The sequence below is a fragment of the Monodelphis domestica genome, chromosome X (genome assembly GCF_027887165.1).
Source record: "Monodelphis domestica isolate mMonDom1 chromosome X, mMonDom1.pri, whole genome shotgun sequence".
Classification (NCBI taxonomy): Eukaryota; Metazoa; Chordata; class Mammalia; order Didelphimorphia; family Didelphidae; genus Monodelphis; species Monodelphis domestica.
The window spans coordinates 82,099,055-82,170,914 of record NC_077235.1 but is presented as its reverse complement, the minus strand read 5'-3'; the positions used below and the strand labels follow the sequence as shown (position 1 = coordinate 82,170,914).

The window sequence follows — 71,860 nt, the reverse complement described above, 5'->3', positions numbered from 1 at the left end:
CCCCTGGGGTTCAGGAAGGATACCTTTTGCAAGAATGCAAGACTCCAAAACTTAGCTTAAAAACAAAAAGAGAAATTTATTAATTTAGGAGGTAATGTTGAGAATGGCCAGGAGGATAGCAAGGTGGAACAGCAAGATGGAAGGCTGCTCCCAGAACCCATCAATTCTGGGGATTTTATACTCTTGCAACAAATGCTGTGTCATAGTGTGGACGTGACTCTAGAGTGGTCATCACTCGGGCATTTGGTGGGGTGGGGGGATCATCTGACTGGGGTCTGCCTGGAGACAGAGGGAATGACCCTCAGAAAGCTTCCTTAGTTTTAGGGAACAGACAGATGTCTGAGATGTAGCCTGATAGGATCGAGGTGTGGCCTGGAGGTGCCTCTCTCTGTCCATCTTAAATCTAAAGGAGGATCAAAGGAGGACAATCATGTCAGGGACCTGTCGGGGTCATTGGATGTTTTAGGCTAGGAGTCACGAGGATGTAAGGGAGCAAAGGGATTTCCCTGATAATGGTTTGCCTGAGCTTCTGGAGGTACAGCGCCCACGTCAACGGGGCTATTGTAAGGAAAGCATTTTGTAAATTCTAAAGTATGATGTAAATATTATCCACAAAAATTCTGTGTAGATGTCAATGACAGACTAGGCCCACCTTCTGAGAACTAATGTAGCTGAGTATGAAGAAGCTCATTCATTACCAGTGAGGTTGGCTGCCAGATGATGAACCCTCTGGAAACCACCATCTTGACAAAGGAAAGCCAAATTGGTCACCATAATTATGAGGCACAGAGACAGTAGAAGAGTGGAAGAAAAGGGGGGAGAAGGTGCTAAGAACCATATTTTGGAGCCCACTTATAGACATTTAATTTAGCAAGTGGCACACTAAAGAGAAAGATATTGATTCTAATGATGAAAACTTCCTAAAGAAATTTAAACGATATAAATAAGGGGCCATCAAAAGGCAAAAACAGCTTGAAGTAGCCGTTTCCAGCTAATTATCTGCTTTAGCCAAGGCCATCACTAGTTTGGAATTCAAAACCAAAAAAACACTCATGAAAACATTGCAGAGAATAATGGAAGACTGAGCAGTGTCTCTTTACAAAACCAAAAAAAGCAGTAGTTAGGAAACTATGTCTACAAGCAGAGTTTGACATGACACTCAAGCCAGAGCCTTAGTTTCCTTATCTATAAAATAACAAGGGCCTGGCATCTAAGGTCTCTTTTAGCTTTAAGTCTATGGCCCTATGAGATGTGGCCACAGCCACAGAGGACATCCAGCCCAGAGTCCAATAAAAGAATGACTCTCTCTGTGTGGCAAAGTCCCCCAGAAGCTCCTGCTCATGGAAGACACTGTGCTGACTCACTGAGCTCTGGAACATTTCAGCATCTCTTGAGCTTGTCATCACTGCTCAAAATGGGGGTTTGGCCTTGACTATGAACAAAGGAAAACCAAAATGGATGGCGAGTGCCACTTTTTTACTATGATGTGCAGTAGAATAGAGCCCCCAAAGCTGGTCCCAGAATTGAACACGGAGGAAGAAAGCAAGCTGTACGGCCTTGGAGAAACAGCAACGTTTTTAAGGAAACCCAGTTTTCCCATAAGACAAAGGGCCATCTTTTTGCTGCATTGGCTAAAGCATAGAATACAGTCATCTCCAAGACTGAGATCTCCCACAGGACAGTAGAGACACTGGATGGGAATTAGCGGACAATAACACACTACCAACCGAGAATTATAATAGAAACAGTATGAAGGATGCCATCAGAGAAATGTGTGATCAGAAAAGGTGGCAAGAGCAAGGCATAATCAATATATACTTGGCTTGTTCCATTGGCTTCCATAAAATGTCAAGAGAACCATAAAGAAGGCCTTGCTTAGCGTGTTGCATGAAACCTAGAAGGCACACAGGACGGGGTGCAATGTGCTTCCATGGAGGAATACCTACATTTGATCAGAAATCAGATGTGGATAAGAGGCCTATTTAAGCATTTAAGCAGAACTGCTGTATTCTAGCAAGAAATATTTAACCGACATATTTCTGCTTCTATATCCATTAGGGAAGTTAGTCTCAAATTAATCGAATATTATCTTTACCAGGTTTGTTTTTTTTAAACTTTAACTTCTATCTTAGATTGATTCTAAGGCAATAGAACAGTAAGGGCCAGGCAACGGGGATTAAGTGACTTGCCCAGGGTCACAGAGTGTATATATAAACCAAAACAACCTTCCATCTTACTGTGAATTGGTTCGAAAGCAGAAGAGCGGCAAAGGATAGGTAACGGAGGTTCAGTGACTTGCTTGGAGCCAGATCTGAACCTAGTACCTCCCGTCTCTAGGCCTGGCTTTTGATCCACTGAGCTACCTAGCTGTCCCCTTTTACCAGGTTTTTAATCAATACCATATTGGTCTCCCCAAGAGTACTGAGGTAACATCCCATCTTTCTCTACATTTATGAATAATCTGTAATGAAGATTATTTGTTCCTGGAACGTTCGGTTATGATTGCATCTGGGCCAGGTGATTTTCTGTGAAGAATTCTTTGGTGACTCATTTCTTCTATTTTTCCTTGGAGATTAATAATTGAAATGAGCGATTTCCTGTTGTAACATCAATTTGGATACCAATACTGCATGGAGTATTCTCTAATAACATCCTTAATTTATTTTGTGTCCTTGCAACATCTTAGCTCTTCGCCTGTAGAATCTGGCTAATCTGCATTTTCCCCTCTTTTAAACGTTTTTAAACTCAATTTGCAGACAGATGTCAATTTATTGTTCTTTAAAAAAATACTCCAGTTTAACTGATTAATTCAATTGTTCTCCTCTCTTAATTTCCCTTCTTAACTTCATAATCATTTTCTTCTTTTAGAAAAGGCCAAAAGTGCCTTGCAAGTACAAGTTTAATGCATCCATTTTCTTCCTTTTTCTTATTAAGGTTGAGTTCAGTGATATGCATTGGCTTATACCAGAGACTAGGTACATGCCATAGATTTTGATATGTTTTATTTCTGTTGTCATTTGTCTTTTAAACATACTGATAACATTCTTCTAGTTTCTTCTTTAATCCAATCATTGCGGAATAGATTTCCCTCCCTTTCCATGTAGTTTTTAGAACTGTTTCTCATGTCATTGCTACTTAATTCTAATTTTATTGAATTATGAGATGAAGTTCACACTTCATATCTGAAATAAAGTGGGAATCATTTCTGCCTTTGTCCATCTATGCGGGGGTTCTTTGAGCCACAGTGGATTGTGGAGTATTTGAAAAAAATGGAAAGCTAGTGGTGTAAATGGAAATTACTAGTTTCTACAGAATCTTTTAAATCTGGCCTCAGATACTTCCTAATCGTGTGGCCCTGGGTAAGTCACTTAATCCCCACTGCCTAGCCCTTACTGCTCTTCTGCCTTAGAACCAATACTGCGTATTGGTTTTCCTTTAAAAGGAAAAAAAAGGATTTGGGGGGGTTGAGCTGTATAGAAATGGTTGTCTTTGTTTTGGTGTTTAAGTTCAGAACTTTTAAAAATAAAAAGCAAACCAAAAAAAGAGAAAAGAATGTGTATTCCTACTGCTCCTCCCACTTAGTCCTCTCCATTCCAATTTATTAAATCAGCAGGTAGAAAGCCGTTAATATTTTATTGTTCAGTTTCACTCGATTGATTCTATAATGCGTTTTTAAAATTCTGATACTGTTCATTCTTTCCAATTAGTCCTCATGAATTTTTACCATTGAACTGCATATACACTGACGTGTTCGGATTATATTATTCCTTTCTCCCTACATGCTCTTTCTTAATTGAAATTTCCCCATAGAGAGAACTTAGAAGCACTAAATAGTTTTGGTTGTTGTTTTTATTCGAGCTAGATTTCCCTCTTACTTGGACTTGGGCTCCATATTTCCAGCTGTCCACGGGACATTTCCACTTTTTATCATCTCGTCAAATAGAAGATTCCCTAAAAAAGACTGAAGTCATCAGAGGACTTTCAAGATTGCTTAGTTTAATTCTCGTATTTTCCAGATGAAGGAACTTGAAACACAGGCAGCTTAAAGGACTAGCCCAGGCAATAGCAGAGGCCCAAATGGAGGTCTCTGGCCTTCACACTGATTAAATATACCAGGCTGCCCATCCTTCAAAGCTCCCCTGAAAAACAGGCGTCTTTTCCCAATAATGCCCCTCCTCTGTAACAGGCCCTCTTTAGAACTAAAGGAACTCATTCTTCTAGGCAGAAAGGGGAACCATTTCTGTCCTTTCCCTTCCCAGCCATTCTCCTCCCCACCCCATCCCATATCTCTCCCTCCCACCTTGCCCCCCCCCCCCCCAACTAAGTTCCACCTCCTTCTAATTGTCAAGCCTATTCTCTTTCTTGCTTTGTTCTGCAAAGCCCTTATCTCTGGTCAGGTTTTCTCCTGGTCTCCAGGCATTCCCTGCATCAAAGTACTCTGCATACTGTGGGGCAGGCCAAGTCGATTCATCTTCCTTACTCAGTGGGTCTTTCCTGCCTCTGGGAGCAAATACACGGTGCTTGTCATTCAGAGCCCTTCGTAACCCAGCCTCCTCCTACCTCTCCAGGCTCCTCACACCTTACTCCTAGCCATGCACCTCTCATTCCAGCTACCGGGACGGTCTGCAAACAAGACCCTCCATCTCTCAGCTCCAGGCATTCTTTTGGACTGACCTCCATAACCAGGATGCTCTGCCTCCTCCACTGACTACTGACCTCCCTGGCTTCCTTTAAGTCCCGCTTCTACAGGAAGCTTTCCTCCAGCTCTCTTAATTCTAGTGCCTTCCCTCTGTTCCTTACCTTCTGTTTAGCCTCTATAGCTTATTCTATATATCTGTTCATGTGCTTTGTGCCCCATCAGACTGTGAGCTCCTTGAGAGCAGGGGGCTGCCTTTTGCCTCTTTTTGACTCTCCAGCACTCAGTACAACACCCAGCACACAGTAGGTGCTTACTGTTTACTGAATTGAACTGAATTGGCTAGCAAGCATACAATAGATCTATAGTAGAACCAAACTCGACTGATTGGGTTTCAAGAGCCTGCAAAATTGGACCTTGCTGCACCCTCATTTGCCACTAATCTCTCAACCAAACTTATTTATCCAATCAGGCTGGTCTCACTACTGTCACCTCAACAAGCTATGCTCATTCTTACCTTTTCCTCTATTTGTCTTCCTAGACATTCGCACCTGCCATAACTTACTCCCTCCCCTCCAACCCTAATTCTAGCCACTTGAGAATGTCCCATTTCCTCTAAGACTATTCCTAACTCAGAAGTATATCCAGTGCACTCTCAGACCTGACTATGGTGGAACTCTACTGAAAAACTCATCAGTTCATATTCAGAATTCTTGCCATTAAAGTCCCTCTACAACTGAGCACCCATCTCTCCCTTCTATGGCAGCCCCCCCACAGGTCTCGCACACATCGTCCTTCATCTCTACTTGCTCATCCTCCCATAGATCTAGCCTCAAATGCCAAAGCCCAGCAAGAACTGAGAATGGTCATGGTGTGTATGGATGACTAGGAGGAGCACCCAACCAGGTCAGAATAAGCCGTGTCAGGGAAGAGCAGCAGCTAATGGTGGAAGAGTAATGGCGAGCCAGATAGCAAGGGTCCTGAGAGGTATACCTCCCAAAGTGCTCCACACACAACAAAATCCATACTGATGATAACAATGGTGACATTAGGTACCATCTGCATGGCATTTGATGGCTTATATCAAGTTTGCAAGGTTATTCCATTTGCTTCACTCTGTAGTCTTATGGGGTAAGCACTACCAAGGAGAATTCTACCCATTCTATACTTAAGGAAATTGAGGCTTGGAGTGGTCAGCTGACTTAAATTCACCCAACTAAGATGTGACAGTGCAGAGACTCCAATGCCAAGTGTCCTGATGCCATCAGCATTCTGCTAACTCCCAGCTGTCTCACTAAAGGGCGTTTAATAAATGCCTGCTAGAACCGGGAGAACACTGTACACAGTAACAGCAATATCGGACGATGAGTACCTGTGAAAACTTGGCTCCTCTCAGCAGGGCAGTGATCTGGGGCAATCCTGAAAGGGACTTATGACGGGGAAGGCTGTCCACCTCCAGAGAAGAAGCTGCTGGAGTCCTCTTTCCCATCGGTGTATCTTTGGTTTTATTTGGGGGTTTTGGTTATGTATGAGTTTGTTCTTACAATAATGACCACTAAGGAAGGAGGCTTTGCATGACAATAAAAACAAAATGTTTTACATGCCTGCTGAACTTGCCTAACACAGAGACAGAGAAATGTTAGCTGCTATTGTTATTGTGCTCGGCACACACCTAGCAGGAGAAGTAATGATTCCAAAGAGTCACCTGACTTCATCAAGAATAGGTCATGTCAGCCTTTTTTGCCAGGATATTAAATTAGTAGATAAAGGGAATGTTGTGGATACAATTGCCTAGATTTGAGCACTCTGCTTACGGAGAAGGCAGAGAGGAGTGAACCGGATGCTAACACAGTGAGATGCATTCAGAAGGGGGGTTGTCAGTGGGGCAGGAGGTCTTTATCACGGTGCCCCAGGGATTTGTGTAAGTGGAAATCTTGGAGCCCAGGACTATGTTCCCCAGAATTCCTTTTACCTTCCTTTACATATGTCTTTCTTTTATGGTTTATAACTCTTTGGGACTCCTCCCTCTCGCTCCTCTTTCTTTCTCGAGGCTTGAGTTAGCTAGCTCCCTTCTAACTCTCGTTTTTATTTTAATAAATCTTATAAACATAATACTTGAGGTATTGTATAGTAATGCTTAACTCTCACAGATGTGTGCCGTTTAATGTTTTAATCAGTGATTAGGATAAAGGCAATAAAAGGCATACTCATCAGGCCTGAAGATGCCACAATATGAGGAGGGACACAGAATTAGGCTAAATTTAACAAGATGAAATTCAGTAGGGATAAGCATAAGGCCTTCTACTCGGGTACAAAAAACTTAACGTCACCAGCAAAAGACGGGGGAGATGCAATGAGGCACAAGTTTGTCCTCGACTAAAAACCGCCCTGGAGTTTCAATGGACTGCAAGCTGAATGTGTCGAGAGTATGACGTGACAGTCACAAAAGCGAGTGCAGTCTGGTGCTGGCTGGAGAGGCCCAGAGCTTCTAGAGTCAGGCAGATGATAGTCCCACTACTACACCTTCATACAGAACACTGAGACCAGTTGTGGGCTCCAGGCTGAAGAAGGCTATTGACAGGCTAAAGACTGTTCACCTGCTGGTGAAAGGCCTTGAGTACACAGGCTTGAAAACAAAACATATCAAAAAAAAACTTTATAAAAAACTCTGATCTGATTTCCAAAACCACTTAACTGGGACTGCCTGAGGTACCTGTCAATGTGGAAACTAGAAACCCCCAACTTGTAGCCTAGTAAGATCTGATGAACCCCAAATTTTAGGACTGGCTTGTAAGTTGGAGAGCCCCAAGCTTGTCTTTGTTCCCCGTTCCCGTGAAATCCACCCTGAAGGGAATCCCAGGCTAGCAGTTTCAGACTGAATAATGACCCTAAGGTAAATGACAGTCCCTGTCAGGTGGGGCCAAGTGACTATTCCTGTCTCCAGAAGCCTCTCCCACCGTATCACACCCTCCTTTTAAGGATCGAACTCAGGACCTTCAGCTTAGGAAACTGAGGTGTTGCCTACTGCGCTAAAGAGTCACTTGGCTTGGGCTTGGCCTCACCTGAAGGGTCATTATTCAGTCTGAAACTGCTAGCCTGGGATTCCCTTCAGGGTGGATTTCACGGGAACGGGGAACAAAGACAAGCTTGGGGGTCTCCAATTTATAAGCTAGTCCTAAAACGTGGGGTTCATCAGAGCTACAAGTTTGGGGCTTCTAGTTTCCACACTGACATACCCCATGGTAAGATACAGGAGGTAGAGTAAAAGAAGGATGCCTGAGAGTCAGAAAACTGCTTAGTTGGGGAGGGGAGGGGAGGGCTACCAATCAAGGCTGGAGACAAAGTCTAAAGCCCTAACACCGAGGAGCTGAGCAAGACCAAAGGGTTCCTTCTGGACAGTTCCCATTCACCTAGTACTGCTCCCCGACTCACCTGCCCAAGTTGCCTGGTCCTCTCCAGGTTCTAAACCTTGAAGATCTGTGATCCATGGCATTTGCCCTTGTTCCAGCTTGGAAATGACATCAGGCTTGGAGATGGGAACCCCTGCTCCAAAGGAAAGGCAGACAGACATGACGAGTAGGGCTTAGGGCACAGAACTCTCCCTTCTCTCCCAGCATGACTCCAGTAAGTAGGGGGCAAAAAGGAAATACCCACTGATGTTCCAATGAGGAGGGGCTGGGGAACCATCCAAAAGGCACCTGAGTGTGACATGCGAATGGCAAATCTGAGAGGGAGTCAGTACTGGATCTAGAGGTTGGGCTGGGCCCAGAACACTGATGCAGCATTTGCCTTTGGTCTTCTCAGAGAAAGTAAACGGGCCAGGGATCAGCACGAGGGTCCTGGGAATGGGACAAATTGTCTGGAAGGAAACTGGGAGGCTGGGGACAGTCAATAGGGTTAGCTGCCAATTTCAGCCCCTGCAAAGACCAGACCCATCAGCTGGTAGCAGGACCCACAGGGTTGGGAACCTACTGAGGCTAACCTGATGGCTTTTCAGAGTCAAAAGTGCTCAAAGGGAGAAAAGATCATATGGCACATCCTCTTTGTCTAAAAAGGTAAGCATGGAAGCACAGCATTTCTGGGACTCTTCGACTTCATCTATCTATCTGGACACTCCTTCCTCCAACACAGACTACCCCTCCACACCTTTGGGCTTCCAGAACTGTCAGGGACAAAAGAGATTAATCACAGAGCAACTTAGCTAGGCTGGCCTCTGGAGGTCAGACAGGTTCTGGTCCTTAGCCTCTACTCCAAGCCCTTCCAGAGAAGTAGGAACTTCCCGAGTTTATTCTCCAGTGGCTAAGCCTTCCTTAGAGAACCTGGGTCACTTCCATGCCACAAGGCAGCACTGGAATAAGGTTTTAATGGAGGCTGAAGACCAATATAATCTTGAAAACGACAAAGGGTACAGAGTCAATAGGGAAGATTTCATTTTTAGCTAAAATCACAAACTTCCATTAAAAAGTTTAGAGGTGGGGCAGTTGGGTGGCTCAGTGGATAGAAAGCCATGCCTGGGGATGGGAGGTCCTGGGTTCAAATGTGGCTTCAGACACTTCCTAGCTGTGTGGCCCTGGGCAAGTCACTTAATCCCAAGTGGTTAGCCCTTACTGCTCTTCTGCCTCAGAACAATTACTTAGTGTATCAATTCTAAGACAAAAGATAAGGGTTATAAAAAAAAAAGGGGGGGGTTATATCATTCTCTTGAGTGAGGAAGATGAACTTGAACGGATACATAAGTGACCCTGGGCAAGTCACTTAAGCTGTTTGCCTCAGGCTTCCCATCTATAAAAATAGAGATGATAATAGCACCTACCACAGAGGGCTATTGTGTGAGGACCAAAGGAGATAAGATGTAAAAAGCATTGTAGACCTAAAAGAACTATTAGGGTCACTGTTTTCTTTCTTTTCATTTCAGATGTATCGATTTTTGTTGCAGGGGAAATAATTAATTTTATAGAATTGAATCGATTTTGTCTCCTGAAAATTTGATTTCTCCAACTGCTAAAACTTTTCCTCTCCAGAGCTAGGAAACAGCATTTTTTAAAGCCTATAAATGACTTAGAAAACTATTTCAATCATGGATCCATGATGAGCATATGGTATGAGAAGGATGTCTAAGGCCACACGGTGCCGTTCTGCTTTTGTTTTCGGGAGCCTTGAGCTTCTTCTCTAATGTTTTGTAATCTAGGACTTGTCAAACAAGAATCAATTACATACTTTTGCTTCTGATTTTGGATGATTCATTCTGTTTAACTGATCTTTTGGAAAACCCCACAAGCAGACAGCTTGCTAATGACGGCTTTATAGTATAAACTGAGGTAACTGATGCTTAGATAGTACTTTTTTTTTGGCAAGGGCTTTATATCTATTATATAATTTGAGACGACTCAAACCCACCAGGGAAGGGGATTCTCCATGAATCGTCTCCATGTTACAGACAAGGGGACAGAGGCTCTACCACATGAAGTGATTTGACCATCTTGGGCCACATGTGTGAGGAGTGTCAGAGAGAAGCCCCCCCAACGCCAAGCCCAACGCCCTATCCACTGCTCTGCTGCCTTTCTCAGGGCCTGCAGAATTCCATTTGAGCTTCTTTCTGGTAGTTGCTCTTCTTTTAAATGCAAACACTATTGGTCCTGGCAGCACTGTGGAACAAGCCAGTGGTATGGAAATGTCAACTGCCTTCTTGTCTTCACTGCTATCATCCAATCTGGAAGCCCAGAATAGCTCAGGAAATAGTCAGGAAGGAGCCAGCCCTTACCAAGAGAGGTGACATTCACGTAATTCTCCAGCATCACGTCCCGGTAGAGGGTCCTCTGGGCAGGGTGTAATCGGTCCCACTCCTCCTCAGTGAAATATACTGCCACATCCTCAAATGTCACCAACTCCTAAAACAGCAAAGACAACCCCCACCATGACCCCACTGAAAGGGCAAAGGCTGGGCATTAGAGACCAGAGGGGGACATGCAGCTGAGTAGATGGGTGGCAGCCCAGAGTCGTGTCAGGAAAGGCAAGAGAGGCAAGAGAGGCAAGAGAGGCCTGCACCTTCTAGTCTAACTCCATCGTGCTTCTGCTCTGATGATCTCAAGCAGGTCATTCATGAGTCTGGACTTCAGATGCAAAATGGAGATAAACCACGGGGTTTTAAAAAGCCCATTTCCCCAAACAATGGTTACAAGGGTGCTGCTGGGAGAGAGGACTAGAAAGGACACAAGAGGCTGAGGCAAACTGGAAATGTGAGCAAGTACAGAGGAAGCCACAATTCACCTGAGACCTGAAGGTCAGGAATGGAGCTGCCATCGCTTTTCCTCTTCAGCCCTCTTGGGCAGGGAGGGAAAGAAAACTGGAACTCTGGGAAGACAAAAGAGTCAAGTTAGATCAGCCCAGCTCTATGGTTCTCCCAGGGAGCTGTGGATACCTTATCTACCACCAAAGGATTCTGGGAAACCAAAGAAGACCCCTTCCAGCACTCCTTACCTGCTCTGACATAACTATCCATCAAGAGTTATTACTGAAGCCTAGTGTACCCATGACATTCTTTTTAGAGGGAAACAAGAAAGCAGACCACTCAGAGCCACTGGAGAGAGTGTCATCAAGTACTCCTTTTCCAGGGAGTCAGGGATCGATTTATTCAGTAACTAAAAGCTGGTGAAGGTTCCTTTCTAAAATCTTTGCTCCCCATCCAGACCGTGCCCTTTACGCTTTGTAAAAGGGATAAGGGCCAGCCCCCAACAGCCCGGCACACACTTGTTTGCAGCATGGAGCCAAAGCTAACCCAGTGAGTCCCATGGAATCTCCCTCACACTTCTCCATGGGTGATGGATGGAGAAAGGAATAGTGCTGCCAGCACCGGCCACAGGAGGAAGGGAAAAAGACGTACTCTGCAGGGCCTGAAGCTGGATCCTCACCAAACAGCAGGCAACCAGATGTTAGGGAGAGAAAAACTCCACTGCCCCCATTCCAGGAGAGGACAACAGAATGGGAAGGGTTGCAGGACTCTGTCCTTTCCAAGCCCCATTCTCTGAGGGGGGTTGGGAGGCAGGGTTGGCTAGGTGGTTCAGTGGGAAGAGAGAGACAGAGGCAAATAGAGAGAATGTGACAATAGCTAAAAACTGGTCTTTTCTCCCCTCCTACATGTACCATATGCCCTGACCTCAGGATCCTGGATCTAGAGCCGGAAGGGAGGAAACCGAAGCCCAGGGAAGTAAGATGACTGGCCTAGTACTAGGCATCAGAGGTGGGACTTGAACCTAGGTGCTTCGGCTCCAGAGCCAATGTTCTCTCCACTAGAGGTCAAACTATTTTATCTTATCCAGAGCGCCATCATCATTATTATCAATAGTAATAATGATTGTTGTTGTTGTTGAGTCATGTCTGACTCCCCATGACCCAGCTGGGGTTTTCTCGGCAAAGATACTGCAATGGTCTGCCATTTCCTTTTCCAGCTCACTTAACAGATGAGAAAACTCGGGCAAACAGGGTGAACGTCCTCAGTCACACAGCTCCTCGTTGTCTGAGGCCCAATCTGAACTCAGGAGGAGGAGTCTTCCTTCAGGTCAAACACTCTACCCCCTGCACCACTGAGCTGCCCAGTAAAGGAAGAGGAGACAACTTTCACTTTAGAGGGAAAGTACCAATCTCAGGGTTGGGCCAAGACCAGTTCAAGGCCCCTCAGCTTCTGTGCTGTGCTAGATCCTAACATCCAGGAACATGGTACACTTGTCAGCTTCCACAGGTTCCTGGCCAGAACCAGGCCTTCTGGGTACCACAGAGGGTGGGGGGCCTGGGGGCTTACGTGGACATTATTTTATAATGACCTGGTTCTGTGGCTTGGACTTGAGTTCTCGGGTTGTTTTGTCAAAATCTAAACTTCTCATTGTTCCCTCAATATGCCAAGGTGGACAGTCCCAGTTCAATACCATAAGGGAAATCCGGATCAACTCGGCCATTTTTCTCATCTGAGATAACTGAGTGGGCTCCCCCTCCCCACCTCCTAAATGTCTAATTTACTCAAAATGGAAAGGTCTTCCCATTGCCCAGCCCTTACTGTTCTTCTGCCTTGGAACCAATACACAGTACTGATTCCAAGACGGAAGGTAAGGATTTAAATAAAAAAAAAACAAAACAACAAAACCTGGAAGGTCTTGGCAAAATCAAGTGAGTGTATACCCCTTCTTTATGAAAAGAAAATGGAAGATGTATATACAATACTTTCCCTACTGCAGATGAAGATACTCTGTTGATTTACAAACAAAAACTTGGTTATTTAAAAGATTATGTCTGGCAGGGGCAGCTAGGTAGTACTGGGAGATAGAGGCAGGAACACCTGGGTTCAAATCTGGCCTAGAGCCACTTCCTAGCTAGGTGACCCTGGGCAAGTCACTTAACCCCTAAACTACTTAGCCCTTATCATTCTTCTGTCTTGGGTTTAAAAAAAAGATCATGTTTGGCGTTTTAAAAGATTTTATTATTTTTTACACCTATTGTATCCTAATTACATTAATATATACTTATTTATTATTTCAATATTCTACAGTCGTTTTAAATGTCTTAACTATAGCTTAAGTTAAGCTAAATAAGGTTGGCCATGAAGCTATCCAGTGGTTTATCATCTCTTAGTTTTCAGCAGATCATGAGAGCCAGGAGCAAACTTAAATAGAGAATGCTATGGAAATGAGAGCCAACTGTGAAGTGCTTCTGTCACCACTCCCCAGCAATGGTCCTCTGAGTGAGGGAGGAATATAAAGGGAACTAAGGCTGTAGCAATGGGGGCTGAAAGTGCTCTGGTGCATACTGAAAAGTGCTTGGCACTTGATCCCTGGGGGGTGCGGATGCAGGCCCCTACAGTGGAAGATAACATAGATGGCTTTGAGACAAAAATTGAAAACAAAAACCAAAACCAAGCAATCTTTTTTTCTTTCTTTCTCAGATTAGGAATAGTCCCCAGAGCCTTTCTTCACTGCCCTCTTCCCGACTTGTCCCTGAATTGCCAGTGCTTCCTCGGTTTCCAGGCTCCCATGAGGGTGTGTGCCTCCCATCTGAACAGCTCTTTTACCAAACACTCTTACCTCATAACTGGAAGAGCCCTTGGAGACTACTTAGTCTGGCCCTGTCATTTTACAGAGGAGGACACTGAGGCCTGGGGAGAGAAAGTACTTGATCCAAGGTCACCCACAGGATCTTAGATTGGAAGAGACCTCAGAGGGTACTAGTCCCACCAACTCTATTTTGCAGAGGAGAAAACTGAGGCTGAGCTAAGTAAAAGGATTCGCCCAAAGAAGCACATCTAAAGGTAAAAGGGAGGTCCTCAGAGACCAGCTAGTCCAATGCCCTCATTCTGCAGAGGGAGACACTGAAGCCTAGGGAGGATAAGTGACTTGTCCAAGGTCACACATAGCATCAGAGTTGGACAAGGCCTCAGAAGAAAGAGGATCCAAACCCTTCGTGGAGGGGGAGGGGAGGGGGCCCTGGGGCACAAGGTGAAATGCTCAAGGTCCCAAATAGAATTACAGATCCAGGGTTGAAAGAGATAAACTCAGAGGCCATCTAATCCATTTTACAGGAAGGGGAACTGAGGCCCGGGATGTGATTGGCCCAAGGTCACACATAGGATCCTGGATCTAAAGTTGGAAAGGCCATCTAATTTAACCTTTCCTTCCACAGAAGGGGAACTGAAGCCCAGCCAGGGAGTGGGGTGGGGGGTGATTAGCTCAAGGTCACCCAGGGCATAGGTGGCAGAGTTAAGACTCGCACCCACGCCTCGTACCGGCTGAGCCCAGTACCAGCAAACAGTAGGTGCCTGTTGACGGCCCGGCTGCCAGGGCAGGGCCTCTACCAGGCAAAGTACGGGACAAAAGGAGAGAAGAGGCCGCCGGTGGCGGATTACCTGGCCCCCGGCACGGGGAAGGAGACAGGCGGAGAGGGAGGGAGGAGGAAGGAAGGGGCGGGCGAGAAGGAAAGGAAGAGGGAGGGAGGAAGGAAAGGAAGGAAAGGAGGAAAGGAAGGAAGGAAGAAAGGAAAGAAAGAGGAAGGCAGAGGCAACGAGCCCGCCCAGCCGCACTCACCTGCGAGCGGCCAGAGCGGTCGGACGATGGCGGGGCCGGAAGTGCGGCCCCACCCCCGAGCGCCCGCCCCCATGGGCTGCCCTTGCAGGGAGGGATGCTGGCCCGCCACTTCCGCTGCCTCTCTAGGATGCCGGGAGGTCTCCGAGTCTCGCTGGTTGTTGCCCTCCCACACCTGGCCAGCGGCAGTGGGGCCCGAGGGGCGCGGAATACCGCATACGCTGGCCCGCAGGGTACACTTGCTGGGCTTTTTGCAGCGGTGTGGAGCACTGCATTTGTGTCGGGACACCTCTCCTGCTTTTCCTCCTTCCTGTGTGAGCGCTCCTTCTGACCACACCCCGCCACTGGCCTGAGCCCTCCTCTCTGCCCCCTCCACACTTGGGGATCTCGTGGCCTCTCCCGCATGGTTTTAACTCCCCGCTCTATGTGGACGAATCTCAGATCTGCCTGCCCCGCCTTCTCTCCATCCTCGGATGGCCACAGCAGGACCCCTTCCCCGCCCAGCCTCGGAGTCGTCCCGGACCCGCCCGCCCCCCGGAGCACAGCCCCCATGGGAGGACAGCTGCTGCTGGGGTGGGCCTGCCCGAAGACCAACTTGATTTTCATAAAGCGCAGGCCTGATCGTATCACACGCGCGCTCCCGTCACTCCCGTCACTCCCTATTGCTTTTAGGAACAAATACAAAATATTCCAAGCTTGACCTCTGCAGTCTCCTTCCACCGGGCTCCTCCTCCACACGGACAGAGCACTCCCACTCTCATCGCTGGCCATTTCCTCTGGCTGCTCCCCTGGTCTGGCTCCTAAGGAGCTCCTGGGCTTCCTTTAAGTCTTAATCCCTCCGGTAATTCTTTCCTCCCTACCCCAGTGGACTTGGCGTCAGGGCATCCAGTGCTCAAGTCACATCTCTGCCGTTTACTAGCTGTGCAAAGCCGGGGCAAGCCACTTTATTTGCTTGGGCCTCAGTTTCCTCGTCTGTAAAACGAGGAGGTTGGACTGTCACTTAACACAGTGCCTGGCACATAGTGGGCATTTAATAAGTCCTAGTTTATGCCTGATAGATAGTCTCTCCAACTTTAGAGCCATGATCTAAAGTTCCATGTGATCCTTGTGACCTTAGGTAAGTAATTTCACTTCCCTGGGCTTTGGTCTCCTCTTTCTTCCTTGCATCTCTCCTTACTTCTTTCCTCCAAAAATGCAAGGACTGATCTAGATGGCCTCTAAGGTCCCTTTTGGCACTAAATCATTAGAACAAAGTAGTAAGTTTAGCAAGACACATTCCCATCATTCCCTTTGAATCAGGGGTTCTATTTAAGGAGAGGCCATGGCAGGAGAGGTACCAAAGGAAGTAGCGGGTGCCTCAAGGAAAGTCACCTTGGACTTCATTTGAAGAGGTGAAAGATGTGAACCAAAGCACTTTTGTGGGTGAAGGAGCACACCCTGGGGGACTGAGGGAGGCTCTGGCCTGGGGAGTGAGCAGAGGAAAAAAGGTTCTCTTACAGGGCAGCCATTGCGGATGGCAGTGATTAGGAAGTAAGGCAAGGGGAGGGGGCAGCCATGAATATGGAGAGAGAAAGCACAGAGTTAATGAAATGCGTAGAATTAGTCTGAAGGCTTTGTGTTAGTGAACAGTTTTGCAGGAGTGTTCTGGAACCAGCTACAAATCAGAGCTTAACTTGCTTCGTGACTATCTAGACTTAAGAAAGTGACAGAGAAAAGTGCGTTGGGAGTACATTTTGGTGTGGTAGAGGGCTGGTTGTTAAATGCTTACCAGCATGCCACTGAGTAGATGCCATCCATCTTACAGGAACTTGACCTCAGTTAGGGGTCATAGGCTGGGGTAACAAGATTTCCATTGAGGAAGGGCCTGTCAGATGGTGAGCCACATCTCTTTGAATGTGACAATCAAGACTGAGCTCGAGATCTTTTTTGTACTTGCTCAATACTCTGTAACCCTGTCTCATAGTTTCTCTACAGTTGACTTCCTTTATCTGTAAAATGGGGAGATCAGACTCAGTCCCTTCTAGCTTTCAATTAATTGGTGATCCTGACATCTATCTGGGTTAAGAAGACATTCAAACAAAGGGCTATAAGAAATGTGGGAAGAGAGGAAAGAAAGGAAGAAAGGAAGAAGGAAAGAAAGGAAGAGAGGAGAGAGGAAAGAAAAAGAAAGGAAGAAAGAAAAGAATGAAAGAAAGAAAGAAAGAGAAAGTTGACAGCTCAAGTCACTTTCCTTTCTGGGCATGTTTTCCCACATGTACTACATTTTGTACCAGAAAGCCAGCCAAAATTAATCAGTTAGTATCTGATGAAAGCATTAAGCTTTACTTAAATAAGGTCACAATTAGCTTTGAAAATAAGTTTAGGCACCTATCAGATTGGCTCATATGACAGAAAAGGAAAATGACAAATGCTGGAGGGGGTGTGGAAAAATAGGTACACATGTGGAGCTACCAACTGGCTCAACCATTCCAGAGAAGGATTTGGAACTATGTCCATAGAGCTATAAGACTCTGTATGCCCTTTGGCCCAGTAAAACGATACAAAGAGATCAAAGATAGGGGGAAAGCATGTACCTGTACAAAAACATTTCTAGCAGCTATTTTTGTGGTGGCAAAGAATTGGAAATTGAGAGGATGCCCATCCATTGGGAATGGCTGAACAAACTGTGGTATATGATTGTGATAGAATGATTATGTTAAAAGACTGATGAGGAGGAATGGTTTAAGAAAAATATGGGAAGACATATCAACAAGTTTTTGAGTTCCAGTGCCCAGGGTCAGATTCAAGCTGTCTGTGAAGGTGCCCCCAACCCCTTACTGGAGAGAGCTGAGGGAGAAAGTGTTTGCTTTGGGCAGCTGGTCAGAGGGGCAGGGCATGCAAAAAATGCCCTTGGGCGTTGGGAAGAGGGGAAATGTAGCAGTCTCCCCCCCCCATCCCAGCTGGGGACCTGTAGATGATAGATTCCTGACAGAAACCCAACATAGAAACAGCAATAATCGCCCCAAGAAGGATTAATCTAATAGTGTAGTTAGTTCTAGATATTTAATGTGAATTTTAGACTTTTAGATATTGTGTACTTTTGTAGGGACAGTGAGGGAACCCAGAAGAAAATAAGTGATTTCCAACCTGTAAGGATAATTTAGGGTTGTGACCTAATATAAGTTTGATTTTTGGTCGCTTGGGGATATCCTAAATAAAATACCCAAGTCAGTTTGGAAATCTATGGCAGTTTAATCGCTATATAGGGAAGAAATCAAGGAGAAGAGAGAGGGAAAGGTATAGGATTTCTCCTGCCCAGTCTGTGCCAGTTCAAAGTCCTCCTCCATGAGGACCTTGAAGATTAGAGGCTTTCTCTAGGAGGAGAGTGTTTGGAATGTAAAGGAGAAAAATCAGCCTAAACCCCGAGAGAGCTCAGAGAAGAGCCTCACCTGAACTAGGTTACTAGGCATCCTCCAATATGGTATCAAGGAAAACTCACCACTAAACCCGGACAATAGCAGCTGCCACACCAAGATGCCGACAGGCTCAGCAAGCTGCCGCCAGCCACCTCTCCGCCATCAAAGAGGCCCGAGAGGAAGTGACGTGAAATATATAGACGGTTTTACATCACTTTCCTGCGTCTCACATGTACCAATGGTAGCTTAAGCTTGACTTAGGACAGCCCAGGGGTCTGTCAGCTGTTTCTGATTTGTCATTTGCTAGTACATGGCTATCATAGGTCATCCTCCTAGATACTTAATCCTTAAGTAAGGGTGTAGACATTCCTGATTTTGTTAGACTAAGTAGGGTGGAGTAATCTAAAGTTCACAAACCTTTCTCCTATTCAATTTCATATACAAAAATTAGAAAAACTGATTCTATTGGGCTAGGCATTTGGGGTTAAGTGCCTTGCCCAGGGTCACATATCTAGGAAGTGTCTGGTGCAAAACTGATTATATTCTGAAATTTTTTAATTGAGATTTTTAATATGAGAAATTGCTAAAGCAATTATGGTGCATGAATATAAAGAAATACTATTGCATCATTAGAAATGATGAGATGGACATTTTCAGAAGACACTGGGAAGACTCTTGGAAAAGGAAGTGAGCAGAACTAGGAGAATAATTCATCAAATGAATTATAAGGAAAAACAATTTTGCAAGACTTCCAAACTCTCAACAATGTAGCAATGAATCAGAATTCTGGAGGCCTGAGGATGAAACCATCCTGCCAGGAGGGGATACTTAAAATGTAGAATGACACCTATAGTTTTGGACGTGGTCAAATGAGAATTTCATTTCCAAGACTAAGATTATTATAATGGTTTCCTTTTTTTTTTAAATTCATTAATGGGGAACAGGGAAGAGAAGAAGTAGGAGAAGGGGAAAATAAAATGCCTGTTTAAAATAAAATAAATGGATTAAAATTCCTACATGATACATATTGTTGTTCAGTTGCATCCAATTCTTTCTGGCCCCATTTGGGATTTTCTTGGTAGAGATGCTGGAGTGGTTTGCCATTTCCTTCTGCAGCTCATTTGACAGATGAGGGAACTGAGGCAAACAAGGTGAAATGACTTGTTTGGGATCATTCAGCTAGTTAGTGTCTGAGGCCAGATTTGAATTCAGGAACATGAGTCTTCCTGACTTCAGGCCTAGCACTCTATCCAATGTAGTTCCACATAGCTTCTCTTATCCTCAGTTTACTCATTTATAAAATAAGGGAAAAGTGCTTTTTACTTCACAGTTATTGTGAAGAAAGCAACTTGGGACTAAATGTCAGAATGTGTTACATGCTGTCTTCTTGTAAATGCATGTATATATAATTGGCTTTAGAATATATCACACATGGAGACACAAAAATACATTAAAGAAAATAACTTCCTAAGGAATAGAATGGACCAAATGGAAATGGAGACCAAAAACAAAACAAAACAAAAAAACACTGAAAAAAATAACTCTTTAAAGAGTAGGTTTGGCCAAATGGAAAAGAAAACACAAAAACTCAAGGAATAACTCCCTGAAAATTAGGATTGGGCAAATAAAAGTTAATGACATTGGGAAACAATAAGACAAAATCAAAAGGATAAAAAAATGGAAAAAAAAATCTAAAATACCTCAATGGAAAAACAACTGACCTGGGAAATTGATCCAGAAGAGATAATCTAAGAAAATACCTGGAAGCCATGATCAAAAAAGAATCTGAACACCATATTGCAAGAAATCATCAGGGAAATCCCAATATCCTTGAACAAGAGAGAAAAATAGAAATTGAGAGAATGGAACGTATCACATGGCTTTGTTTTGCAATAGATGTATGTTTCTATTTATGTTTTGCTTAGGCACATGATTCTTTCTCAAAACTTCCCGTACCTGTTTCAGTGACAATCCTTCCTGTCAGAACAATAAATAAGGCCCAAATTATCCAAAAGCTGTTCTAGTTCTTATTCCTAGATTAAATGGTTTTCCCATTTTAGTATATGGAGGGAAACTATTTCACCATATCCATCTGTGGATGTTACTTTTTGGCATGAAGCCTATGGGTTCTGTATGTAACACTTAGCATTAACATGCATGGTGAATCCATCCAATCCATGAAGTGGTTTGAGGGTTCTTTCTGTCTTTTTCCCCTCTCTGAGACATATCCCATAGGGATTGGGAAACATACATAGTTTTCCAACTAGGAAGGATGAAAAGTCCTCCCATATCCAATTCCCAACCTCTCTTATGCTATTTCTTCATTGCTGTCCCTATCAGAAGTGAGAGAGGCCCAGCTGCAAAGGGCATATAGCAATAGAGGGGGCATTGTTCCATTTAGCCTTCTAATGGCAAATAAGTTCTAAGTTATCTTGTTCTATTCTCATTGGAGGGTGGCAGAAGTAGGATTAATTAATTAGTATTAATATTTACTAAGTGCTAGGGGCTTTCTAGTTGGGGCCCTCTGTTAGTGTCAGGCCTGGCTGGAAACAAGAACCTGTGGACACTGTATAAATGGAGATTTTGAACCTTTGACTTCATTCCCCAGAAGTCCTTAGTATTTCCCAAAATTCCCTATAATCTCTCCTGCGTCTCCACATTGGTGGGATCACGTTATTGGTATTTAACTGGTGGTAACTCCTCCTGTAAGGCTCAGTGCCAGGGTCGGCCAGCCCTGTGTGACCTTACTTGGGGTAACAAAAAGGGAAGAGTAACGAATGGATGCTATATGAAAATGCATAGTGACAAAGTTTATTGGATTCAGACAAAGCATATATAGGTTAAGACCCACAGGAAGATATGATGTTACCGCCCAGCAACAGCAGGAACCAATAATTGGGCAGATTCATAGGAATTCATGATGTTACCTGCCAGGCACAGGGAGGAACCGAGAGGATTCCAAGGGCAGAGAAACAAGTTTCCCCACAGTCGCTCACAATTTCTCACAACCATTATCAATCCTCCCTCTGCTGACTATTCCAACCTTGAGCATGCAGCTGGGCAGGTCATACACAGTTCAACCCACCACCTTGACTATGCAGCCCAAGCAGGGAGAAGAGGAGGGCTTTAACCCTTAGGGTAATGCCTCCACTACACCTCCCATGCTCTCTTTTTTGGGATGATGCAGCAAGTATGGTGGTAAGCTAAGCGTGGGGATTTTAAATGGGCTAACCAGCGATGGGCATGTGGTTTTTATTTTGTATCCTCTTTATTCCTTGATTTCTAATGATCCTTAATAAGCCTCATAAATTATAATATTTTATTATTAGAGATATAATTTTAGATTTTACAGTTGGTGACCAAAAGGGATGAGAAAAAAAAACTCAAAAAAAATTTTAAGATAGCCTAGATAACTTTTTTTAAGCCATGTTTCTTCTGCCAAGGTTTTTCGCCCACCCTTGCAAAGCCGCTTCTGCTGATTCTGCTTGCTCCTGATACTAAATCCCAGCAGCTTGCTTCTACTCCTGCTCCTGCTGCTCGCTGCAGCCTCTATCCATCCACTCCTGACCTTCTTGACCCAGATTGCTCACCCAGCCCCAAGCCTGGCCCGGGCCTCAGGCCACAGCAACTCTATTCCTGATCTCCAGCCTCCAATCCAGATTGCTCATCCAACCCCAGGCTCAGCCCCAGGCCCCAGGCTGCTGGTATCTGCCACTGTCTTCGGAACCACAAACATACTGGTAAAAACTGGGGTGTTCAATTAGCCTCTATGTGGTGGGGGACCTCAGGGGAGAAGGGAAGAAAGAAGGTTTTACTCTTCCAAACAGAAAGTTGATTACAAGCATGGCATACTCTTTGAAAGAGCAGTGCATTGCTTATTTCAAACAGCTTTTTACCATTCATAAGTGTACTGATCCTTCTACTTTTCTTACCTGAGATTCAGGGGAGAAATTCATCTCCCTGCAACTCTTTGCCATTTGGGCCTGCCCAGTTTGAGATTCCTAAAACCCATGTTTTCCCTTGCTATGGGAAATACCACAGAACTGACAAAAGGATCTCAACAAATTAAAAAAAAAACAAACTTTAAAGAGACTGGAGAGTAAATTTTTGAGCCTTTTCAGACTCCAATGTTTTATAAGAGCCTCTGTATTTTATTGTATTTTGCTGATTGTTTTGTTTAAGATTTAATTTTGTGGCTTTAAGTTCATATATTAATGTATTCAATACTATTTCTGTTACACTGAATCATTTTAATGTACTGGGTTTTAACTACTCTTATATTCTGTTACCTTTCCCCTATAACCATACTGAACAAATATTATTGAATAAGCCTATATGAAAAATAGCCTTTTTTTTCTATTTTGGCTTTGTAAATTGTCACATAGAGGATGAATGGACTTCATCAAAAACTGGTTACAATTGTATAACAACTTTTGGAAAATTTAATGAGCTAAATATCTCAAATTGATTTAAGGGGTTTTCAAACATGAATTTTAGGTTTTTTTCCTCAACTCTGATCATTTTGCCTGTCTCCGAATTATTTGTAACAAGAGGTAAGGTCCATTTTAGTAACTGGAGTGAAGTACAATTATAATCCCCACCTCCCGAAAGGACATTACAGTCTCATACCAAAGGAGCTAGGAAGTTTATCCCAGGGCATGGTACCCCTGGATGGCTCCCAAAAGAGGAGCATCTCTCATTTGTAACTCCTCAGCTCACTTTACCCTTTCATCAGGATGATCTCTAGATTCTTGGTGACATTTTTAGACTCAACATCAACAGTGTAGAAGTTTGTTTTTTTTCTAGACTCCTGCCACATTTTTGTAATGAAGGCCGTAATAGAATTTTAAAAAAATATCTCAGCCAAGGTTGAAACATTGCTACCCCTGAAAAACTTGTGACAAGTATCCATTTTCTTTAAATGTCAGACAGCAGACTCACGTAAAATATGATAATGGGCTTGTTTGCTATTGTAATTAACTGGGCTATTATAACTTTAGGGATTTTGATACTTTTTGAATATGCATTACATGCTATACTACTGTTCTTTCTTTCTTTCTTTTTTATTAAACCCTCACCTTCTGTATTGGAGTCAATACTGTGTATTGGCTCCAAGGCAGAAGAACTGTAAGAGCTAGGCAATGGGGGTTAAGTGACTTTCACACAGGTGGGAAGTGTCTGAGGCCAATTTGAACCTAGGACCTCTCATCTCTGGCTGCCCCCACTACTGTTCTTTATTTTATAAAAAGACTGTTACTTTGTGAAAATCATTTGCTTGCACTCACAGTGGGTCATGACCAGATTTGAAGAGGAAATGGATCTCATTTTTTGGTGAGAAACTTTTGTATTCTACCTTTCCTTAGCTGACACAGTGTGTCACTGATTATATGCTATATTTTTAAAACTCTTTTTTTATTGTTTTTGCTTGTGTGTGTAATACACTATTTCAGTTTTTTATTTTTTCTCTCCTTTTTGTATTTGAAGCACGTCACCAGTATTGAGATTTTCTTTACCTTTTTTGATTTTGCAGCAATACAAATTTAAGATACATTTGCCCTAATGTCAATGCATGCCCCCAAAGCTTTAGACTATAAAAATTATGCCATTGATTGTTTAAAAAATTTTATGGGACTTTGCTTAATGATTCTGTCTGATTCCAGAAGAAGGGAATACAAAAAGAGCCATTGCGCAGTGCCAAAGAAGCACAAAGCTACTTGCATAATGCCAATTAAGCACAAGGTCAAAGAAACCAAACCAATCCTACCTGGACTGATGACATTCTGTGCAAAGAGCTCAAGGATTTGATCATGTGTGAGACTCGAGGTTGTGGCTGTTTAACATGTGTTAAATGCAGGACTCCTTGTATCCCCACTCTTTGTGAAATGCAGACAAGTACCTAAGTGTGGCTATCATCCTGGCTCCCCCTATCCCTGAGAATGAAGGTAAAATCAGACCAGGGAATGACACTTCCCTATCAGTCCCTTTTTTCTCTCTTATACTATGGCAAGTTCTTATAGTCTTGGCTGCAAATGAGTAAGTGAAATATTAATGCATTTTGTCCAACAGTCTTGTAGGATAGAAATCACTTTAGTTGGGCCCTGATTCAAGGACCTGTTATGGATTTATTTTCCTTTTACTTAGAATTTTTTCTACATAAGACTTTGATAGTCTATATTTCATCCACAAATTATTTTCTCTTTTATTTGGATTTTTTATTTCTCTGCCAATTGATTCATACACCTCATAACTCAGTCATGCATCCCTATGTGATCCCTGTGTTTTTCAATCACCATCTTCAGGGGGGATATGCATAATTATTATAATTTTAAATTGCAAAGTTTAAATTCCTTTTGAGAGTAATTTTAAGTTAAGAAACATGCTACCTAGGGGGCAGCTGGGTAGCTCAGTGGATTGAGAACCAGGCCTAGAGACAGGAGGTACTAGGTTCAAATCTGGCCTCAGCCACTTCCCAGCTGTGTGATCCTGGGCAAGTCACTTGACCCCCATTGCCTAGCCCTTACCACTCTTCTGCCTTGGAGCCAATACACAGTATTGACTCCAAGACAGAAGGTAAGGGTTTATTATTTTAAAAAAAAGAAGAAAAAGAAACATGCTACCTCTCTGAATTCAGAAAGTGAACTGTTTGGAGAAGACACCATGAAGATGCCTCCACAGACCACAAACTGCACCAGAAGATCCAGAGTGAACTTTGGGATGTGGTGATTTGAACTGTGTGGGATCTAAATGCATTTGTTTTGTATGTATACTCTTATGTCAAAGGGGACTACCACCTAACTGACTTTTTGTCAATGCGCCTAACAACCATTGGTTTTGTTCTCTTTTCCTTTTATCCTCAAATCATTGTAATTTCAAAGTTGGTATGTTAACAAGACCCATCGGAGAGACTAGTCTTCCTTGGCTCTCAGGTATAAATATATAAATGGAAATTTTGAACCTTTGACTTCATTCCCCAGAAGTCCTTAGTATTTCCCAAAATCCCCTATAATCTCTCCTGCATCTCCACATTGGTGGGATCATGTTATTGGTATTTAACTGGTGGTAACTCCTCCCACACCCTCTTTTTGGGGATGATGCAGCAAGTATGGTGGTAAGCTAAGCACGGGGATTTTAAATGGGCTAAGCAGGTATGGGCACGTGGTGGGGCTTTTTTGTATCCTCTTTATTCCTTGATTTCTAATGATCCTTATTAAACCTCATAAAATATAATATTTTTATTATTAGAGATATAATTTTACAATACCCAGAACTGTTGGTTAGATTGGTTAGAACTTGTGTTGCTTACAAACTGGAGGGAAAAAAAAAAAACCCTTTATAACAACATTCTCTGACAAAGTTTTAAATTCCCAAATATATAAGGAACTAATTCAAATTTACAAAAAAATCAAGCCATTCCCCAATTGACAAATGGTCAAGGGACATGGATAGGCAGTTCTCAGATGAAGAAATCAAAACTATCATTAATCACATGAAAAAGTGTTCTAAATCCCTCCTGATTAGAGAAATGCAAATCAAAACAACTCTGAGGTACCATCTTACACGTAGCAGACTGGCCAATATGACAGTAAAGAAAAATAATAAATATTGGAGGGGATGTGGCAAAATTGGGACACTAATATATTGCTGGTGGAGTTGTGAATTGATCCAGCCATTCTGGAGGGCAATTTGGAAGTATGCCCAAAGGGCGATAAAAGACTGCCTGCTCTTTGATCCTGCAATACCGCTACTAGGTTTATTCCCCAGAGGTATAATGAAAAATGTTTGTACAAAAATATTTATAGCTGCGCTCTTTGTGGTAGCAAAAACTGGAAAATGAAGGTGTGTCCATCGACTGGGGAATGGCCGAACAAACTGTGGTATTTGTTGGTGATGGAATACTATTGTGCTCAAAGGAGTAATAAACTGGAGGAATTCCATGTGAACTGGAAAGACCTCCAGGAATAGATGCAGAGTGAAAGAAGCAGAACCAGGAGAACTACACAGAGACTGATAGATACACCGCAGCACAATCAAACGTAACAGACTTCTCTATTAGCAGCAACATGATGACCCAGGACAATCCAGAGGAACTTATGAGAAAGAACGCTATTCACACCCTAAGAACTGTGGGAGCAGAAATGCAGAAGAAAAACATATGATTGATCACATGGTTTGATGGGGATATGATTGAGGTTTTGATATTAAAAGATGACCCTATTGCAAATGTTGAAATAGGTTTTGAACAATGATACATGTATAACCCAATGGAATTGCTTGTGAGCTCCTAGAGGGGGGGAGAGAAGAGGAGGGAGAAAGTAATGAATTATGTAACCATGGAAAATTACTATAAATGATTAAAAAAAAGAACTTGTGTTGCTTGAGATGTCCTTAGGCTTTGATAGTCTTCCTCCCTGTCTGGCACTACTCCCAGACAATTTGTAGTTAGCCTTTTATATAGACCTCATTTCATCTTCAGAATCACCCAGTACTAAGAAGGTACTACCCCTATTTAAAAAACTGAAGCCCAGCCATTTATTTTGCCTATGGTCACACAGCTGGTATCAGCCATGGGATATGAAAAGTCTTCTTAATTCTTTCTACTCCAACTAATTCTCTAGAGAAGGTAGCCATTTTTGGCAAATGAAACCAACTCTTTCTTGTAATAAGGGATGTTTGCTGGTGTTCTATATGCCAGAGGTATCAAACTCAACTATGCTTCCTGAAACACTCAAATATAATTGAAAATGTTTAACAAAATACAAAAACAATACAACATGGATAATATTAATCTATGGTTTTCTAGGTCAATCTATGGCCTTTGGAGATCACCAACTTCTCTACAACACCAAAGGGAATCCATGACTGCACTGATGCATCTTTGCTGCCAGAACCATGCCAACAAAGCCTAGTTCCAAGATAGAAAGTAGAATGAGGATCAAAGGCTATGGAAGAAAAGTAACTACAAAGGAAGAGATGGTGGAGGGCACTTGGGCACAGAGGAAGAAACATAATATTGTCATACTATACACTATAGAATGCCTAGACAGAAAGAGGAAATAGAAGAATTTGGGAAATAGATCACAAACCTAGTACAAGGTGTTATAGAAGTGGTGTTTTTTTATTTCGATATGACTAATGACTAACTCTTCATGATTTCATTTGGGTTTTTTTTTGGCAGAGATAGTAGAGTGGTTTGCCATTTCCTTCTCCAGTTCATTTGATGAGAATGAGGAAACAGAGGCAAATAGGGTGAAGTGACTTTCCTAGGGTCACACAGCTAGCAAGTATCTGAAGCCAGATTTGAACTCAGGAATATGAGTTTCCCTGATTCCAGGCCAAGTACTCTATCCTCTCCATAATCCAGCTTCCCCAGCCACAAGAAGAAACAAAAAGCAGAACCCGCATAAGTCATCGGCATTTCTATATATCTCCAACACAGCTCAGCAGCAAAAACCAGAAAGAGAAATCCCATTCAAAATCACCTTAGACAAAATAAAATACCTAGGAATCTACCTCCCGAGACAAACACAGGAACTATATGAACACAACTACAAAACACTTTCCCCACAACTAAAACTAGATTTGAGCAATTGGAAAAACATCAACTGCTCATGGGTAGGACGAGCCAATATAGTAAAAATGACCATCCTACCCAAACTTATCTATCTATTTAGTGCTGTACCCATAGAACTTCCAAAAAATGTCTTTACTGATTTAGAAAAAAAACCATAACAAAGTTCATTTGGAATAACAAAGGATCAAGGATATCCAGGGAAATAATGAAAAAAACACAAAGGAAGGGGGCCTTGCAGTCCCAGATCTCAAACTATATTACAAAGCAGCAGTCATCAAAACAATTTGGTACTGGCTAAGAGAAAGAAAGGAGGTTCAGTGGAACAGACTGGGGGCAAGCGACCTCAGCAAGATAGTATACGATAAACTCAAAGATCCCAGCTTTTGGGACAAAAATCCACTATTCGATAAAAACTGCTGGGAAAATTGGAAGACAGTGTGGGAGAGACTAGGAATAGATCAACACCTCACACCCTACACCAAGATAAATTCAAAATGGGTGAAAGACTTAAACATAAAGAAGGAAACCATAAGTAAATTGGGTAAACACAGAATAGTATACATGTCAGACCTTTGGGAAGGGAAAGACTTTAAAACCAAGCAAGACATAGAAAGAATCACAAAATGTAAAATAAATAATTTTGACTATATCAAATTAAAAAGCTTTTGTACAAGCAAAACCAATGTAACTAAAATCAGAAGGAAAACAACAAATTGGGAAAAAATCTTCATAGAAACCTCTGACAAAGGTTTAATTACCCAAATTTATAAAGAGCTAAATCAACTGTACAAAAAACCAAGCCATTCTCCAATTGATAAATGGGCAAGGGACATGGATAGGCAGTTTTCAGATAAATAAATCAAAACTATTAATAAGCACATGAAGAAGTGTTCTAAATCTCTTATAATCAGAGAGATGCAAATCAAAACAACTCTGAGGTATCACCTCACACCTAGCAGATTGGCTAACATGATAGCAAAGGAAAGTAATGAATGCTGGAGGGGATGTGGCAAAGTAGGGACATTAATGCATTGCTGGTGGAGTTATGAACTGATCCAGCCATTCTGGAGGGCAATTTGGAACTATGCCCAAAGGGCGATAAAAGACTGTCTGCCCTTTGATCCAGCCATTGCACTGCTGGGTTTGTACCCCAAAGAGATAATAAGGAAAAAGACTTGTACAAGAATATTCATAGCTGAGCTCTTTGTGGTGGCCAAAAATTGGAAAACGAGGGGATGCCCTTCAATTGGGGAATGGCTGAACACATTGTGGTACATGTTGGTGATGGAATACTATTGTGCTAAAAGGAATAATAAAGTGGAGGAATTCCATGGAGACTGGAACGACCTCCAGGAAGTGATGCAGAGCGAGAGGAGCAGAACCAGGGAAACATTGTACACAGAGACTGATACACTGTGGTATAATCGAACGTAATGGCCTTCTCCATTAATGGTAATGCAATGTCCCTGAACAATCTGCAAGGATCTAGGAGAAAAACACTATCCATAAGCAGAGGACAAACTGAGGGAGTAGAAACACCGAGGAAAAGCAACTGCCTGACTACAGCGGTTGAGGGGACAGGTCAGAGGAGAGACTCTGAACGAACACTCTAATGCAAATACTAACAACATGGCATTGGGTTCGAATCAAGAACACATGTGATACCCAGTGGAATCATGCGTCGGCTATGGGGGGGGGGGGGAGGAAAAGAAAATGATCTTTGTCTCTAATGAATAATGCTTGGAAATGATCAAATAAAATATTATTTAAAGAAAAAAAACGAAACAAAAAGCAAAGTAGATGATTTCTTGACTTACCTTAATAATAATATCATACTACAAAACACAGAAGAATTATTAAGGGGAATTTCTATTTTTGGACGCAGTTCTCACTGAAAAGTATCTAGTTGCTAGGATGGAAATGAGAACTTTGCAGGAACGGATGGTGGAATGACCATTCTATCCTAGAATTTGTGTTAGGGAGGAAAGTCAGGTATGGATATGTATATATCCTAGATGGGCACCCAACATCATGTACCCTCAATTGGCCATTTCAGAGGACATAGAGAAAGCTTAGATAAGATCCTATGGCCTAAAATTCTATAAGGCATGTCAACTCAGTAAGGGGTTGTAGGTAGAGAAGGGGATAGTTCTCAAAAATAAAATTTCAAAGAGACTAGTAAGGAAGCATAGGGAACTGATCAATCAGAAGATGTCATGTCCTCTAAGAGTTGTCAGGGATGTATAACTCCAAATGCTAAAGTAGTCATTCCAAAGTCATGGAGTTATGCAGGTTTGGTTTTTTTAAAAGCTGTATTGGGTGGAGCAGCTCAGTGGACAGAGCCCCAGGTAGGAGGACAGGAGACCCTGGGTTCAAATGTGACCTCAGACACTTCCTAGCTATGTCACCCTGGACAAGTCATTTAACCCTCATTACCTAACTCTTACTGCTCTTCTGCCTTGGAACTGATTAGCACTGATTTTCATACAGAAGGTAAGGGTTAAAAAAGATTTCAAGCATTTATTAAGCACCTAGTGGATGTTAAGCACTATGATAAACATTGGGTTTACAAAGTCAGGCAAAACAACAGAAGAGGAGCTTCAGTTCTAATGGTGAGCCCTAGGGTCTGGGACTAGGGAGGTCCTACTACTCAGATTATATTTGGAGTATTGTGGTTAGTTCTGGGCACCACATTTTAAAAGGACATTGTGAAGATAGGATTAACTCTCCCCTTGTCTATTTTTATCTAATCAAATCAAGAACTTAAAACACCCCTACTTACCATTAAGTATGAGAGTTCACAAGTCACTTACTATAGAGTAAGCTCATACCTTCAAAGGCTACTTACTACTACTTGTCTAGCAGTGCTAGACAAATTGAAAGGCTGCAATTGGTTTCTGTGAAGAGGAGAGGCAGGTAGTGACATGGGAAAAGGGGAATAAAAAGAGAACATGATCTGGGTTCCATTCTTTTTCTGGCATTTGGAGAGATTGGTTGAGGATTCCTTTCCTGGCGTTTGGAGACTTTTCCCCCTGGATCCTGCATTGGCTTGCTGGAAGAGTGGCTGAGATTCCTGTTCTGGCTTTGGAGGAGGCCATGTTGGTAGCACCTGGACTTCTGGTTGAAGTGGAGTTCAGAATTGGGGAAGCCCCTGCTGGGGACTGAGCTGGACCTCACAGGAGAAAAGCTGGTAGGCTTGTTAAGGCTGTCTTTTTTCTACATTTCTACTTTCACTCTTTTCACCTCTTTGTAAATGAAAGCTGTTAAAAGTCATTTTGATTTAAGCTATATTTTAAAATCAGTGACTACAATATTACTTAAGAACTCTAGTATAAAACCTAAATTTAAACCTTATAACATAGAAGGGACTGGCTAGAGGAGAGCAACCAAGATGAAGAGAATGGAGTTCATGCCATCTTATCAGCTAAAAAAAATACCAAAGCATGCCATGTCCCCCCTCCCCCCCTTAGGTGGAATGTCAGAAGAGCTAAAGTACAGAATGGAAATAATTATCTCAAAAAGACTTAGTTGGCACACAGAATCTAGACCTAGGGCTAGAAGGGCCCTTTGGGGTCAACTAGTACAGCCCCTAGAGGAGGTGAAAGGGACTTGTGAGAGATCACAAGAGGATCCTAGATGAAAACTGGAAAATCCCTCCCAACTTGGAGATCCTGGAAAGCAAATGGGACCATCTCTAATATCAGGTAGTACTGTGGAAATAGTGAGATCCAGCAAAGCTCAACCTTGCCTAGACATTTGGTTTGCCCCCAAAGTACCTTCTGAACCTATCCTACTATTATTCTAACTACTATTCAACCTATTTTTCACCCAAGTATTATGACATGCTGTGATGGATCTAGACCTGGGCGTCTATATCAAATACCGGCTGGATGGCTCACTATTTGACCTTCGCCGCCTGACTGCAAAAACAAAGACAACAGAGAGACTCATCCTGGAAGCTCTCTTTGCAGATGACTGTGCTCTCATGGCCCACCAAGAAAATCATCTCCAAACCATTGTGGACAGGTTCTCCACTGCAACAAAACTGTTTGGCCTGACTATCAGCCTCAGCAAAACAGAGGTGCTGTTCCAACATGCACCAGGGAGGCCAACAAACCAGTCATGCATTACAATCGATGGCATGCAGCTTTCTAACGTCAACACTTTCAAGTACCTGGGCAGCACCATCGCCAACAACAGGTCCCTAGACCAAGAGATTAATGCCAGGATCCAAAAGGCCAGCCAAGCACTTGGGTGGCTGTGCTGCAAAGTCCTCCAACACAGAGGTGTAAGCACTGCGACGAAGCTCAAAGTGTATAACGCAGTGGTCCTCAGCTCGCTCCTGTACAGTTGTGAGACATGGACACTGTACCGGAAGCACATGAAACAGCTGGAGCAATTCCACCAACGCTCTCTCCAGTCAATCATGAGGATCTGATGGCAGGACCGAATCACCAACCAGGACGTCCTCGACAGAGCCAACTCCACCCGCATTGAAGTCATGGTCCTCAAAACCCAGCTACGATGGTCTGGACACGTCATCCGCATGGACCCACAGTGAATACCAAGACAGGTATTCTATGGTGAACTGTCAGTTGGACTCAGGAAACAAGGCCGACCAAAGAAAAGATTCAAGGATCAGCTAAAGTCCAACTTGAAGTGGGCTGGCATTACACCAAAGCAACTAGAACTTGCTGCCTCTGTCAGAAGCAGCTGGAGAACCCACATTAACCATGCTGCCACCACCTTTGAAGATGAACGACGTCGACGTCTTGCCGCTGCGCGTGAACGCCGACACCAGGCCACAACCGCACCTCCCGTAACAACTGGCGTCCCATGCCCCGTGTGCCACAAACTGTGCGCCTCAGCCTTTGGACTCCAAAGCCACATGAGGGTACATCAATAGATGATAATGCACAAAGACAATAGTCATACTCGATCACCCAGAGACTACCACTATACCTTCTGAACCCCTTTTCTGACTCACCCTCAAAACATAAGAAGCACCTCACTTCCAAGTTATAATCTTAGTTGCCTACTCATTTTGTAGCCAAAAACATTGCAATTACTTAATTTTATTGCAATTGTTGTGTGAAAATATTATGTGTGTATATATGTATAGAAATTTTATAATTTCTGCATTTTAGGCATTTACACAGGACTTGGTACCCAAGAAAATGATCACTTTGAGTTTCATTTGCAACCTGAAAAAAGTGTGTTCCTCATTTCACTTATTTCTCTCCATAATTAAGAAGTTAAATAGTTCAGATCTGATTTTTGTTCTATATTTGTCAGTCTAATAATGGAGTGTCAAAAGTGCAGATGATACCTGTCATCTGCTTCTTCTTATAATGCTGATAATCTTTAAAAAGCTGGCTAGCTGTGTGTAAATCATTTTAACTTAACGTTCTTTTCAGCCTTGTCTAATATTCGTGTCTGTCACTTTCAAGGTTTTCTGGTTTTTTGAAATGAAAATTTATTTCCTATCATTTCTACTGTTTCTGTTCTTAAACTTGAAGTTGTATAACATAATTTAGATCAAAATTTTAATTTATTATCTTTTTTTGCATTGGTTCCAGAAAGCTATGAAACACTATTCCTTTCAATAGGAGAATCCAGATCCTTAACATTTAGCATCATTAAGTATTAAATTGAATTTCTCTGGCATTGCTCTTCCTATTTTTCCTCTCTAGAAGAGATCTCTACTTATCTCTAATAAAATTCATGAATAAACCAATTTTTATCTGTTAAACTACTAACCTTGTGACTCGATCCTCTTTTTGTCAAATAGTTTTACTTTAAGAACCATTAGCTCTTCTCTTCCCTTTCATTTTTTAATTTCTTAGCAATTTAAAAGGACTTCTTGCACTCTCCCCAAAAAGCCTTAAACATTTTGATTCTTCTTTTTTTATTACATTAAAAAAAACACCAGATGGAAATGCTTATATTTTTCTTATAAAGTCTTAATTATTTTGTTATGCAATCAATTATATGTGACCACAGGTTTAAGGTTTCCTTCACTTACTTCTTGTTTGGACTTTTCAGTGGTGAACTTTTGCTCAATTCTTTGAAGCAGTCTTGGTGGCTCAACAGGATTTTTATGCCTTTAAGTAAAATGTCCACATTTGGAGGTGATATAGGAAATGTAACTTTCAGATTCAAGCCTACTTTAAAATTTGGCCATGTCCCCCTTGCCGTAGCTGAGAAATTTGGAGATTTTGATCTGTACTTGAAATATTTTTTTTCCGTTCTGAAATTTATTACCACAGGATGTTTCCAGGCTGGAGCCCCCACGTTCCATATCATTGCACAGTATGCCCACTTGTGTCTATTCCATTGAGTGTTCTTTAACTATTTCTTCATAAAATGGAGATGAGTTGTTTTTAATATTCCTGGGGAGTCTAAGTAGTAGATGGTTTTATTTGCCAAATCTTAGTACTTTGGGGCATTCTGTGACTTTCTAGATTGGTTTTCCAATTGTACTAGAGGGAAATATGCAATTGTATTGAAAGACATCATGCTATTTGTACTGGGGAAAAAACCTCTTAATTTGGAGTGCAAAGATGCGACTTTGAGATCTTGCCACTTCCTAGCTGTGCAACCTCAGGCAAGTCATTTGACCTCTAGGATCCTGTTCTCTCCTCTGTGACGTTGAGCTAGGGTTAGCACACAAACCATGCTGAGTTAGAATAATGAGAACTGATTTTGCAAATGTTATTTATATGTATCATTTCATTTGATCCTCAAGAGTGGGAGGCAGATAACTATGGATCCGATAATTAGATTAGAAACAGAGGCTGGCTCTGGGAGGGCAGGAAATCTCTGTGGCCACCTAGCTAGCTGAAATTCTAGAAGTCAACTTCAATCACAGGTATCCAAAATTCAGTCCTTTCCCCCAATCCACATTGAGGCTCACATGAGGTTTAGAATGTAAAATACTATGTGAATCAGCTCCGGTTATTCCCTGAATTTTGCTCAGATACTCATTTTTGCTTCTATTGTCATTTTAATTTTTCTGTTCTTTTGCACTGAGAAGCAGCATGGAGTGGTTACAGTGGTTCACAAAGCTTGGGTGGGGCTGGGGGGAATCTCTGGGTGTCCCTGAATCCATTTGGAAAGGTCCAAACTAGTTTCACTAAGACACTTTAATTTCTAACATGATTAATTTTGATAAATATAACCCACAGAAACAAAAGCTCTTTGTGGAGAAAGGGTCCTTGATGATTTTTAAAAGTTGACAGGGGTCTGGAGACCAAAAAAAGCTTAAGAATCACTGGAATAATAGCGAGATGGTCTCAGAACCAGAAAGATGTGGGTTTGAGGTTTACCTGTGACCCAGAACAGCTGTGAGGCTGGACAAGGGACCTCACCTAACACTACTCTAGGCAAGTCTCTAAGACTCTAAAATACAAAAAGGGAATCGACAATCCAACCTACATGGCAGAGGGAGTTTCTTCACCTGGGTGTTCCCTATGCCAACAAAGTCCCAAGGCTGGTCCCCATCTCTGCTTTGTATTTTTCCCAAATCTCTTCTCTGGCTTTTTTTGTGGATGAATTAGTCTTCCTTTAATGTGATAACCCAATGTACTTTTCCTTTTAGTATTTTCCCAGTAATTGTGGGACTGATGCTGCTGGTATTTGTCTTTTTTTGTTTTTTTTAAAACCCTCACCTTCTGTCTTGGAATCAATACTGTGTATCGGCTCCAAGGCAGAAGAGTGGTAAGGCCTAGGCAATGGGGGTGAAGTGACTTACCCAGGGTCACACAGCTGTTTGATGAGGACACATTTAAAGCCAGGACCTCTCATCTCTAGACCTGGCTCTCAATCCACTGAGCTACCCAGCTGCCCCCTATTTGTCCTTTCAACTAAACATTTTAAAAGCAAATCCAGTTCTCTGACTTGGTAAAAAGGCTATTCTTTCCCTCCGTTAATTCAATGTTTTTTCCCCACCTTGAATAAAATGAAAGACAGATTACCCTAGACTTAAGGTGAGTGCCTCTTTTCCTTCTTCAGTGGGGGTCATCCCTGAAAGTGGGGTCAGGATGGAGGAGGGAGGGGAGATCAAAAGATTTGGAGTAGGAGGACTTCGGTTCCAATCCCATCTATGAGGGACCTAGGGAAAGCCCTTTGCTTTCCTTGCAATCTCAGTCTCCTTATCTGTAAAATGAGGGCAGTAATCTATTCCAACTCCATGGTCCTTTCCAGCTCCTATGATTCTCTAATTCCAGCCCCAGTTCAGAGGTCAGGTACAGTGATTGCTTTTGTGAACTGCTGATGCTCCAAAGGGGGATCCTTCCTTTCATTCTTCTCTTTACTTCTTACCTACCTACAAGGTAGGCCTAGGCAGCAGCTCAATTTCCTTCTCAGGTCCTAATTGGTCCTAATCCCAGGGCAGCAGCTCTACCTCCTTCCTGGTGGTGTTGCTGGTGGTAGTGACTTCAGGCTTCCTCTTCTTATTTTAAGTGGCTAATTTTGTTATAGCCCTACAGTTTTTGTTTCATGAATTTGGGGGAGCTAGTTCCCTGGAAGCCTCTCATTCAGGACATTTAGGGTTTCTCGCTATGGTGTACATTCTAACAGTCATTAAAGATTGAGTTCTTCCTGAAGGATTTTCCAATGAAATTTCTCTCCATGAAGAATAATGGGATACATTATAAAATCTGCCAGCTGAGTGATATCTCTTCTGGATTAATCACACTCACAGAATTTTTCTCCACTATGAACTTTCTGATGTCGAATAAGATGCGAGTTCCTACTGAAGGCTTTTTCACATTCATTACATTCATAGGGTTTCTCTCCACTGTGGATTCTATGATGCCGAATTAGGTGTGATCTCCCCCCAAAGGCCTTCCCACACTCATTGCATTCATAGGGTTTTTCTCCATTATGAATACTATGATGATCATTAAGGGCTGATCTCCACCTGAAAGTTTTCCCACATTCATTACATTCATAGGGCTTTTCTCCACTATGAATTCTCTGATGTCCAATAAGATATGAGCTCCTACTGAAGGCTTTCCCACATTCATTACATTCATAGGGCTTTTCTCCACTGTGGATTTTTTGATGTTGAATGAGGTGTGAACTCCAAATGAAGGCAATCCCACATTCGTTACATTTATAGGGTTTCTCCCCACTGTGAATTTTTTGATGTCCAATAAGAGACGATCTCTGGCTGAAGGCTTTCCCACATTCATTACACACATAGGGCTTTTCTTCATTGTGAATACTCTGATGTCTAATAAGGTGTGAACTCCTGCTGAAAGATTTCCCACATTCGTTACATTTATAGGGCTTCTCAGTCCTGTGATTCCTCGTATGTTTCATGCATTCTGAACTTTGCTTGAAGGTATGGTTATATGAATCATAGCTCTGAGTCTGCCCCCTCATTAGGTTCCCTTCATGTGCAATAAGATTGTGGCTTGGCTCACAGCTCTGCTCCCATTTATGGAACTCATGGCTTCTCTCCTTTGTGACACTTTTCCTATGGGTGACAGTCATAAGAAGTCTGGTACTTGGGGGCTTAGAAGGAGAGTATCTTAGCTTCTTCTCTGCTGGGTTTTCTTGAGGTCCCTCTAGCCCATTCTGATAGGCAGAGGGTTCTATGAGGTTGCTGCCTTGTTCCCTTGGGATCCCTTCCAATGGAATCCACTGAGGTTCATCTTTAGATATTTCCTGATTATGAAGAGATTCCACGTTGCCCTTCTCAGGCCCATCTGAAACACAAGAACAAAACACAAATGTCACCTGTTTTTTGCAGTGAGAGCAAAGAAACTGTTAGCTGGAAGCCAAGGAAAGAGATTCAGTTAAATGAAATCAGGACTTGGGTCACATTTCCTGCTCCTTTCTAGATCTCAGTTTATAACTACCCAAATCCTGCTTTACACTGTAGAGCAACTTCTTGTTTCCAAAGCATGACATCATGACACACCTGGCGGCCTTTTAAAGTGCACAGACCCAGAGAATAGTGATTATTGGATTGCCATCAATCTGAAGGAAATGCCTCTGATGCAGTGCCACAGGGATCTGTCCTTCGCTCAATTCTGTTCCCCACTTGTATTGATGAATTTGATGAAGGCACCCAGCAACAGGTATGTGAAATTGGCAAATGATGTACAACCGGGAGCCATTGCTATGGGAAATGTGCAATAAAAGAATCAGGATCCAGAAAGCTCCTGATAGGCTAGAACAGGGAGCTAAATCTGAAAAGATGAAGACAAACAAGGAGAAGGGGAAAATCCTCAATTTCAGTTAAAAAAACTAACTGCAAGGGTATAGGATGCACAAGGTCTAGCTGGAAATGAATCCTACACCCCAAATTGAGTGGGCTGCTTCGGGGGGGGGGGTATGGATTATTGGAGGTCTTCGAGCAGAAGGTAGCGTGGATATTGGAAGACAAAAGCCAAGTCTGGGGTAGAAGGTGGAGTGGGTGACCCTTCTTCCTAAGATTCACTCATGCCCTTTTTTCAACTCTAAACAAAAGCCTCTCTTCTTAAATTAACTTTATGAATACCGAATTATCACTGATCTTAGCCATTTCAAAGGCAAGAAATGTTTCAGAGTCAGATTTGAAGAGCTATAAACACCCAGATAGATGCCTCCACTTCAAAATCCACCTATTTGACAATCAGCACCTACGGGAACCTCTGCTTTTCTTAGAAGCCTGTCTCCAACTCCTAATGTGTGACTTTGGGCCCCAAGTGCCTAAGTGAAAATTGATCTTTGTTCTATTAATCCCAGCGCCCAAACATCCTGGCATGACATTCCTTCAGCTGGGAAACGGCTTCTTCCTCCCCATGATTTTCTCAGCTACCCTATGGTTCAGCACTTGGACAGAGCTCAAGGAGACTGGATGGGATGAGACTTATTTTTTAATCATCGTTCCCTGGCAACAGCTTTAAGAGCCCCCACCAATATCCACTGATAGAAACTGATCTGAGTTATTTTGCTTCCGATTCCTTGGTTAGCTCAACACACGCCCTGCCCTCCATTCAAGGCTGCTGTAAAAACAAAACAAAAACCCTGCATTCTGTCATAGTATCAACTCCAAGACAGAAGGGCAAGGGCTAGGCAAATGGGGGTTAAGTGACTTGCCTAGGGTCATACACAGCTAGGAAGTGTCTGAGGCTAAATTTGAACCCAGGTCCATCTAACGCCAGGTCTGGCACCCTATCCACTGTGCTATCCATCTGCTCCTTCTTGGGACCCTCTGTAAAGGGGCCCTCTTTGCTTTTGTCTTGCCAGAACATTAAAACCATATGGGAAGAACACTGAAGCAGAGATCTGCAGTGGTTTTGTCTCCAAGCTGGACAGCTCCCCACAGATACAGCTGGCACAAGCTTTCCTTGCTGCCAATCAGCATGGCCAGGAAATCTGCCCAGAGAAGAGCAAGCCTGCGTAGGTACTGGGGGGAGGGGATGCAGGGGTAGGAGTAACTACAAGTGGAAAGAGGAATGTCTACCCATGGGAGGTACGAGAAAACAGAGCACACCGAGTTCAGGAAGAGGCATCCTTAAGAAGGGGATTAAGGAGTCTCTCCACTCTCTGCCCCACCCCTCCCAAAGTGGAAAGCCAATGGCCATGTGCTCACTGTCCACACCACGAGCCTCTCAGCCTGCCGGCATCTCACTGGATCCACTCGTTGAGACCCAACTGAAATCCCACCTCTTCAATATACTCTCCTCAGGGGCCCAGCCCACACAGAGCTCTCCTTTGCAAATCCTTCTGGCATTCATTATCTGTAACACATAATGCATACCTTTGTACAAAGTATTCTAGTCTCTAACCGATGTTTTTCAACGATTTCTATTCTGTGATTTTTTTTCAGGGTGGAGTGCCCAGACTTGTGGTTTCACCAATGTAGGGAACCAAGTTCTCAGTGAGAACAGCTTCCTCTACTGCTACAGGCCAGCTCTTTTTCTGCAGCTTGGTCTCAGAGAGTAGCCTGGGACATTGAGAGGTTAAGGGACTGGTCCAGGGTCACACACAGCCAGAAGAGGTCAGACAAGGTACTTGGACTCAGATTTTCCTGACTCTGAGGCTAGGTCTCCATCCACTACACCAGTGGGGCCTCTGATTTTGTGACAATGACAGAAATAATATTGGAAATAAGAGACTTAAGAAGTCATTCAGGGCAGCTAGGTGACTCAGTGGATAGAGCACCAGCCATGGAGATGGGTTCAAATCTGGTCTGACACTTGCTAGCTATGTGACCCTGTGCAAGTCACTTAACCCCAACTGCCTAGCCTTGATTGCACTTCTGCATTGGAACCTCTACTTAATATCAATTTTAAGATGGAAGGCAAGGGTTTACCAAAGAAGAAGTAGTCATCTGATCCAACTGCCTTATTCTAAAGGTGAAAAGAATGAGGCCTGGACTGTAAGTGACTTCTTCAAGGTCACAGAGCTCCCTCTATCCACCACCCAATTTCACATTGCCTTGTTTCCACAATGAAATTCTAAGCTCTCCGCTAGCTTGGACCAAGTCTTAAACTTCCTTGTTGTGGGCCACAGAACCTACCACTGGTAAGTCTATGGGTGCTCAATAACTGCTTGGGGGTTGACATCACTGCCTCACTCACCGAGCCAGGTGGTCTGATGCTCTTCTGATCCAGGTGCGTGTGGGACCCAGGGCATTTCTCCTTGCTCCAGCTGGGAGATCATTTCAGGCTTGCAAACAGAAAAACCTGCTCAGGTGGAAAGAAGAGAGATGTGAAATCCCTCACAGTCTCCTCAAGTAATCACCCTAGAGCTTTCTCCCCATCACAACCAAGGAAAAGAAAGGAAGGAAACCCACATTTCTTAGGCACTTCACTATGCCAGTCCCAGGTCCTGTGCCAAGGGTGGGGAATGCAAAGAAAGGCAATCCCTGTCCACAAGGAGCCTCCATCCAATATTCTAATGGGAAGACCACAGTCCACCCCCATACTCATTGCTTCTTCTTTCTTTTGTCCCATTCATATCTACCGCCAATATTTTGGCTTCCATTCCCAGAACTCAACTGAAATTGCTCTCTCCAGGGTCCCTAGTACTGGCTGTTTATTATTAAAGCAAATGGCCTTTTCTCAATGCTCAACCTTCTTGGCCTCTCTGAAGCCTTTGGCACTGCTGACTTCTCCATCTGGGATTCTGCCTCCTCCCTGGATCTGCATGACATCAATCCTCAGGCTTCTTTGCTAACCCACCACCAATATTCTAGTCCCTATGCATGGGTGACCTCCAGGGCTCTGTCCTGGGCCTTCTCCTCTTCTCTCTTGGTGATCTCATCAGTCTTCATGGATATATCTCCATGAAGATACCAACACATCTAGCACTAACCTTTTTCCTGGGCTCTAGTCTCACATCTGTAAGGGCCTACTGGTCACACCCCCCCGAGGGCATCCCATGGGCATCTCAAACTCAATGTATGCCCAACGTAGAACTCATGATCTTTCTTTCCCAAAGCCACACCTCCTCCTAATTTCCCTCTTTCTGTCAAAGGCACCATATTTTTCAAGTCACTAAAGCTCACAGCCCAGGGGTCCCTTGACTCTTCACCCCAATCCCCTGACCCTCATCTAGTCAGTTGTTAAATCTCATAGACTCTACCTTACTATCCCTTGCATCCATCCCCTTCTCTCTTTACATACCATGACCATTGTGAATTTTAAAAGTTAAAATTTTAAAATTTTGAATTCTTCTTTAATATAGATATGTATATATAAAGGGTTTATATTTTTCCCTTAATTTTTCCCCTTTTCTTCTTTTGATTTTGAATTTTTATTTTATTTTCATTTTGTTTTGTTTTCTTTTGGATTAACTCACACACTCCCACGACTAAAACTTGAATCCTCAGCTGGACTCAGTGTTTTTTCAACACTTTCTTCAGGGGGGATTGTATTTCATCAAATCCAAGATTTAAATTTTGTTCGAGAGAGAAATCTTCAGAGAAGAAGCTTGCTAACTAACTGAATCCAGAGAATGAACTGTTTGCAGAAAGATATCTAAACCTTTTCACTACAGGAAGATCCAGAATGAACCTTGGGGTGTGGTTGATTGAACATTTTTGAATGTACACTCTTATGCCAAAGGGGACTGCCCCCTAATTGGCTTTTGTCAATGCGCCCAGCAAAACATTGGTTTGCTGTCCTTCTCTCTCCTCTATTTCCCCATATTTACAACTATTATAATTGTCCTCTTAGTGGAAAAAATTTTTTGTATACACTTACAGTTAGAAATTTTTGGGGTGCAGTATGCTTATGTTTAGTGATCAATTGGGGAGACTAGTCTCCCAATCATCATCAGGGGGGATTGTGAATTTTAAAAGTCTCCATCTTGGTCTAGCACCCAAAAATTGTGCACACCCACACTACACGGGCATGCGCTAGTCAATGACAAATCAGAAATAACTAACTGCCCACCTGGGCTGTCCTAAGCCAAGCTAGAGCCAACCATTGGATTTGTGAGACACAGGAAGTGAGGTAGGGAACAGCCTCTGGAATTCGCGGAACTTCCTGTGGAGAGAGCTAGAGGGGGTTGGTGTTAGGAGCTTGGAGAGAGAGGACGCCCGCAGACAGCTTTCCTTCAGATCGGTCACGTGAGTTAAGGACTGGTTCTTTCCACCTGGGCCTTTAGGCCTAAACTCCCTCTGCCTTGGTCAGAGGTTGAGTAGCCCCTTTTCCCTTTTCTCTTCTCTCCTTCTCTCCCTCTCCTTTTCCCTACTCCCGTTGTGATTAAACCTCCATAAACTCCATTCTGACTTGAGTGTTCATTTTAGGAATTTCATAAGTAAATTCCTTGGCGGCCATTGTTCAATATTACATGAATCCTGTAGCCACATTTTAGCCATTACAATATTATAACCCTCTCCCAGAGACCTAAATTTCCCCATTACACCATGTTCATTATAGCCCTCACATCTCTTGCCAACAGCCTCCTAAGAGGCAGCCCTGCATTCAGTCTCTCCCCCTCTTCAGTCCATCCTGCACACAGCTGACCTCAGACATGTCCTAACTGGGTGACCCTGGGCAAGTCACTTAACCCCACTGCCTAGCCCTTATCACTCTTCTTCCTTGGAACCAATACTTAGTATCAATTTTAAGACAGAAGGTAAGGGTTAAAAAAAAGATGGAAATTTGTGACTCTGTTCTAGGCCAGAGGGACTGCTTATACAAATTGACAAAGAGTGTGGTCACGAAAGGAGATTGGGCAAGACGTTGGCAGTTGGTGAACGACAGCATTTGGAGTTTCTATTTTATTCTACAGACAATGGGGAGCCACTGAAGGGTTTGGAGCAGAAGATGTGACCCATAGCCACCCTCATCACCTCTTACCTAAATTGTTGCAACAGATCCTAACCGGTCTTTTTTGCCTCAGGTCTCCCCACTCCAGCCCATCCTTCATGCTGCTGCCAAAGTGATATTTTTTGAATTTGTCAGTCAGTCAATAAACATTTACTACATGTCTTATATGTGCCAGGTACTGCATTAAGAACTGGATCACAGATGTGACTGATCCAGACTCCATTAACCAACTCCAGTAGTTCCCTACTACACCAAGGAAAAAAATAGAAACTCCTCTGTTTAGCCTTTAAATCCCTTTACAAACTGCCCCCAACCTAGCTTTCCAACCCAAAGGGCTATAAAGCTGTACATACTCTTTGACGGATCTGTATTACAAAGAGATAATCAAAAAGAGGAAAGGATCTGCTTGTACAAAAATATTTATGGATGCTTTTTGTGGTGGCAAAGACTTGAAAATTGAGGGGATGTTCATTGATTGGGGAATGGAATATTGGGAATATTGGGAAATGCAATAAGAACTGAGGAACAGAATGATTTCAGAAAGAGCTGGGAAGACCTACGTGAACTGATGCAGAGTGAAATAAGCAGAACCAGGAGAATATTATACACAATAACAGCAATATTGCTGAACTATCAAGCATGATAGACTTAGTTACTCTTGGCGACACAATGATCTGGGACAATTCTGAAGGACTTATCACAAAGAATGCCATCTACCCACAGAGGAAGAAGTGTCAGATGTGGATCAAAGCAGTCTCTTTCACAGTAGTTTATTGGTTTCATTTTGGGGTTTGGGTTTTATATGAGTATTCTCTTACAATAATGTCTATTATGAAAGTATGTTTGCATAAAAATATGTGTATAATCCCGATCAAATTGCTTACCATCTCTGAGAGTGGGGAGGGAAGGGAGAGAAGGAGACAATTTGGATCTTATAATTTCAGAAAATGTATGTTAAAACTGTTATTACATATAATTGGGAAAACCAAGTATCTGAATAAAAAAAAATTTTCCAGGCAGGGATGCGAAGGATAGCTGGGAGAGGAGAGACAGTGGATTCATGAAAAACAATTAGAAAGGTATTACTCCAAGAGAGAGGTCATAAGAAGCCAAACAGGGAGGAGAGGAAGCACAGGAGAGATACTCTAGAGGCAGAATGATCCCTGGTAATTGGTTAAATTAGGAGAGAGAGGGTGTGATAGGAAGGGAAGAGTCAAAGATGCTTTCCAGCCTGGGTAACTAGAAGAACAATGGTGCCACTAAAAATGACAGAAGTTGGAAACAAGGTTGGGTTTTGGGGAGAAGATGCTCAATGTGCTATTTGAGATACCAATGAGACATCTGATCTGAGTGTAGATGTTTGTCCAGAAAGCAGCTAGAAATGCAGGACCGGTACTCGGGGAACAGGATGGAATGGGGTTACAAATTTGGGAGTCACTGGTAGAGAGATAATAATGAAAGCTGGTAGATGAGACTGATGAAGGAGATTAGAGCAGAGAGCAAAGGCCAGAGCCCTGGGCAAAGCCCATATTTAGGTCTTGGGAAGGAAGAGGAGTTCAGAGCTGAAAGGCATCTGTGACCATCTGGTCCAAAGATTCCTGTCTCTGATGGATGTGATCAGTGGGCATTTGACCTCTGGGTAAAGATTTCCTGTGAGGAAGACCTCCTATCTCCTAACAAGAAGGCAATGGTGGTCCACAGTGCCAAAGGGCACCAGATAAGAACAGAGGAAAAAGCCAGTGAGTTTGGTAGTCCTGGAATTGCAGAGAGGAATGTGGACAACAGAGAAAGGCCCAAAAGACCCAGAACAAAATAAGCTGAGATCACATGGCTGACAAGATGGCACAATAACTGCTTTTAGCAACCCTAAGCAAACCCCCGAAACCACAGGAAAAGGAATTATGTGTCAAGTAGAGAGAAACTAAAACTGAAGCCATATGATAATGAAGCATAAACGTCAAGAAATAATGTCAAGGGAACAGTGAACACAAAACACTCACCAATTTGATTCAGGGGCAAAACCAGCTGGGCTCAATCCTCTCCCCCAAGAGTTTACTCTGGGCAGTGACCCACACCCAATAGCCAGATGACACCCAGCCTTGGAGATTTAGTCTGGGCAGCATTGGAGGGTGAAGCAAGTGAAAAAGGCTGAAAGACCAGAAAGTCTAGAGAGGAAAACTGAATAGAAACTCATTTACAAGTGGCTAGACCAACAGAGAGGGTCATAAATGCTGGAGGGAGGGGAAGCTAGATGGCTCATGTGAGAGAGTAACATTGAAGAAAAACCTGCAAACAGAGGCAATGGAAAGGAGTTTGAAGAGCTGTCCATCAAGGAGCATTCCAAAGGAGGATGTGACCAGGCAGTTAAAAGAAACACCCAAACTGCTGGAAAAGTGTCTCTTTCTCCTGGCACTTGAAGGAGGAAGAACTGAGAAGATTCTTTCCTTGTTGGTTACTGATTTTCTCTCTACATCATCAAGAATTTACTCAAAAGTTCCTTAACACTGTTAATCACATCCCTCATCTAAGACCCTTTAAGTTTATTACTCAATTTAGGATTTACTTAAGAGCAGGGAAGGTCCGAACCCCTCTCTCCTATCCAATTTCCCTTTCCTTCCCCTTCCTTAAAATAAACCCTTGTTCCAACAACTTTAGAGAGTGAGTTATCTATCAGATATTCAGGCAGCTCTCTCAGTCTGAATCCCAGTTTAACTCCAACTGAAGAGACTAACTGAAGTGGGAGGGGAAGGGAAAGGGAGGAGGGAGACAGACTTTGATTCCACCTTACCTCATTGGTCTGTAGGCTTGCCCAGCAATCTTACATTACTATAATACATCTAAAGAAACAACCACCTAATTCACTCACTAGAGAGCCAGGTCTGGAGATGGAGAGTCCTAGGATCCAATCCTAGCTGTGTGATCCTGGGCAAGTCACTTAACCCCCCCCCCCCAGTGCCTAGCCCTTACCCCTCTTCTGCCTTGGAACCAAGTGATTCTAAGACAGAAGGTAAGGATTTTTTTAAAAGTAGCTGCTGGGGAGGGGTGGGGGTGGTCTGCCTGCCTCAGTCTCCCCCTAATCTGACCATCCTTCCCTCAGCTGCCAATGTCATCTTCCCAAAGCCCAGGTCCCTGCTCAATGAACTCCAGGGGCTCCCTATTACTTCCAGGTTCAAATATAAGATCCCCTGTATGGTTTTCAAAGCCTGGCTGGGGAAAAGGCATGGAATGTTCTCCCTCCTTATCTATGCTTCCTGACTTCCTTCAAGTCCAGGCTAATATCCCACCTTCTATACAACCTTTTCCAAATGCCCTCAGTTCCAGTGTTTTCTCTCTTGCACATAGTAGGCACTTAACGTTTACTGAATGACTGACTGACTGCATGGCCATTTGCAGAAGGCTGTAATTGCATTTCTTCTTCCCAGCCTAAATTCATCCCACAGTTTCTCTTCTTATACTAAAGACATGCTCACTGCCTAACTCATCTAACACTGCTTCCTTTCCTTTCCTCAATGGCCTGCTGAGTCTGGAGCACTGCAGATTCAGTAAAACCCAGTATGCCCCCCTCCCTTTGCCCTCTATATCTGCATATCACAAACACCTCCTGAACTGTCTCCTTCCTACCATCTAGCAGGTGAATTGCTCCCGTTTGGGATGAAAAGGCCCAGGTGGGTATCAGACCCAGTTCCCATCCATTTAACAGACCTACAGAATTCCATTTCATTGAATTTTTATTTATTCTGCACCTAACATGGGCCTGGTGCTACTTAGGCAAAGCGAGTTTTCTCTTCCCAAGTGCCCCCTCAGGTCCACTTCAGCTTTGCACATGTGAATTCAAATTTCAACTTCAAACAATCCGACAATCATTAAAAGGCATCTGCAAACAAATGTGAAAGAGAGCCTGGCCTCGGGGCGCTTACTTTTACTGAGGGGAAGGCAGCATGCACACAGACAAGTAAACCCAGGGTAGAAATCCTAGAATACCAAGAAAGGGTAACAGAGTGAGAGCAGGACCATTGGGGGACTCAGCAAAAGCTTCATGTAGGGGCAGCTCCTGAGCAGGGCTTGGAAGGAAGCCAGGAGTCCTACGAGGTGAAGAAAGGGAGCTCTCAAGGCCTGGGGGACAGTGGCCACAGTCTACCTACTCACCCTCCCTCTGAAGACCTCTCCCTGCCATAAAAAGTGACACCCTTTGGATAGGGAGTGGCTGGGGCCCCTAAATGCCCAGTTCTGGAGGGGAGCAGCAGAGAAGCCAGGCAGGAGAGCCAGGACCTTCCTGGGGCAAGCAGAAGCTTTTATGTAAGAAAGCGGTAGCGATCCTGCACCCAGGATTCATCATCTCTTGGTCAATGGCAGCCCATCTCTACCTGCTTTCCCTCTGCTACATTTACTTTTCTACTATCTTTATGTCTACAATTGGGGCTCAGATGCTGATGGGCTGAACCAGAGGCTCTGGGGTTGAACAGGCCAAGAATAAGAGGGTGACAGTGAGCTGGACCAGCTTTGACTTTGGGACTAGCCAACAGGCTCTGTGTATGTGTGTGTGTGTGTGAAAGAATCAGACACAGAGGCACTGAGACAGAGATGGATATATATATATAGAGAGAGAGACAAAGACAGAGAGAGAAGCATAGAAAGATGGGCAGAGGAAGAGAGAGAGAGAGAGAGACAGACAGAGAGACAGAGAGACAGAGAGAGAGATAGGTAAAGACAGAGAGAAACAGACAGAAAAGCTTAGAAAGATGGAGGGAGGGGAAGGGAAAGGAGGGAAGGAGAGAGAAAGAGACAGAAACAGAGATAGAGAGAGAGTGAGATACAGAGAGAGCCAGAGACAGAAAGAGAGCCAGAGAGAGAGAAAGAGACAGAGAGAGAAGCATAGAAAGATAGAGGGAGAGAGAGGAAAAGGAAGAAGGAAGGAAGGGAAGGAGAGACATAAACAAAGATAGAGACACACAGAGAGACAGAGACAGAAAGAGAGCCAGAGAGAGAGAAAGAGACAGAGAGAGAAGCATAGAAAGATAGAGGGAGAGAGAGGAAAAGGAAGAAGGAAGGAAGGGAAGGAGAGACATAAACAAAGATAGAGACACACAGAGAGACAGAGACAGAAATAGAAAGAGACAGAAAGAGAGAAGCATAGAAAGATGGGCAGAGGAAGAGAGAGAGAGACAGAGAGAGAGACAGAGAGAGATAGGTAAAGACAGAGAGAAACAGACAGAAAAGCTTAGAAAGATGGAAGGAGGGGAAGGGAAAGGAAGAAAGGAGGGAAGGAGAGAAAGAGACAGAAACAGAGATAGAGAGAAAGTGAGATACAGAGAGAGCCAGAGACAGAAAGAGCCAGAGAGAGAGAAAGAGACAGAGAGAGAAGCATAGAAAGATAGAGGGAGAGAGAGGAAAAGGAAGAAGGAAGGAAGGGAAGGAGAGACATAAACAAAGATAGAGACACACAGAGAGACAGAGACAGAAATAGAAAGAGACAGAAAGAGAGAAGCATAGAAAGATAGAGGGAGGGGAAAGGAAGAAGGAAGGGAGGGAAGGAGACAGAAACAAAGATACACACAGAGAGATAGAGAGACAGAGACAGAAATAGAAAGAGACAGAGAAAGAGAGAAGCATAGAAAGATAGAGGGAGGGGAAAGGAAAGGAAGAAGGGAGGGAAGGAGAGAAAGAAAGAGAGGCAGACAGACATACAGAGAGACAGAAACAGAGAGAAAGAGAAGAGAGAAAGGAAGAGAGACGAAAAGAAAGAAGCAAAAGCATAGAAAGAAAGAGGGAAAGGAAGGAAGGGAGGGAAAAGAGAAACTCAGAGAGAGAGAGACAGAGACAGAGAATGAGAGAGAAACAGAAAAAGAGAGAAAGAAGCGGTCAACTTAAGTGTGGACAGGCTCAGCCCAAGAAGGGCAGGCCTGAGCTGATGGGTTTTCCAGCTATCAGTGACAGTGAGTGTGGAGGCAGTAGCTGAGCAATCAGCCAAAGGAGTCTCTCTAACCATGACAGTGCACCCTTGAAGTACTGGAAGACTGAAATATGACATGATGACTTTAAATCAGCTTTAAAGGATTTTATGATTTTTAAATGACTGATCTAAAGATATCTTTTTTTATTTAAACCCTCACCTTCTGTCTTAGAATCAATACTATGTATTGGTTCTAAGACAGAAGAGTGGTAAGAGCTAGGCAATGGGGGTTAAGTGACTTGTCCAGGGTCACCCAGCTAGGAAGTGTCTGAGGTCATATTTGAACCCAGGACCTCCCATCTCTAGACCTGGTTCTCAATCCACTGAGCCACCCAGCTGCTCCCTGATCTAAAGATATCTTGAAAGAGAAAAGAGCAATTTGGGAAAATTTGAGGAGACCCTGGAGATGATGAGCATATATTATTTCCCTTTCATATGTTCATTCTCTCCTTTGTTTCAAGGCCCTATTCAGGTATCACCTCCTTAAGGAAGTCTTCCTTGATTCATGGCTGAAACTGAGCTCTCCCTCCTCCCTCTGTCCAATTAATGGTAGTGTTCAGCCTGGATCTGTTCTTTGCCCTCAGCTCCTTTCCTCTCCTATCAGTCATTTAAATCCCCCCCCCCCCCCCCCCCCCGCCTGCAGACTACTCTACTATCTTTCTGTCTCCACTAAAAGGCAGTAGTTTGCAAATGGCTGATGCTAAATTTGGGAATGGAAGAGATTCTCATGCTTTGGGGCATCATTTTGTTTCTCAGCAGAAGCCTAGAGTTCTATGGAATCACTCTGGTTGCAGAATGATGAATCTCCAGGGCCCCTCACCATGCCAGCCTCAAGCCTGCCCTCTCTGGGCTGTATCCCCAATACAATGCAATGTCCTAGAAAGAGGAGGTTGTTTTGTTTGTGTGTTTCTGTATTGGCGGTGCTGATGCACCCGGTGTATCTATCAACCTGTCTGCTATCTCCATCTCTCTAAATCTCTACGTACTATCTTTCTCCATATCTATACCCTCCCTCTCCCTCTCCCTCTCCCCCCCTCTGGGCAGTAGCTGAGACTGCATTACTGAGACTGTTACCAGTCTAAACAAGTTTTCCAACTAAGGCCCTTGTTTCTTAAAACTTGTTCCTTTTTAAAGAACTACCTCTTCCTTTGCACTGGCGCCCCAAAGAGCAGAGTGGTCACAGGGAACTGGAAGCTTTCCCAGTGTGGAGTGTCACTGGGCTGGGAAATGCTGCTTTCCAGAAACACAACCACATCAGGAAGGAAACTGATGGCCTCACCATGAATGGCTCTTTGGAGAGGCAGTGAAAAGCAGAAGAAGTCGGCCATGCCCAGGCAGCACAGCTGATCCCCTTACACTGACGAAGCATGGCTAGATTTGGAGGACTAACAGGAGAAGCGTGCAAGGGGCAAAGTCCTTACCAAGTGAGACCACATTCCTGTAATTCTCCAGCATCACATCTTTGTAGAGGGCTCTCTGAGAAGGATCCAGTTGGCCCCATTCCTCCTTGGAGAGATACACGGCCACATCGCTGAATGTCACCAGTTCCTAGAAACAACATGGGCACTTCCATAAGTGGATATGGACCACCTTGGATAAGGACGGATGTCAGAGAGCAGAAGAAAGGGCCTCTGGCCCTTAGAAACTCTGGCTACAGTGGCTAGGGGCCAGGAGATATGCTGAGGGAGAAGCCTTGGAAAGAGGCAGTGCTCTCAGAGGAGTCAGAAAGCTGTGTTCTGGCCTCGGCTCTGCCATGAACCTGATGTGTGACCCTGGGCAAGTCTACCCCCATTGCCTAGCCCTGGCTACTCTTCTGCTTTGGAACCAAAACTCATTATAGAGTCTAAGATGGAAGGTAAGGAGTTAAAAAAAGGAAGAAAGAAGGAAAAGAGATTGCAGAGGCCTGATGAGGAAGCTAGCTGCACACCTTATGAGACAGAAAGGCAAGGGCTACACATGGCCAGAGAAGGAATTGCTTTTGTTTGACTAAAACATTTAAAACAGTTGATCATAACCTCACTGCTACTAGGGGAAAGGAGAGAAAATAAATGCTTGTTAATTAAAAATAAGAGAGGGAGAGGGAGGGTGGCTCAGTGGATTGAGAGCCAGGCCCAGAGAGGGGAGGTCCTGGATTCACATCTGACCTCACTTACTAGTAGGGTGACCCTGGTCAAGTCCCTTCACCACCATTGCCTAGCCCTGACCACTCTTCGGCCATATTGATTCTAAGGCTGTAAAAATGGAGATTTGAACCCCAGACTTCAATTCCCAGAAGTCCTTGGTCACTTCCCGAAATGCCTTGTAACCTCACCTGAACTCCCACCTGGGCCGAGAACCGAAATTGTATTTAGGCTGACTCTCCGCCTACTTTGGGTCTCTCTCTTGGCTTCCGATTCTAGGGACACTCATCTCTCAAGATGTAGTGTAAGTGAAAGTGAATGGGCCTTTCGGCCCTCCTAGGCACGTGCTTTTTTATTTACTATTTTCTTTATTTTTTAATCTTTAATAAACCTCATAAAAAATAACACTTTTAGCAGAGAAACTAATTTTAACTGTTACAGTTTTGGCTAACCACATCGGGAAGATGAAATACCCTCAACCTTTTGATTCTTTTCTCTACTGTTACTAAGTTCAGCTTTTAATAGCTACTAGGTTTTTTTTTAAAGCCATGTTTCTCTGGCCAAGGTTTTTTTTACCCTCGCAAAAGCTGTTGGTCTCTCTCTCACCTGGCCCACCTGATTCCTGCACCTCTGGCCTCCAACCCAGATCTTGATCACCTGGTGACCCTCCCGCTGGCCCCAGCAAACTCTAGCCTCAGAGCAGACCGCTCATTGTCCCAGGCTGCTGATAGCAGACCAAATTTCTTAAGGATCGAAAATCAGCTGTTAAAAATGGGGGTGTTCTTTCCTTAGCCTCCATGTGGCAGAGGGCAGGGGACAGGGGACCACAGTGGGAGAGAAAGAGGAGAAGGAAGAGACTTTTCCAAACAGAAACTTACAAGCATGGGGTATTTAAAAGGATATCTGATAATTTCATTTACTTCACATGAGATTCAAGGGAAAAATTCAACTCCCTGCAACTCTTTAGCCAAATTTGGGATTCCTAAAATCCACTCTTACTATGGCGGGGAGTTCAGTGGCTCAGTGGCTTGAGAGCCAGGCCTAGAGACGGGAGGTCTTTGGTTGAAATCTGGCCTCAAACACTTCCTGGAGGTGTGGCCCTGGACAGGTCATTTAACCCCCATTGCCTAGCCCTTACCAATCTTCTGCCTTCTGACAATAGGCATCTAAATGGATAATTAAAAAAAAAACAACAAGGAACTTTAAAGAGACTGGAGGTTATATTTTAAGGCATTTCAGACTCCAATGTTTTATAAAAATCTCTGTATTCTACTGTATTTTGCTGATTATTTTAAGGTTTAACTTTGTGATTTTAAGTTCATATATTACTGCATTCAATACTATTCTGTCACACTGAATCATTTTAATGTACTGGGTTTTAACTACTGTTATATTCTGTTGCAAACATTATTGAGTAAGCCCATATAAAAAACAGCTTTTCTATTTTTGACTTTGTAAATTGTCACATAGAGGATAGATGGACTCCATCAGAAAATTGCTACAACAACCTTTGGAAAATTTAAAGAGCTAATTATTTCAAGCTTATTTTAAGGGTTCTTTAGACATGATTCTTAGAATTTTTCTTAACAAACTCTGGTCATTTTCCCTGCCCATACCATGAGGTAAGGCCCATTCTAGTAATTGAAGTGAAATACAATTATAACCCCCAACCTCCCGCATTTATAAAAATGTGATGGGAAGCTGGGCAGTTAATCCCAGGGCATGTACCCCTAGAAGCCTCCAAATAAGGAGCACCTCTCATTTATAACTCTTCAGCTCACTACTTAACTTCTACCAGAATGATATCTAGATTTCTTGATGATGTTCTAAACCCAAAATGAGTTTTACTTTAAAAATATGTTTACCCAGGTTACAAGATTTGCTATGCTTGTAAAAATTGTGACAAATATCCATCAGTTCATAGGCTTTAAAAATGCCATACAGCAACTTATGTAAAAAAATGATAGTGTGTTTGTTTGCTATTGTAATTAACTGGACTATTGAGAATTTTGGGGATACCGATTCCTACATATTTGTACTACTGTTCAATTCATTTGCTTATACTCACAGTGGATCAATGCCAGATATGAAGAGGAAATGGATCTCATTTTTGGTGAGAAAGCCTTGTATTCTATATTTTCTTAGCTGACAATGTCAATCATTATAAGCTATATTTTGAATTTTTAAAACTCTTTTTATATTTTTCTTGCATGTGCAATATACTATTTCAGTATTTTTTCTCTCCTTTTTTATATTTGAAGCACATGTCATCAGTATTAAGATTTTCTTTAACTTTTTGATTTTGCAGTAGTATAAGTTTAAAATACATTTGCTATAATGTCAATGCATGCCCCAAAAGCTTGAGACTATAAAAATGATGCCATTAATTGTTTTAAAAAAAATTGGGGGGGCAGCTGGGTAGCTCAGTGGATTGAGAGCCAGTCCTAGAGATGGGAGGTCCTAGGTTCAAATCTGGCCTCAGCCACTTCCCAGCTGGGTGACCCTGGGCAAGTCACTTGACCCCCATTGCCTAGCCCTTACCACTCTTCTGCCTTGGAGCCAATACACAGTATTGACTCCAAGACGGAAGGTAAGGGTTTAAAAAAAAAAAATTGGGGCCTTTGCTTAATGATTCTGTCTGATTCCAGGACAAGATATACACAAAAGAGCTATTTCACAGGGCCAATGAAGCACAAAGCTAAACCTGATTAGTGCCACACGAAAGAGCACACAGGATATATTAATGTGGACTCAAGGTTGCTACGTTTGACATATGTTAACTCGTAGGCCTTCCTTGTATCCACACTCACTCACTCTGAAAATACTTACAGACGAGTATCCCCAAACTTGGCTCCATTATAATCTGGTCCCTTTTCTGTCTTTCATAGTGTGGCAACTTTCTGTAGTCCTGGCTACTGACTGGGTAAATGCTTACTTGCTTAGATCATTTTAATTGGGCCCTGATTCAAGGACCTGTAATAGATTTATTTTTCCTTTACTTGAAACTTTTACACACAAGACTTTGATAGTCTATATTTTCATCCAGAAATTTTCTTTTTCATTTGGATTTTTCTGATGTCTTTTTAATTTCTCTTGCCAATTGATTCATATACCTCATAATTCAGCCATGTATCCCTAAGTGATCCTGTGTTTTTCAATCACCATCTTCATGGGGAAATGTAAAATATTATTATTTTAAATTGCAAAGTTTAAATTCCTTTTAAGAAGAATTTTAGGTAAAGAAACATGCTACCTCTCTGAATCCAGAAACTGAACTGTTTGGAGAAGACATCATGAAGATGACTCTAGACCACAAGCTGCACAAGAAGATCAAGAATGAACTTTGGGTGTGGTTGATTGAACATTTGTATGTATACTTTCATGCCAAAGGGGACTGCCCTCTAACTGGTTTTTTGTCAATGCACCTAGCAATTATTGGTTTTGTTCTTTTTTCCTCTTATCCTCAAATTATTGTAATCCTTAAGTTATGTTTTCATGATCCTTTGGGGAAAATCTTTTTCACAAATGATCAAATGGAGATATGTAAAAATGGAGATTTGAACCCCGGACTTCAATTCCCAGAAGTCCTTGGTCACTTCCCGAAATGCCTTGTAACCTCACCTGAACTCCCACCTGGGCCAAGAACCGAAATTGTATTTAGGCTGACTCTCCGCTGTAAGAGTTAAAATTTGGGAAACTGAAGCGGGTAGAAAATTAGTTTCTCTCTGCAAGAAGTATTATATTTTTAGAGGTTTATTAAAGGTTAAGGATTAAAGAAAATTACATAATAAGAAAGCACATGCCTAGGCCCAGAGAGGCCTAGACACAACCTCACCTACATTATGAAAAAAGACGTGTCTGCTTGGAAGCAGCAACAGGAAAGAGAAAGGAAAGAGCCAGAAGCCTTTCCAATCAGATTAAATACCCCATCTCGATCTCGGCCCAGGTGAGAATTCAGTGATATTACAAAGCACTCTGGGGAAGTGGAGCAAAGACTTCTGGGGATTGAAGTCCTGGATTCAAGTCTCCATTTTTACATCCCTCCGTTTGATCCTCTGGGAAGAAGGACTTCCCCAAAGGATCATAAAAACATAATCAATTTAAAGATGACAATAATTTTAAGATAAGAGAAAAAAAAGAACAAAACCAATAATTGCTGGACGCATTGACAAAAAGCCGGAAGTCCCCTTCGGCATGAAAGTATACATACAAATTAAATCAACCACACCCAAAGTTCATTTTTGTGCAGCTTGTGGTCTGGAGGCTTCTTCATAGTATCTTCTTCAACAGTTCAGTTTCTGGATTCAGAGAGGTATCATCTTTCTTTACCTAAAATTCTTCTAAAAAAGAATTTAAACTTTGCAATTTAAATAATGATATTTTTTACACCGCCTACTTTGGGTCCCTCTCTTGGCTTCCGATTCTAGGGACACTCATCTCTCAAGATGTAGTGTAAGTGAAATTGAATGGGCCTTTCGACCCTCCTAGGTACGTGCTTTCTTATTTACTGTTTTCTTTATTTTTTAATCTTTAATAAACCTCATAAAAATACTTTTAGCAGAGAAACTAATTTTAATCTTAACAAGGCAGAAGGTAAGGGTGAGAGAGAGAGAAAGAAAGAAAGAGAGGGGGAAGGCGAAAGAGAGGAATCGAGATAGAGGGAGAGAGAAAGAGAGGGGGAGAAGAAGGGAAGGGAGAAGAGGGAAGGGAGGAAGAGATAGAGACAGGGTGGGGTGGGAAAGAAAGAAGAGATTGCCAAAGAATACTAAGGTAATCCTAGATGCCTCTGCAGTCCAGTGAAATCTATGAACTCTTCAGAATAATTTTTTAAATTGTAATATATTTACTAATAAAATGTTAATAAAATAAATAATAAATAAAAACTATAAAACTAGGATTAGAAAGAAAACCAAGTAATTTGGAATCCAGTGATCTGTGTCTCAACTTTTTTCAAGCTCCCAGCCCTCAGGTTAAGAATCCCTCCCTTCAAGTGACTGAGAAGTCGGGTTAACATTTTATGGGTCAAATCTCATTCATCAAAATGTAAATAACTGTAAAGCAAGTAGAACTGGTTATACAGAAGCTTAATAATTTCTCTTTAGCAGAAAAAGGGAAGCTGAGAGGGAAGAGGAGAAAGCAGAGATCTAAGCTTGGGCAGAACTGGAGAACTGTCTCTCACCTGGGGCCTGGCCATCAGAAGTATAGCTGCCATCGGCTGGTCCCCCACATGCCCTTAAGAGACAAGGACAGATATCTGGGGAGCAAACACAAGAGTTAGATTTTTTAAAAAATTAGTAAGTTCAGCTTATTCACCAGAACACACTGGGTAGCTTCCCTGATGACCTCTTCAGGAGCATCAAAGCCCATGAACCTAAGAATGCCTCCTCAATGGTAGGGGGCTCACACCCTTTCAGGGTCTCATTTCCTTTTTTTTTTTAACCCTTCACCTTCCATCTTAGAATCAGTACTATGTATTGGTTCCAAGGCAGAAGAACGGTGAGGGCTTGGCAATAATGGGAGTTAAGTGACTTACCCAGGGTCACTGAGCTAGGAAGTGTCTGTTCTGGCCCCACTGCCTCCTACTTCTTTAAGCCTCACTCTCTATCTCTTTTTGGGATGAAGGCAGGGCTCTCCTTAGGCAAAATGTCTTAGGAGAAGTTCGATTCTGATCCCCTCTTGACCACCCCTACCTTTTCCTTAATCTATCTTCTTCCTTTCCTCTGACCCCAACAGGGTGCTCTGCATTTTCCCATGACCCTCTTCTTGGTAAAAGCTCATACTGAGTTGTTCTACACCCAGACTTGCAGTCCCCTAGGCCACTGTTATCCAATCTGTGCCCCTTGGTGAAGGGGAGAGAGGAGTTTCCCTGAAAGGGAGAAAGGGCAACCTTGTCCCAAGCTGGTGGTCCTGGGACCCGAGTTTCTATCCTGTCCCAGTCCACGCCTCGCTACCTGTATGCCCCTTGGATCACAGGCCTGGTATCTTCAAGAGAAAATTCAGGCCAGCCTCTGGCCTTTGTTCCCACTCAGATGCCTCTGAAGTCAATATTCTCTCGATCCCTGCTACCTCTGGCCCTCTGCCACCTCCAGACCCTATTAACCCATGACCTCACCACCTCCCCGGACTCCTGCCAGTCTCCTTGTTGGTCTGTGTGCTCAAGTCCCCCATTCCAACCCATCTTCCACATGCCTACCAGTGATTTTCCTACAGCAGGTCTGATCAAGTAATTCCCTTCATCAAGAAACTGTATAAATAGCTCTTTATTATCTTCATGATTAAATATAAACTCCCACTTGGCATTGAAACAAAGCCCTTCACAACTTGGTCCCAACCTAGCTTCCCAGACAGCACACCCCTTCCTGTGCTCCCAGGCTTGCTTCCTACTGTTCCTCACATGTCATTCCTCATTTCTGCTATGCCTAGAATGAATGTTCTCCTTGCCCAGGTCTGCCTTTTGGGAGACTCAGCCCAAATGCCACCCTCTACATGAAGCCTTCCCCCTGTCCCTGACCATTGCCCTCTTCTCCTAAATCACCTTCTTCTATCTGAGGCAGCCAGACTAGAAGTTAGGAATTTGTGACTGCTCAGTCATTTCAGTAGTGTCCAACTCTCTGTGACCTCATTTGGAGTTTTCTTGGCAGATACTGGAAGGGTTTGCCATTGCCTTCTCCAGCTTATTTGGTAGATGAGGAAAATGAGGCAGAGGGTGAAGTGACTTGGCCAGGATCACGCCACTAGTTAGTGTCCAAGGTAGGATTTTGGACTCCGGTCTTCCTGACTGAGCCCAGCACTCTATCCATTGCAGCACTTCCCATGTAGAAAATGGGGATAATAGTAACGCACCTCATAAGGTAGTTGTGAAGATTAAATGAGATATGGTATCAAGTGTTGTATATTAACTATTATTAAACCTATGCATCTATGTCCTCCCAGGATCCCAGAATTTGGGTTGGAAGGGATCTACAGCTACCTAGTCCAACTTCTGTCTGAAAGGAATTGAAATCCCTGTAACCAACACCCCCTTCACTCCTATTTCATAGGAAGATAACATTCTTCTCTTTGCCAAGGCCAATTCTCTTTTATCTGCCCAAATGATTCCTTTCCCTCCTAACTTCTCTAGTAGACTACCCCTTCTCTGATCACCAATCTTCCTTTGTCTATTGGCTGCTTTCCTATTCCCTACTGTCTGTGACTCCCCCCCCTTCCCAAAAATACAAACTTGACTCATCCATATTGTTCCATATCTCTCCTCCCGTATCTGGCTAAACTCCTTGAGAACACCATTGACACTAGGTGCCTCTCCTCACTCTCTTCTGAACTCTGGACAGTCTGGCTTCTGACCTGATTCCACTGAAACTGCTCCCCCCAGAGTAACTAATGATCTCCCAATTGCCCAATCCAATGGCTTTTACTCAATCCTTTACTTTCCAGGGCCTTTGACACTGTTGATCACTTTCTTCTCTCCAAGTTTCTGTGACATTGTTCTTTCCTGGTTCTCTTACCTCTCTGGTCACTCCTTCTTGGTCTCCTTTACTGGATCTCTGTTTAGGTCACACCTGCTAACCAGAGCTGTGCCCCCAAGGCTCTGTCCTGGGTCCTCTTCTCTTCTCCATCTATGCTATTTCATTTGACTAATCTCTCTGCTTCCATGGATCAAAATGTTGTCTCTATGATGTCTCCCAGATTTACTTGTCTCCAATCTCCAGTTACCTATTAAACATCTCATCCTGGATGTCCTGTAGACATCTTAAACTCAACATGCCCAAAGCTGAATTTGCTATCTTTTCCCCAAAAAATTCTCCCACTTTCCTAACTTCCTTATTTTTGTTCAGGGCACTACCAACCTCTCAGTCCCCAGGATCACAACCTAGGCCAATCTGATGCCAAGATCTGTTGATTTTATCTCTGAATCACCTATGACATGGCCATCACTCTGGTGTGGGCCCTCATTGCCTCACAAATGGACTACTGCAATGGTCTTCTCATTGGCCTCTCTGCCTCAAGCTTTTTCCTACTCTAGTCCATCTTCCACTCAGCTATCAAAGTGATTTTTCTTTCTTTTTTTTTTTCAGTGATTTTTCTAAAGCACATGCCCTTCCTACTCTCTCTTCCCCCCTACTTCCGTGTTGGTGAATCTATAGCACATGTGCCAGAGGGGCTGCTCCCTTCCCCCTCTCCACACACCTGAGGACATTTCTCACATGACCTGGTCCTCTGTCCAGCAGCCCAATGGGAGCACTTCTTCCCTCCCCTGTCTGGGGTAAGGCAGGGGGCTCACATGTGGTGTGGTTGCAGTTTCAGCACTCAGTCTCTGAAAGGTTCTCCATCACTGTCCTTCAATCAATCAACTCTGATGGCTCCCTATTGCCTCCAGGATCAAACATTAGAGTACAAAGCCCTTCATAACCTGCCCCTTCCAACTTGCTAGTCTTCTTGGGCCTTATTCATGCCGCATATACTCTGCATCCAGTGACACTAGCCTCTTCATTCCTGATACTTTATCTCTTGACTCTGGCCACTTTCACTGCCTGCTCTTCATGCCTGAAATTCTCACCCAAATGAGATCACTAAAGCCTTTGGTTTCTTTGTTACAAGAGAAGATAGGAAAGAGCATATCCAGAAATGATCATGATAGAAAAACAAAAAAGACATCAATAAAGTTTGTTTTGAAAAAGAAAGGAAGAATGAGAAAGACCATATCCAAGGGTGCAATGTCCTTAGGTCTAGAAGACCTTGGTCCAAGAAGAACAAGGCTTAGGAGAGGGAGCCAAAAGACAGAGCTGCTCCATTTGTTTTGCTGATTTTCCCAGCCAAGGAGAATGATTTTTTGGATGTTAAGGACAGAACAAAAAACGTTTAATAGGGAGTTGACACCCAAGATAATTAGGGATACAATAAGAAAGTACTTAACTGCCCTAGATGAGTTTGAGGCCCTTGGCTCAGAAGAGTTTTATCCCAGGGCACTGAAAGCAATTGGCGGAGGTAGCTGTCGAGCCATGCTGAGAAATCATGGCACTTTTCCCATTCTCCACAGGATCAGAGAAGGACAAATAGCTCAATCTTGAAAAAAGGGCAGAGCAGGGTTTAGAAGAAGAGAAGAACAGACTCCCCAGTGGGCTTGACTTCAGTTCCTGGAAAAATTCTAGAACACATTATTAAAGGAATGCTTAGTGAATGTTGGAAAAAGGAAATGGTGATCATGAAGGGCCAGCCTAGCTTCATGAAAAACAGGCCAGGTCAGACTAACATTTTCTTTGAAACAAGGTGCTAGACTGGAAGAAGTCAAGAAATGCTGTAAATAAAGGTTAAGTCTTTCAAGTTATTATCCTGGGCAAACTAGAAATATATAGACTAGAGGACCATATGACTCAGTAGACTTGGGACTGGTGGAATGGCCAAATGCAAATGGAGCTGATGCTAACTCCAAAGGAGGTCTCCAGGGAAGGATCTATGTTTGACCCTATGATGTTCCATCATTTTCTTCAATGACAAGAAAACAAATGACCCATTTATTTATGGAGGGATGACACAAAGCTAAGAAGACTAATTCAATGCTAAATAAGAATTCAAGATGATCTTAGCAGCTAAAGACTAAATGATATTGTGCAAAAAATACTGGGTTGGGCACCAAAGGAGCTGAATTTGAATCCTAGCTTTCATATTAATGAGATCTTAGCCAAGGAATGAGACTAAATGACTCCTGTCATTTCAGTTCCAAATTCTGTGAACATTGGTCTAAACACATTAAGATGAAAGCTGGGGGCAGCTAAGTGACTTAGTGGATAGAAAGCCAGGCTCCTGGGTACAAATTTGGCCTCAGATACTTATTGGGCAAGCCACTTAATCCCTGTTGCCTACCCTTATTAACTCCAAGATGGAAGGTAAGGTTTTTTTTTTTTAATCCCTTACCTTCCATCTTGGAGTCAATACTGTGTATTGGCTCCAAGGCAGAAGAGCAGTAAGGGCTAAGCAATGGGGGTTAAGTGACTTGCCCAGGGTCACACAGCTGGGAAGTGTCTTGATCCAGATTTGAACCCAGGACCTCCCATCTCTAGGCCTGACTCTCAATCCACTGAGCCACCCAGCTGCCCCCAGAAGGTAAGGGTTTTTAAAAAAAAAGAGTACAACCACTACCATGGACACTGTGACAAAGGACCTTATAGAAGGAATACAATATCTCTTGTATGACAGATGAAGAAACTGAGGCCAAGAGAGGTTTGGTTTGCCCAAGGTCAGCAGGTCATGAATAGCAGGACTGAGATTCGAACCTTGAACCCAGTTCTTCTAGCTTCAAATATATCACCAGATCACACTGTTCCTATATGGGGGCACTTGAAAAGTCTGGGGCCCACTGCCCCAAATGCAGGATCATGTATTCTATCAATCTGAATTGGTGTCTCCTAAGCTCCTAGTAGGTTGTCACTTCCTTGTAGGAAGGGACTGTCTTATCTAGTCTTTTCCTAGCATGGTAGACACTTATTATTACCATCTTAGATGTGGTTAATTTGGGCCAGTGGGCCCAAATGTCATGAAAAAACAACCCAGACATCCAAAGTGGAAGGAAGAAGGCAAGATCCCTTCCAAATAACTCTTACAAGATGAGCATACAGTCTCAGAGAGGTATGTGACTTAACTCCAACAGTGTAGTTAGAACCTCCTCAAATATCTAGAGTTCTCATCCCCTATCAATTATATCATTCTTTCTTTTATTTTTTCTTTCTTTCCTTCTTCTTTGTCTCTTTACTTCCTTCCTGCTTTCTCTTTTCCTTCTTTCCTTCCTTCCTCTTTTTCCCTTCTTTTTCTCAAAGGTTGCTTGACATAGTAGAGAATAAAAGTAGCCATAAAACTAGCAAAACCTTGGATTCACATCCTGCCTCTAACCCATCCTGGCTGTGTGACCTTGGAGAAGTTACTCAGTTTCTCAGTGCCCCAGCCAGCTCTCTAAAATGACACAGCAAAAAATAAACAAATAAATAAATGACATGGTGAAGAGCAGAGTCAGATCTGGGTAGACAGAGGATGTTTCTTATGGGGAACACTATGTGCCCCCTAAAATCACAGGTCATTTCCAAAAGCAATTTTTTGATTGCTGAAGAGATGGCTCTCCTCCTCACCAGGGCCAGCCTCTCTCCATATGCCCTTGAACAGACTCCATGTCCCCCCTCCCAACTTCTGTAGATTGTCACAGCTATCATTTTCTACTCTAATCTTTGTTTGTCCCTGTTGCCTACCCACACCTAAATCTCCACCTTCTCCAAAAAAACTCTCATTAGATTCTATCATCCCTGCCAATTATCATCCCCTAATTCCCTTCTTTTTTCCTCCCAACTCTTTGGAGAAAGCCACCTAAATATGGAATGCGTCCACTTCCTGTCTTCTCACCCACCTCATCCCCTGTGATCTGGCTTCCGATCTTAATCACTATCTTTTTCCAAAGTTAATAATGATCTCCAACAGCCAAATCTAATGATTTTCCCCTCTCTGTTGCATTTGGTTACCACTCATCACTTCTCTTCCTGGATAATCTCTTCTTACTGGGTTTTCAGGACACTATTCTTACTCTATTATTCTCCTACCTGTATAATGGCTCCTTCTCAGATCTCCTTTATGATTTTATGATCCATGTCATAATTAGTGTATTCCAAGGCTTTGTCTGGGGCCCTCATTTTATTTTCTCTCTCTACTCTCTCTGGGTGACTTCATCAGCTGCTATGGATTCAATTACCATCTATATACATACCTTTGAGATGGGCATATCCAGTCCTTGTTTCTCTTGAGCTCTAGACGCCCTATCACCAATTGTCTATTGAATCCATCTGGGTATTCCATAGGCATCTCAAAATCAGCATGATCAAAACCAGAGCTCCATCCCCATAACCCATACCTTTCTCAGACTTCCCTATTATCATCAAAGGTACCATCATCCTTCCAGTCACCCAGTATTAACCTCAACCCTGCACTCATCCCACATGACCAATCAAAGGCCAAACCTTGTCCTAGTTCCACATGTTCTCCATAGTCCCTTCTAGGGGAACAGCCACAACCCTTCAACTTTTTGTCTGGATTACTCCAAATCTACTAGGTCTCCCTGAGGCAGTCATTCCCCACTCCACTCCAAACCATTCTGCCAAAGGGCTTTTCTTAAGGCACAAGTCTGATCAAGTGACTTCCCCTCTTTCCTCCACCTCAACAAATTCTAGTAGCTTCTTGTCACTTTGAGGATCAAACATAAACTTTTGTTTCCTGGGCCCCAAAGTTGCTTAGAGCAAACTACCTGTGCACATTCTGCATATACTCATGTGTGTATGTGTTATTTTGTCCACTGGGAACAGGGAATGTTTCACTGTAGTGTTGGTATCTCCAGGGCTGAGTACAATGTACAACAGTATATAGGCAGCACTAAATAAATGCTTATTGATTTGATTGTTGGTTGGTTGATTTCCAGTTCACCTTCATTTTCCACATCCTGGGAACTATCCCTTATGAAAAATATTCAAGAAAGCAAAAAATCTTCAGCAACACCAAGGAACAAGATATCTAAGGGTACAGGCAACATTTCACATCCATAGTCCCTCATATTGGTAACCTTGGGAGAAAGGTATATTTTCTCCAACCTTCTCCAGGACCAAGCAACCCACGTGATTGCTTGTTCTCTATGTGAGACTCTATGGCAGTTAGAACCAGAAAAGGAGGGGCCATGCTCTATATGGTGGAAAGAGCTGTATTTGGAGCCAGTAGATTTGATTTCAAATCTCATTTCTGCTATTTATTACCCGTGTGACCTTGGGCAGGTCTGTCCCTTCCTCAAAGGGAAATGAGGTTTCCCTTTCTGTAAAGGAATAGTGACTAATGAGAGCTAACATTTAAAAAATACCTACTATGTGCAGAAGCACATAGTTTTACAATTATTCCTTCATTTGCTCTTTTTTTTTAAAAGCCTATACCTACCACTTTGGAATCAATACTGTAAATTGGTTCCAAGGTAGAAGGACAGTACCGGCTAGGCAATGGGGGTGAAGTGACTTGCCCAGGATCATACAGCTAGGAAGTGTCCAAAGTCAAATTTGAACCCAGGACCTCCCATTTCCAGACCTGGCTCTCTATCCACTGAGCCACCTAGCTGCCCCTATCTCAATTCGATATTCTCAATAACCCTGGAAGGCAGGTGCTGTTATTATCTCCATTTTATAGCTGAGGAAACTGAGGCAACCAGGGTGACATGACTTGCCCAGGATTACAAAGCTAATATGTCAGAGGCTGGTTGTGAATTCAGGTCTTCCTGACTGTTGGCGTGGCACTTTCTCATTGCTTGCTACCAATTAAAAGTAGCAGGAAGAAGCCTCCTCCACCCCCTCTAAATTGCAGTGCTTTTCCTCTGATCTTTTCGGCCGTTTACCAGTCTTGCTCTGGTTTGTCTGTTATCAGAGAAACGGTAAATAAAAGGACTTGAACTAGCGGGCGTCTGAGGTCCCTTCCTGCCCTCTAAGAGCTTAAGAGCCCGCCGATTCCCCTCTGGTCCGCGATCCCCAGGCCGCCCCCCAGTAGGCCCGAGCAGGAATGGACCAAAGGAGACCTGTTCAATGAATAGACATAGGAGTTCCGCCTAAACCACGCTTTGGCCTTCCGGGTCGGAGTCTGGAACGAGCCAACTCCACCCCCCAAAGCCTGGTCATGGTTCCTCGTCCGTCCACCATCCGTCCCCCGCCCTCGCCCTCCAACAACCGAGACAAGGAAACAGACTCCCTCTCTCTTCTTACCGGCCATCAAACCCGGCAAAGGGGCCGAGCTCACTACCGGAATTCATAGGGAACTAACAACAACTTGAGCGGAAGTCGTCGTTTCGACTTCCGGGGCGGTACCGCGCTCCGCAAGGGGTGATAGGGTATGCGTAGGGCGTGTCTGCCTCTCTAGGCTAACTCGGAGGACGTTCGTCTCATTTTCTCCGCTGGCGTTTGGCACATGCGTGCTTTCCGTTGCCTATTGTAAACATTGGAATTCTGGCATTGAACGCTGAAATCGGGAAGGCAGATAAAATTATGTCTAAAGGCCCGGAGAGGATTCGTGGCCTGATGGGTAAATGAGTCGGCCTTGGAAGTCCTGAATTCAAGCTTCACTTTTAATACACCACTCACTGGGTGCTCTTGAAACTGTCATTTCCCCACCTTCTTTTTTTTTTTAATATAGAGTTGAACTTAAGGGACCCTAAGGTACCTTCCAGCTCTAGACCTAGGATCCTATTATTATTTTGTCAGTTAACCAAGTCAACTCTTTTTTTTTTAATGGAAAATGCAACTTATTTGATATGAACCCAAATATCCTAGTATGATCTGATAATGATATTTCATATCTATTCTGAGTTTATGCATCTTCAAATTCAAGGACAGGTCTTTGTAATTAGAGCAAAAATGCCGCTCAGTCAATATTTATTAAGTACCTACTATGTGCCAGGCATTGCACTAAGCACTGGAGATAGAAAAAGAGGCAAAAAGACACTCCCTGCTCATAAGGAGCTTACAGTCTAATGGGGGAAGACAATAGGCAAACAAATTTATATAAACAAGATATATACAGGGCAAATGGGAGATAAAAAAATTTATAAAGACATTTTATTTTACCAATTATATGTAATAAATTTCCACATAAGCTTTCTGAAGTTATATGATCCAAATTGTCTCCTTCTCTGCCTTCCCTCCCCACTTCCCAAACTGGCAAGCAATTCGTCTGAGTTATACATGTATTATTATGCAAAACTCATTTCCATATTGTTCATTTTTGTAAGTAATCTTATAAAACCCAAACCCCAAAACAAAAACCCAAACAAACAAGTGAAAAATCGTCTACTTTCATCTGCATTCTGACTCCCACAGTTCTTTCTCTGGAGGTCTTAAGTCACTCATTTGTCCTGGGTCACTGTATTGCTGAGAGTAGCAAAGTTTGTCCCAGTTGATCATTCCACAATAGTGCTGTTACTGTATACTATGTCTCCTGGTTCTGCTTATTTCATTCTGCATCATTCCATGTGGGTCTTTCCAGCTCTTTCTGAAGTCATCCTGTTCATCATTTCTCAAAACACAATACTATTCCATCACCAACAGATACCACAATTTGTTTAGCCATTCCTCAGTTGATGGACATCCAAATGAGAGATGATTAATAGAGGGAAGGCACTAAACTTTAGAGGGATTAGGGAAGTTTTCTCATAGTTAGGAGGTGTGATTTTAGTTGGGACTTCAAAGAAGACAGAGAAGTCAGTAATTAAGAGGAGAGAGAGCCTTCCTGGCATGGGCAACAACCAGAGAAAATATGCAGAGGGATTGGTGGGACAGCTCATTCACAACAATGAGCCTATGGGGGACAGGCATAGAGAAAATGTAAAAGAAAATAAGAGGGATGAGCAAAGGCAGATTATAAAGGGCTTTGAGCTCCAAACAGAAAGTTTTATATTTGCTCCTGGATATGACAGGGAACCACTGGAGGAAGCTTACTCACCAAGGAATTCCTTACAGAAATAAAAAATATAATAACAGCAAGCATTTACAGAGCACTTTTAGGGTTTGAAAACTGCTTTATCTGTTGAATATATTAATTCATATTCCTGTCAAATTTATTGTAAGCTTATACATACAATATCACAGCAAATCTAAACATTTATTTAAGATAGAGCATAGTGAGAAAATAAGCAGTAAAGGCAAGACCTTGCTGAAGAAGCAAGGCCTGATTCTAATAACTCTGAGGTACCTAGCAGATTGGCCAATATGACAGTAAAGGTATAAAATAATAAATGTTGGAGATGTGGCAAAATTGGGACACTAATGCATAGCTGGTGGATTTGTGAATTGATGCAACCATTCTGGAAGACAATTTGGAATTATGCCCAAAGGGCTTTAAAAGACTACATGCCCTTTGATCCAGCAATATCACTACTAGATTTGTTCCCTAAAGAGATAATAAAAAATTGTTGCATCAAAATATTTATAGCTGCTCTCTTTGTGGTGGCAAAAAAATTGGAAAATGTGGGGCTGCCCTTCAATTGGGGAATGACTGAACAAATTGTGGTATCTGATGGTGATGGAATACTATTGTTCTGTAAGAAATGATTAACTGCTTGATTTCTATATGAACTGGAAAGACCTCCATGAACTAATGTGAAGTAAAATCAGAACCAGGAGAACATTGTCCACAGAAACAGAAACATTGTGGAATGATCAAATATGATAGGCTTTGCTATTAGCAGCAATGCAATGATCCAGGACAATCCTGAGGGACTTACAAGAAAGAATGCTATCCACATCCAGAGAAAGAACTGTGGGAGCAGAAATTCAGAAGAAAAACATATGATTTATCACTTGTTTAAATGGGTATGGGTCAGTGATGGTGAACCTTTTAGAGATAGAGTCCTGGGCACCACCCCTACCTCCCAGACTGTATGCTGTGTTCCTCCCCTCCACCAAGGGCCAGGCACACCCCACTCTCTCCCCTCCTCTTACTCCACACAGGGCAAGGAGAAAATGCTCCCATTGGGCTGCTGGGTGGGTAAAGTGAGGAATGTCTTCAGTGAGTATAGAGAGGGGTAGGGGAGTGGCCTGAGCTCTGCTCCCCTCTAGCTCTGCCACCAGTGAGCCACCCATTTTACCCTGTGTGTATTGCCATTGGGCCACTGGGCAGAGGTGCGGGTGATGTGAAAAAATGGCATCAGATACAGTGGAAAGGGGAAAGTGGGGGAAAGTGTCTGCCTGCCCACAGAGAGTGCTCTGCATGCCAACTTTGGCACCTGTGCCATAGGTTTGCCATCACTGGCATAGGATTTGGGGTTTTGGTTTTAAAAGATCACTGTATTACAAAAATGAATAAAATGGAAATAGGTATCAAGTGATAATACATGTATAACCCAGTGGAATTGCTTGTTAACTCTGGGAGGGGAGAAGAAAAAGGAGAGGGAGAGAACATGAATCAGGTAACCTTGGAAAAATATTTTAAAATAAATAATTTTTTTAAAAAGTACTTTCTTTTATACAGTGCTAGTTTGGGAACTCTGATGATCATCAGAGTTCAAAAATCTGGTCTTGGATATCTGGCCTGGATATTTGGTGCAGATACCCTTTGATTGGCTTGTTTGCATATCAGCATCAAACATTCAGGCTGCCAAATTCTCAAAGGAGGCCAGATATTCAGAGGGGGTTGATTTGGAGAGTTTAGAGTTCAAAAGACAAGATCTGAAGTTCCTTAATTAGAATATTAGGTCAGGGTATCTTGATTGGGCTTTGGTTGAAACTGGTTCAACTGGTCCTATCAAAGGCTATTGGTTCTTCAGCAGAAACCATGGACCTTTGCCCCTGGAATTTAGCAGGAATACGATATATCTCTTGAAGGTTGCATTCTATTTCATTACAACTAAACCCTTTTCAGTAATTACAGTGATGTCTACTTTGTATATTTTTAATACCTTAAGTCCCCATAGCCTCAGAACAACCCTGAGTTCTATTATCATATCATGTATCATATTATCATGGAGCATAGCATAGCATATTATATTGATATTATTATCCCCACTTTGCAGATGAGAAAACCAAGGCCAACAGAGGTTAAGTGCTTTGTCCAGAGATGTAAAGCTAGTGTGGCTAGTATGGGTCCAAGTCAGCTTTGAATGGAAGACTTTATGGTTCCCAGGCCTGTACTCTCCAGTGCCATCCAGATGGTGATGAAACCACAGGTAGGTCTGTTCTCTGCTCTGTTTTATGTTGTCCTCATACCCTAAACACTCTAAATCATGATGCCTCTGTACCTGGAATCCTGCTGCCACTTCTGGCCATCAGGCTTCAGTATTAGATCTTGGGTTTAGTGTTTACTAGTTGTGAAACTTGGTGTCTTTCCTGCCCTGATGGGCCTTATTTTGCCTCTTCTGTGACATGAAGGTATGCATTGTTCCTAACTGATAAGACTCATCAAGTCCCCCTAGTTCCATAATGGTGTACCCTCAGCTTATTCTTTTAAAGCCTCCTTTGGGCTCAGGGCACCCCAATGAATGTTCCTGATCTCCTAGGAAGGCCTTCTGAATTTCTTCCCCAAGAGACCAAACCACTTTACTGTCAGTTACTTGATTTCCGAATGTTCATTGTGAAATGAACCGATTTCTTAAGGTAGAAAAGCAAGATAAGACCGAGAAAATTCGTTTAGAATGGAAGAAGGGGTCGACACATGCCCAGACCGTGTAAGTTGGCATCCTCTGTGAGGCAGATGACGAGAGGAAGTGCCTCTGGGATACTGGAGGACTTGCACATGTGTGGACATTCAGTGTGGTCTACCACGTGGCAGGAAACAGCCACTCCCCAACGGTTGTGTATCAGGAAATGACTGTGTCTTTATAGCTGCTCAGTTGAGGCCTTTAGACCCCAGAGGGTGAAGGATGCAGACCTTAGGGTGAGGGAGGCCCGCCCCTTTTCCTCCTCTCCCCTTTTTAGCCTGGAGAAGTAGATTCAGAGGTTCAGCCTTGCCCTCCACCATTCTAGGTGCAGGAAGTGGAGTCTCCAACCCCGGACTGACGGAGCCAGAGCCGCAGAAACTGGAAGTACAGGGATGCAGGCTCCGTGTTGCAGCCAAACCAGCAGGGAAGCCCCGGGGAGCACTGGCTCTAAGGAGGCCCAGTCTAGTGGGCTTTGGACTTGAACTTGGTGGGACAGATGCTATGAAGGAACTAGTCAGAGCTGTAAACCTAATCCCCCTGTCTTCTCCAGAGCCAGAGGTCCAGAGTCCAGAGGTGGGGGGGTGGGGGTGGGGGAATTCTGCCCTAGAAGTGTTGGAGGAAATGTGTACTGGTTTGTTCTTACAGTAGCTTTGGAGTAAATATCTCTGTATAAAAGTCAGTCCGATGGGCAAATAATTACATGGAACTGGGAGACTAGTCAAAGGGCCAGCAAGAATGGAAGAACACAGTCAGTGGGGGCTCAAGCCAATGCCATAGAGCAAAGACTCCCCAAACCACTTAGAATCCTGGAGAACTTTGTGGGGATAGAAAATGTAACAAGCCTGGCCCTCAGAGCATGAGACCAGTCGATCAGTGTGTCAACATAGAATCTAGAAGTCCCCAAACTTGTAGCTTGGAGGGATTTGGTGATCCCCAGTTTATTTAGTTTGGAGGTAGAAACCCCAGGTTTTGGCCTTGTCACAGGAGACTTCCTCCCTGAGGGAAGGTCCTACTTCACTGGTCTCAGGCCAACAATAGACCTTGAGTTATAGCGCAGTAGGTAGCATGTTAGTCTCATAAGTGGAAGGAACTGAGTTCGATCCCCCAAAGGGGGATGTGGTACAATGGGAGAAGTAAAAGAGGTGTCTGATGGGATTAGCCATCCCCACTCAGAACTAAGTCTCAGAACAGAACTCTCCTGGGAGGTTTCTACCTCCAAGCTACAAGTCTGGGGACCTCGAGCTTCCATGTTGACAAGTGTTACAACGGCAAACATTCCCAATACCCATGGCTCAGGCCAAACCACATACCCAGCCCTAAGTGGTCAAGCACCCAGTCAAACCACTGGGCTAACAAGCATGGATTGCTTCAGTCTCCGGTTCTGCTAACCCCCAATACAAATGGTACTCCTGTTCGTGGCAGGGAGAGGCCTTTCCAGAGAATGTGCTGTCCCCCAGGCCATGAGGGCTCCCTTTCCTTACCACCTGGGATCCCTGGCTTCCTCAGGAGCTGCCCCCTACAAGAGGCCTTTGCTGATTCTCCCAATGGTCTCACTCTCACTCTGTTGCCCTTTCTTGGTATTCCAGAATTTCTAACCTGGGTTTACTTGTCTGTGTGCATGCTGCCTCCCCCTAGGTAAATGTAAGTTTCCAGAGGCCAGAGTCTCTTTTAATTCTTGTTTGTAGATGCCTAGCATATAGTAAGCACTTAATGATTGTTTGTTGGATTGAATGAAGTTGAAATTCAAATACGGGAGTGCAAAGCTTAAGTGTACCTGACTTGGCACTTGGGAAGAGAGTGCTCACTTTGCCTAAGGAACTCCAAGTCTGTGGTACGTGTTGAATAAATATGAGTTCAATGGAATGGAATTCTTTGGATCTGTGAGCTGAATGAGAACAATGATTATGGACTGCAGACAACCAGGTCTGATGCCCACCTGAGGCTTTTCATCCCAGAAAGGGGCAATTCACCTGTTGGCTGCTATGAAGAAGATTTGGGAGCTATTTGTGATAGGTAGTTATAGAGGGCAAAGGGAGGGGGGACATGTTGGATTTTATTGAATTTTCTAGTGTCAGAGACACAGTGGGGAGTAAAGGAAACAATTACATGAGTTAGGCAGCAAATGTGTCTTTAGGATAAGAAGAAAAATTGAGGGAGTGAACTTGGGCTGGGAAGAGTCACAAGTATAGCTTTTTGCAGATGGCATAATTGTTTACTTTGAGAACTCTGGAGAGCCAAGTGAAATCAATTGAAATAACTTCAAAATTCAGCAAAAATGACAAGAGGAAAATGACAAATGTTGGTGTGGATGTAGGAAAACAGGCAAATTAGTGCATTATTTGGGCTGTGAATTGACTGAGCCATTCTGAAAGGTTTTTGGAACCATGCTTAAAAACTTACTAAACTGCATGTTCTTTGGTCACTTTTAGACCCACAAGAGAAAGAAATCAAAGAAAGAGGAAAAGGAACTACATGTACAATGTAAGGAATTAAATTAAGGGTTTGACTAAATATGTGAGGATTCTAAAATAATCTTGTAGTTGCCAATTTAAAAATATTATAGCCCAAGTCAAAATAACTTTTAGTAGCTTTTATTTAGACAGAGGTGGAAAGAGTGAAAGTAGAGAAATACAAAAAGAAGGTAGAGAGGATGTCTACCCTATCA

The 71,860-nt window shown here is 43.1% G+C and overlaps 2 protein-coding genes across 4 annotated transcripts in view; both read right to left on the bottom strand.

The window, feature by feature from the left end:
• LOC103105007 (zinc finger protein 879-like) overlaps nt 1-15,469 on the bottom strand; it is a 20,795-nt gene extending 5,326 nt beyond the window's left edge. Inside the window, exons 1-6 of one of the 3 annotated variants that reach the window (XR_008914619.1) lie at nt 14,701-15,469; nt 10,904-10,987; nt 10,398-10,524; nt 8,069-8,179; nt 3,876-3,951; nt 1-55 (exon numbers count right to left, since the gene is read on the bottom strand). The exon at nt 1-55 is cut by the window's left edge and continues 65 nt beyond it. Coding sequence is in view for 2 of the 3 variants with exons in the window: in XM_056809164.1 (XP_056665142.1) it covers nt 3,876-3,951; nt 8,069-8,179; nt 10,398-10,524; nt 10,904-10,936 (347 nt within the window). In the remaining variant the exon portion in view is untranslated. The remainder of the gene's footprint in view (nt 56-3,875; nt 3,952-8,068; nt 8,180-10,397; nt 10,525-10,903; nt 10,988-14,700) is intronic. The other 2 variants (XM_056809164.1, XM_056809163.1) reach the window with 2 other exon arrangements.
• An 18,085-nt stretch (nt 15,470-33,554) lies between these two features.
• On the bottom strand, nt 33,555-64,864 carry LOC103105377 (zinc finger protein 501-like). The gene is made up of 5 exons (XM_056809165.1): nt 64,772-64,864; nt 56,194-56,268; nt 50,316-50,442; nt 40,245-40,349; nt 33,555-37,379 (listed from the first exon to the last, which is right to left on the bottom strand). The coding sequence occupies exons 2-5, from the start codon at nt 56,224-56,226 to the stop codon at nt 36,352-36,354; spliced, it is 1,293 nt and encodes a 430-aa protein (XP_056665143.1). The 5' UTR covers nt 56,227-56,268; nt 64,772-64,864; the 3' UTR covers nt 33,555-36,351.
• Between the last annotated feature and the right edge of the window lie 6,996 nt (nt 64,865-71,860).

Bases quoted from the DNA above. Each gene is read 5' to 3' on its own strand.
- LOC103105377 (XM_056809165.1), bottom strand. From the start codon at position 56,226: ATGGCAGCTATACTTCTGATGGCCAGGCCCCAG. The intron at 50,443-56,193 runs GTGAGAGACAGT...TGTTGTTTCTAG, and splicing joins TTCTGATGGCCAGGCCCCAG to GAACTGGTGACATTCAGCGA. The intron at 37,380-40,244 runs GTGAGTGAGGCA...CTTGTGTTTCAG, and splicing joins GCATCAGACCACCTGGCTCG to ATGGGCCTGAGAAGGGCAAC.